The sequence below is a fragment of the Elaeis guineensis genome, chromosome 1 (assembly GCF_000442705.2).
Source record: "Elaeis guineensis isolate ETL-2024a chromosome 1, EG11, whole genome shotgun sequence".
Lineage (NCBI taxonomy): Eukaryota > Viridiplantae > Streptophyta > Magnoliopsida > Arecales > Arecaceae > Elaeis > Elaeis guineensis.
Window position 1 is genome coordinate 168,103,482 of NC_025993.2, and position 71,785 is coordinate 168,175,266.

Consider the following 71,785-nt stretch of genomic DNA (forward strand, 5'->3'; position numbering starts at 1 on the left):
ATTCCTCCTCCTCTTCTCTCTTTCTCTCTCATCCCATTGGAAAGAAAGCATCACATATGCATCAACATTCTGATGCCATAGACTGGCTGAAATCAACTAGAAAGGGTAAATAAAATCACATTTGAAAATTAAGACCTAATTATAGATTTCCAACTATGAGAATCATGTAAAGATATTTTTAAATCTTAAAGAAGCAAAAACATAATTTATTCTATATGAATAATGGTGTGGCACTTGATAACTAGAAACTTTTGAATAGAAAATTTCATTGTGACATATGTTAGGTGCCACATCACCAGCTTATATGTCATATATATCATCGCTCATATGCTAAAACTGTATTATCAACATAAAAAATTCTACTTGTTATGTGATATCACAATCCACATGCTAATATGGGTACTAGGCTACTAGCAAGGATAAAACGTCATGTGTATATCACATGCAACTTTTTGTTATTGGAATTGATCGAAATTGGTTTGAACAACAGCACTAAAACACAAGTGAAATTATAAGGATTTAATTAGGAGTTTTTTAAGTTTAAGGATAATGACCTAAATTTGGAGGACTAAATTTTTTTTTTTTTTCCTGTCTTCTCGTTTGTAATTGTAGGGCACATGGAGATGGCCCCGTGTCTGGATCAGGAGAGCGCCATGGACAGCTGGAAAGCCCTCACGTCTGGATCCAACAGACCGGGAGAGTTCCGTTAGATGTGCCTGACGGATGAATAACGACGTTGGGTTTCTTTGCATTCCTAGCATTTGCATGACACCATTTCCTGGCAGCGCCCCTGGAAATTAGCGGTCAAAAACATCTCACGATCTTAGCTGAGATAGGCCCCACTGCCGCAGGAGGAACCCGTATGGGGCCATATTTAATAGTCTGATAAGTAGTTACTCCCATTTTAAAAAGAGCTACTCCTCCCCATTCTAACATTTGGGGAAACGAAAAAGAAATGGTAGGTGATATATTAAGAAAAAAAGAAAGTGTATAAGATCATTTTATTAATTAAAATTTTTTACATATATATTCTTCTAAACATTCAAATTTATTATATAAATATTTTTTTAAAATTAATATTTATAGATATATCCTCATAAAATACTTATTTTACACGTTTATCTTTTTTTTCTTATTTTTTTATATGTACCTACATCATTTAACATCATTAAAAAATTAATAATTTAAAATTTAAATAACTAAAATATCCTCATAGATAGATGTGCAAAAAAAAATTTATAAGGGTATATATATAAATAATAATTTCATGAAGGTATTCATGCAAATTTGAATATTTAGAAGGATATATATGTAAAAAATTTTAATTTAATTTTTATCTATTTCATCTATATGGATTTAGACCCTCTTACTCTATAATGTAGTAATATATTACATAATATAACAATACGATGATGATATTATATAATATTTTATATATTAAAATATTATATTATATTTTTTTTTATGCAAGATGGGATGATTATATCCATTTTATAACAATATGATATATCTTATACACTTTATGAAGATATTTTTGATAAAAATTTTTAAAATAAAATATAATAAGATTATAAAATTTTATTATTATATAATGTCCAAATCCACAACTATATCCATTCTATACAAATGTACAAGCTATTCATCTAATATCAAGTTTAGATACTTTTCTTAGAAGCATGTTATTATATATTAGAGAAAACATGGATGGTTACGATTTATTTATTTTTTAGATAAAAAAATTTTGATCTATCATTTAATAAAAAGATCATTTTATCTATATAAATTAATAAATTAAATAAATTTATTATTTTAATTTTATATATTAATTTTTTTTTATTAAAATAAGAAAATAATTAACAAACCAAGAGAGATGTATTTATGCTAAGAATTTTTTACGTGTATACTCGTTCAAATATTCAAACTTGCATGAATATCTTCATAAAATTGCTATTTGCACGTATATTCTCATAATTTTTTTTTGCACATCTATCCATAAGAATATTTTAGTCATTTTAATTTTAAACTATTAATTTTTAATAGTGTTAGATAATATAGGTACATATATTAAAAAAATATTTTATGAGGGTATACATATAAATATTAATTTTGAAAGAATATTTATGCAAATTTGAATATTTGAGAGAGTATACATATAAAAAATTTTATTAATTTATTAGCTAAATTTTAGAAATATTTGGGGTCCCTGAAGCACTCATTGCCTTTTGGCGAATAAAAAAGCTAAAACAAATAACTAAGGATAGTAAACTTTTTATCTGGATAGAGGAAAAAATACATTGCTTCTTTCGATTGGACCATATAGTATAATTAATAATAATATAGATATTTAATATAGTTTAATTTTTTTAATTTTTTATCAAAATATTTTTTTTCTCTTTTTATTCTATTTCGCTCATGCTTGGCCAAGATACCACAGATAATAATAGAACAATCAATAAGATGCCATAGAAAATAATAAGATATCATAATAATGATATGACATCCTATAATATTCATTTGCATCCTATGAATAATTATTGAGAAGTAATATTACTAATATAGGATATCATAATATTATCCAGGATGTCATAAGATTCATATGAAATTATATAAGATATCGAAAAGTAATAATAGTCTTCTTTCTTTATTCTATGATATTCAGAATAATATATATGATTTCATGTGTCTTTATATGATATCTTATTGATTATTATGATTTTCATATCTTAAAAAAAATATATTTTCATTAGAAATTTTTTTTTTAAAAAATTGAACTATATTAAATGTCTACTCCATTATTGATTGTGTTACATGGCCCAATCGAACAAAATGATGTACTTTTTCTCTATCAAAGATGGTAAACAAATAAAAGAATTGCTCCTATAAAAAATAGAGGACAACATTGGCCCATTGTCCCACACCCCTTTCCCTTCTGATGGTTTTGTATTAAAAGCTAGAAAACATTGGTTACCCTAACGGTCCCTTGGTGGGATTTCAACACAATTCTTTAGAACATGTTTGGATCGTAGAAAGTGAAGGAGCATGGTTAAGGGAAAGTAAAAAAAAATTATTTGGTTGAAATTTTTAATGAAAAGAGATTGGAAAACTATGTTTCCATGAGAATATAATTCTCATATTTCATAAGAAAGAAATACGGACTCTTGGCATTTTCAAGAGATGAAAATTGGAAGCTCTTTTCTTTTTAAAATATCTTTTTAAGTCATTAAACAATCTGTGGTTGAAATAAGCATTCTCTCCATCATAATACCTCAAATCCTCCACCACGATCTATGGCCAAAAATACATTTAATCATCATAATTTTTTATTTGCATACATAGTAATGTGTAGAATAAGATAAGAGTTTTTTTTTTGTATGAAAGGCATAATAAGTATTTTATATAGTTTTTTAGAAAAAATAGATGCTCAATTAAATATAAGTCATTTTCTTATAGTCAATAAAATATATCAAAATCTCTTTTTTACATGCCAAAACCATTTTTTTTAAGAATTAGCTTCACAGAAATAACATTCCAAAGAAAAAAAAATTTCCTACAAACCAAATGAGTCCTTAGACACATGCATTAGATTGTCGAGGTAGACTTTCTATTTAATTTACTGTATTTTCTCTAGAATCTATTTTAAATAAAAAACTCGAAAATCAAACCGAAACAAAACTCTAACTATTAATTGAGTTCATTAGTCCCATAATATTTTTAGAAAAAATAGAAAGAAAATGTATGCACAAATAGAGATCGTTTGCCCGCATCCTCTCTTTTTCCTCATCAAGCCTCTGTTTATCCATCTTCTTCTTTGTCAAGCCATCTTTCTCATCTATGAGGCCTTCCTTCTCTCTCTCAAGTCTCTTTTTTTCCTCCAAATCTCTCTCATTTTTTCAAGATCAAACAAACTTACAATATATATCAGTAAGCTGATGAATATATATCATTTAGTCATATACTATGCATTGATAGACATCATATTTTGAAAAGTATGTATCAACTTATTTAGAGCCTAAAGGAGTGCCTTGGCATGCAGGATTACTATTTTACTAGATATATATTATTCGATCATATAATGTGTACTGGTGAATACCATTTTTTTTAAACTATGTACCACTTTATCGATCTGAAGGTATATATTGAGACATTGGATGACTATTTTGCTAGGTGAATAACATCTAGCTATATACTATATATTGGTAAATATCATGTTTTAAAAATTACGTATCAATTTACTTAAAGGTGTATATTGGGTTACTATTAGATATGTTTAAAGAAGTGTATAGTAAATATTTGAAAGCCAATAACTATGTATTCTTTAGCCATGTATGGACCATGTACTGTTGAACAATATATTCTTGATCCAAAAGGATCACCGAACTTGATGTAGATCATTTTTGCTACTACGGATAGGATTGAACAGGATCCAAAAGCAAAATCTATCATATTAAAAAGTCGAACAATGTACTAAACTATATAAAGCTATAGCTTGGTCATGCGATATCTGATTGAAATGATTTTTATTTTAAAATTAGATATCTTTTTAAGATCAACAATTTTCAGTCAAATTCAATCATTTAGGCCACAAAATGGACAGATCAAATCGAAACTTTTTTTCAAAAATTTTTTTGACATGAATGAATCTTCATCTCCAACCCTAGCTTCTAAACTAAATTTTTGAAGATAAGATTCTTCTAACCTGTAAGATCTAAAATAGCCTTGATAATGTTCTAATTCATATGTATCTTTAAATAGAAGAATTTCTTCCACACATTTATATCTATCTTTGTTGCTATCTTGGGTTTTCTTGTCTACAAACTTAATTTGGAGTCTATTTGCTCAAGCTCAAGCAACTCAATGAAAGAAAAGAGAATTTAAACCTTATTTTTGAAAATTTTTCCATCATCTTCTAATTTTCTATTGCGAGATTTGAGTTAAATGCATTGAGAAAAATCTGTCTCCCTAATAAATCAGTTTTAAAAATTATGTATTGATTACCTAGAGATGTGTATTAGAATGCTAGATAATTATTTTGCTAATTGTATATTATCTAACCATGTAGTGTATAATAGTGAACACTCACTATTACAGAACAGGCCTATGGCAGCACTTACTACGGCAGCAGTCAAAAACCGCTACCATAGCAAGTATAGCAGCGGTTATTCATAACCACTACCATATGTCAGACATATGGCAATAGTTATAAGTCATAGGCGACCTATGACAGCGGTAAAAAATAACAACGATCATATGTTGAGAATTATATCCTAAAGTCAATTGTCAGCCTGTTGATGGTTGAACTAATCATTGTAATTATATATAAATTATTAAATTAATAAATATTATTTAATATTTTTTTTACTCTGTGTACATCTTATTTGAATTTTTATTTTGTGATGAAGTCTTTAGGACTATTTGAATCGATATAGGAGGATATATCATTTAGTCCTTAAACTTTAGTTCATGACCAAATGATATACTGTTATTAAGATGATAGCTATATCAAGTATAGATCATTGTGTGTCATATGGATTGATTATCCTCTTAATCAAGAAGTGTGGAGATACTGACATGGCATGCAAGTGAGATATAAGAGTATATCTCACTAAACGTGATCAATTGCTAAGCACTCTGCTGTCAAGAGTAGCTCATAAAGGATATGGGTATAAGTATCCCTCCGATCTGAGATCATCATGGTGACTTGCGAGCAACTCACTGTGCTTTGGTGCTAGACTATCTAAATTTCTAATTCAGCGATGAAAATTTTTTGGACACAATTAAGTACTTACAAAATTAGTGTGTGAGTCAAGATAAAATTGATCCCTTCGAATAAGTAGGAGTTAATGCATCAATTCAGTAAAATCTCGATCGAGATAATCCATGAGATAGATTTGAAAAATTGAAATACAATGTGGATGACCATATCAGGATGGATAGTTAAATTCTAGGTTACTTTGAGTATTTGGGTCAAAGAGATGAATTATACGGTAACCATATGTCAATAGGTTCTTGAATGTTGTTTTACAATCTTTCGATCTATTCGGACATCGGGTACCATTACTAGATGATCATTTTGATTAGTATAGGAAGATTATTTTTGTACTACTGATTTATGTTCGAACCTATGGGGTCACACTCAAAAGAAATTTTTGACTGATCATGTGGCTGATCAACAATTAAAAATCATTCTAGGATATAAAAGTCAATTCGATTGATGATTAACCCTGAGCAAAAGTTGTAATAAATTAATTCACTAATTGTTGATGAATTATAGAAGAATTGATTAATAATTAGATTGCTAAATAGCTTAATTTAATTGAATATTAAGATTTAGATCAAATTTAATTGAATTAGATTTAATTTAGTTTGACCCGATTAGGTTATGAGATAACCTAATCGCTGAGGGTGTTCTATTTTTTATTTGATCGAAACTTGAGTTTGATTAATTTTTAATTTGATTAAAATTTAATCAAGACTATTTACTATCTAATTAGATTAAGTTTAGTGATATAATTGGATCGAACCTAATTTGATTGGGTTAAGTACCTAATTGGATGAGAAATCGAATTCGAATTCAAACAGGATTGATCCCATGTGCCTCCTTTCTTTGCGCCAATTTTTTTCACATAAAGAAAGGTTCTTATGTGAATATTTTTTCACACCCAGAAGCAAAAGTCACCCACATTCTGATCCCTTTTGGATTAGAATTTGGTTGGTTTAAATTTTGAATTTAAATGGTTTGAAACTGGATTTAAACCTAAAGTCCAAAATGAGTTGGGCTCTTCTCTTCACACCGACCACTCCTCTCATGCACAAATTGATATTTGTGTGATTTTTTTTGTGCCATTCTGATGTTTTTCACCCACTCTCTGAGTTCTATGGATAAGGATAATATTTGGTTCAAGTTTGATTCAAATTTGATTTGAATTGGTGATATGGATAAACCATCATTTGAACTTGAACCAAACCACCTAATCTTATCCTTATCTTTCATGGGATACCACCTTAAGAAGGGTTGTTTTTTTGGTGACAAGAGATTGATTTTTGGCATGAGAAATATTAGAGAGGGGGCATGAAAAATCAGAAAGGGGTCGGGCTTTTGTGCATGAGAAACCGATGAAGAATTCTTTCTCTTTGGGCATGAGGTCTAGGGTGGGTTCTAGGGTTTTTTAGCTCTAATTTTTTGTGTAAGAAAAATACAAGAGGATCTTATGCCAATCTCCCACACCATCACCTCCTCGTAAAGCTCTATCTTTTGATCTAGAAGAGTCCAGGTGATCTAAAGAAAGGAGCTTGAATCAGCCATCCAGAGTCTTCAATATGAGCTAGCACTCCCAGAAAGGATGATCCAATCAAGGCTTCGAGTGGATGACCTGTAGAGGTCGGACAATTTGTGCGGCTGTTCGACATCAAGAAGAGCCTCATACCATATCTATCAGCAGTGAAGATCATCGACCTATACAAAGATAATGAGTTCTGAACTCAATCGATGAGATCTAACGATTAGATCTGATTCAGGGTATCAATATGATCGATACAGTTTTTCATTTACATCAGATTTTAGTATGCAAAATTTTGTATCATAGATTCTTAAAAGTAGTTTAGATCTGATCTAAAGCATGTGTAAAAAATTAAAGTGTTTAATCTATTATCTTCTGCTATAAAAATTTTAAAAATACATATTTTGAACTGCCTATTTCTCCTTCATCATAGTCCAGAACTATTGAAGTGGTTACAAATAATCACTGTAATAGGTTCTAGATATTACAGCGGTTGACTAACCGCTATCATAGGTTGGAGATATAGCAATGGTTACAAATAACTAGTGCCATAGGTTCGACCTATAGTAGCGATTATGTGTAACCACTCCTATAGTTCGACATATGGCAGCAGTTATAGTAATCGCTACCATATCTTCGACTTATGGTAGTGGTTAAGTATAACCACTGTTATAGGTCAAATCTATGTCAGCGGTTAATAATAACCGCTGCTATAACTAATTATAATAGCGGTTTCGTGCAACCGTTGCTATATAAGCTAAATATAATTTTTTTTTCATATTTTTTTGAATATGATATAATTTTAAAATTTAAAGTTCATCTTTATCATTCATTATCTAAATAATTATCGTTAGAGTATAGTCACAAGAGATCGTCTCGATCTGATAGCCTTAGCTATATCGATCAATAAAATTTGATTTTGATAGTTATGAACGACCGCATGATGATTGGATAGATAGAGATCATTGATGGATCCGAAAATTTACAACGATGATCTCGATGATGTTTGTAGCATACTATCACAATTTCACTTAAATCAAGCATCATTATTATAGTCAATTTAGTACGAGATAATTTCGATCGTTAAATAAAAAATGAGTGATGAAAAAGTCAAACGGCATCCGATTATAAGATGATTTTTAGATAAATGATCTTTGCTAGTACTTTAATTATTTATATGATGATGATCATAAAATTCAAACCGTACCTACATGAACCGTCCATATTAAGCATAACTTACAAAAGCATAAGCATAATTATTCAAGAACTTTAAGAATGAATATCAAGAGATATAATTTTGGATTATTTATATATGCGCGATTTGAATTTTACGATCACCACCGTACAAACGATTAAAATAGTAGCAAAGATCATTTATCTAAAAAATTATCTCATAATTGGATGCCGTTTGACCTTTTGATCACTCATTTTTTATTTAACGATCGAAATCATCCCGTGCTAAATTGACTATGATAATAATATTCGATTGAAGTAAATTTTAATAGTGTGCTACAAATCATCGAGATGATTATTGTAAATTTTTGGATCCATCGATGGTCTCTATCTATTAAATCATCATGCGATCATTCATGATCGTCGAAATCGGAATTTATTGATTGACATAGTTAGTGCTATCAGATCGAGGTGATCTTTTGTGACGATATACTAACGATAATTATCTAGATAATGAACGATGAAGATGAGCTTTAAGTTTCAAAATTACATCATATTCAAAAAAAATATGAAATTTATATTTTACCTATGGCAGTGGTTATGAATAACCGTTGCCATATGTTTCTGTTGCAGCGGTTATGCATAACCGCTGTCATATGTCACGTATGGCAGCGATTATGCATAGTATATGACAGCGGTTTTTAAAACCGCTGCCATAGGTTAGGTCTTTTTTCCAGCCCACCCCCTCTTTTTCATTTCGCACCGGTGTTTTGATTTTTCTTCCCTCTCTCTCCTCTCTACTCGAGCCCTATCCTCTCCATTGTCGACCCACCCCGCTGTCATCCCCTCTCTCTAATGCTACCGTCAGCTCTCTCTTCCCTGATCTCCCTTGGCCCCATGCCTCGCCTCCCTCTTCCCCCGGCCTCAGCCTTCCCCAGCCCCGCCTCCCTCAGCCACGACCTTCCCCAGCCCAGCCTCCCTCTTCCCTCGACCCCACCGTCAGCCCTCTTTGGTCCCGCACCCCGCCTCCCAAGGCCTCGGCCACCTTTGACCCCGGCCCCTTTTGGCCTTGCACCGCCCCCTGCCGCCACCCCTTCCTCCAATGCCACTGCCGACGACCTCCGCAGCTCTGTGCGACCTCCCTCTCCACAGCTGCAGGTATGACTTTTATTTTTTTTCATTTCATATCATATTATTTTTATAATTATATTTATAATTATGATATAATAATATTTAATAATAATTATGTCATAATAATATTTAAAGAAAACCACCTTCGGTGGGTTCTGGGCCTTGCCGGCGGCTGTGAGCCGTGCCGTCAGGTTCTGAGCTATCAGGGTCTGGGCTGTGCTGGTGGATTCTGGACCGTGCTGGCAAGTTCTGGGCCGTCGATTCTGAACTGAGCCGACGGATTCTAGTATTATATTTTAAAAATTATGTATCAATTTATTTAAAAATATGTATTATATTATTGGATAATTATTTTACTAGATATATATCATCTGATTATGTAGCATATGCTGATAAACTCTATATTCTAAAAATTATATCTCGATTTACTCAGATATATGTATTGAGATATTGGATGGCTATTTAGCTAAGTATATATATTATTTGATTTGTATTGCGGATTGATGAATCTGATGTTTGAATGCCTTTATGAAGAAGAAGAAGAAGAAGAATTGCAAGAGGATAAAAGGATGCAAAGATAAGGAGAAATGCCTCGTGAGAAAGAAAAAAAAGATGTAGACATGCATATAGCTTCTCTTCTTGCATGAAGTTTTCTTTTTTATCAAAAAAAAAATATCATCAGATTGATGGACTCTGTTTGTAGGAAAAATTTTATCCTGATTTGATTTTGAGTTTTCTTTTTAAGAAGGGCATTAAAAGAGATGCGGCAAAATTGAAAGTCCACTTAACATAATATTTTTTTTGTGTGCATACCAGAGGATTTTTGTTTGTGGGATTTATGGTTGCCGCGAGTGCTTCTTATATGAGTGCGAAATATTGTAGCGGTTAGCACTTGACTTTTCCTTTTTCTCTCCCTTTGTGTTGGTGGGGCGCATCAAGGTGGTGCTCCCACTGGCGCCTACATGAGTAGAGAGAGCATCGTCTTTATGACCCCATGTGGGCTACCGCATAATTTTATCCAATTTTTTTTTTTTTAATAAAAATATTTCACTCTCACTCTCTCTTGCTGTACGCAGCAAAAATTTGTTTCTATCAGATTTTTTAATGTAATTTTACAAAAAAAATCTATTTTTTAAAAAAAATTATCGACCCCACTCTCTCTCTCTCTATTCAAATATCTTAGATTTTTTTAAATTTTTTAAATTTAATTATTTTTTTATTATTTTTAATTATATATTATTATAATATAGAAAGGATGGTATCATTAGTCCCATATTAGTTGTGTATCAAATGTGACTCTGATTTATATAGAAAAAGATCATCCTTCTCATGTAAAGTATTTTTTGAAGGGTAAAATCGTAAGGCCCATGAACCAAAGCGGACAATACCTTATATACCGAGCCATGAGCTTTTGGCCATAACAGCGGTGTGCCGGGAAAGGAACCATCCCCGCAACTATAGAGCTCCTATTGTTCGTACATTAGTTTGTGATAAAAATAAGAAGGGCACCTCTCGCCTGTACATAGCTTTTTCTTGATCGGAAGATTATATTGTAGTATAAAAGAAAATGCATTATTAGTCCCATATTGGTTGTGAATCAAGATATATTTTGGCTTATATAGAAAGGAGCCATCCTTCTCATGTGAAGCATCTTTTGAAGGACAAAATTATGAGGCCTATAGGCTAGAATGGACAATACGTCACATACCAAGCCATCAGCCCTTAGCTGCAATACATATCTATTTATTTTATATAAATATTATTTTATTTATGCTTTATTTTGGATTTTCATGTGTTGTTATGCTCATTATATTTTTATTGTTTTATATAGTTTTAAATATACAATTTTATTTTTCTAAACTATTTATATATGTTATAATTTATTTTAATTTTCATTTTATTTGGCTTTCTCTTTTAATATACTATCTTATATCTTCTTTTACATCACTTTCCAAATTTTTTGATTGATATATTTTGCTTCTTATATATATGTAGTTCATGTTTATAAGTTCTTATTTTATTCCAATATATTTCTTTTATTATTTTATAAAATATATCTACCTATTTTATGTATCTTTGATTTGTTTTATTTATATTTTACTTTTGGATTTTCGTTTGTTCTTACGCTCATTATATGTTTGTTGTTTCGTATAGTTTTAAACTGGTACTTTATTTTTTACAATATTTATATTTCTCATAATTTTTTTGTTTTCTTATTTTATTTTCTTTTTTAACATACTTTGTTACTTACTAAATTTTCTGGTTAATATATCTTCATTCTTATGTGTTCATGCTTTCATGTGTATAAGTTCTTATCTTATCCAATTTATTTTATCAATAACATTTTCATTATTGACAGTGGTGGCAAGAAGAAGGAGGACGATAAGGTTGGCATGGGAGCATGTGAAGGCAGCATCGGAGATAAGAAAGGTGGTGTTGGAATTAACTGACTGACCTCCATACTGACCAATCTCCAGTGCAGACCGATCGACACCCAACTCTGGCCCCATAAACAGATGACCTTGAAAGCGACTACTGATCGAACATTGACCAAACAGGTCGACACTACTTTCAACTATCCAACCGAACACACCGCACCGATTCAAGATCGGTAAAAGGTTGATGTTCGGGTACCACAGACAGCGGACTACTTCAACCGTCGGTATTTTAGAGTTACTAATCGACGGACGACTTCCGACGCATAGTCGGTCGATTCACTCAATTTATCAAAACCGTCCCAGACGGTTATCCCTCAAATATTGTGACATAATCCGTGAGAATTAATAACCCACCACGAGATTACAGCCTAATGATTCTACGCCACGAAATGCGGGACCATATCTGACGGTTACAACTATCTTCTCTATAAAAAGGGGGTAAGGTAATAGCATCGAGAGGCTACTTTCGAGCTGAGCTTTGCCACCTTTCTCATTCAAAAATATTGTTGCCCAGTCTCCCCCTTTGACTTATGCATCGGAGGGTCTCCGTCGGAGACAACTCAGATCAGTATGGATGTTGTTTTGCAGGTTCTCATTTCCGACGACAAGCGATGAGGGAGTTGACCGCAACAGATTGGCGCACTAGGTAGAGGGGCAGGATTATACACAATGGCAAAAATCATAGCCCAGCATTTGGCTGCAACCGGATCGGCAAGGCACTCTTTTCGTCGGAAGAGGTTCCTTCCCCTCCTCTAGTAGCAGAGCCTAGTTCCTAACATCCTGTGGTCACCACGGACGTCCAGATCGTTGTACTTGTGCAGCAAATGAACGTCTTGATGGAGGCAGTCAAGAGCTTCCAACAACAGCAGACCCAATAGCAATAGCAGCCGCCAGTGGAACAACCGGTGGCATAGTTGCTATCATCTAGGCACAGCCGCCGCCACCCACGGAGATCACCTTCTCCCTCCTCAGAGCGACCATCTTGGCTCCTCCGTCGAGATGAGCAATGACATTCTCGACACTCTCGACGTGCCACTCATCGCTCACGGTGTTCCCCCTCTCCTTCTCATCATGATAGTATTAGGAAGGGAAAGCTGCTGCGAACGCCTTCTGCTTCACCTTCAAGTTCATCGAGAGGATCCACTCTCGGAGTTTTCCAACAACGGCAATTCGATGACTACGAACGCAAGTTCTGAAAAATCAATCATCGACTTGCTCAGCTTCAAGTGGAAGGTCGGAAGTCTTCCAACGACTACGACTTCCACACTGCACAACCTCTTTCCCAACACATCTTGGACGAGCTGATTCCATTTTGGTTCAAGATGCCACAGGTGGAGCCATTCGACAGATCCACCAATCCAATCGACCATTTTGAGAGCTACAAGTTTCTCATGATGATTCAGGGGATGACCGACGTCCTCTTATGCATCGACTTTTTGGTAACTCTTTGGAAAGCTGCTCGAGCCTGGTACTCCGGATTTCAGTCAGAAAGTATATATTCTTTCAGACAGCTAGAACATTCTTTCGTGGCTTATTTCAGCACCAGCCGAAGGCCGCCACGAACTTCTGATAGTCTTTTCTCGATTAAGCAAGGAGAGACTGAAACACTTTGGGATTTTGTGGCTTGTTTTAATGCGGCCACGTTTGAGGTCAAAAACCTCAATGAAAATATGGCTATCTCAGCCATGAAAAGAGGTCTAAGGGGATCTCGATTTACATATTCTTTGGACAAGACTCTCCCTTGGACGTATGCTAAACTCTTGGAGTGCACGTACAAGTACATGCGTGCGGATGAAGGAGCCTCTGACCGGCGCCAAACCAAAAGCAAAGGTCAGAAGAAGAAGCAAAAGAAGAGTGGGGCTCCGACCGAATCAAGTAGACCCCCGACTAATAAGCGAGCCTCACCCCGACGACGGAGTCCAAGGCCGACGTATAACAGGTATGACTCCTATACCTCTCTTTCTGCTCCTCATACATAAATCCTCATGGAGATCGAAGGGGTGAAATATCTACGGCACCCTCCACCGATGAAAACGAGGAACCACGATCGGAGGAAGTATTGTCGATTTCATCATGACCACGGCCACGACACCGAACAATGCATCCAGCTCAAGGATAAAATAGAGGTCCTGATACGACGAGGCTACCTAAAAAAATATTGGAGGGATCTGCCGACTCAACCTCTAGCCGACTGAGGAAGTTGTAAATAATTAGCCGACTGCGAAAGTCATCAATATGATCTCCGGACAACTGAACTGAGGGATAACTCTCGAAGAAGAGTCGGTGAAACGACAACAACTCAATGTAATAACTTTTTCAAAAGAGAATGTTCAGAGAATTCAAACTCCTCACGATGATGCTGTTGTTGTTTCGACAATTAGCTAATAAAAGTATGACGGATGTTTTATTCTACTTGACTTCCATCTGAATGCAACTACTCAGAGAATCAACTGCTTTAATGTCGACTATATTTCAGTCCTCTTGCAAAAATCGACATCCCGATTGTGATTTTAAAGCGACATTCAGTATGCAGACTTTCATTATAAAAGTCAGAAGATCGACCATCTTGACATCGAATATACTTCAGCTTTCACTGTAAAAGCCAGAAGATCGACCATCTTGACACTGAATATACTTCAACTTTCACTGTAAAAATCAGAAGACCGAACATCTTGACACCGAATATACTTCGGCTTTCACTGTAAAAGTCAAAGGATCGACTATCTCGACATCGACAATATTCCGATTCTCTTGTAGAATTGACTCATCGACTTCAACTGGAGGCCAGCGCCGGCGACGCAAACTTTCTCCATAAAAGCTGCGCTGTCCTTATAGTCGGCTCTCCATTAAAGCAGCTGGCTAATTTGCCGACTTAGTATCAACTAAGAAAGGCAAAATACCAAGATGATCCAGGTTGGATTGGAACTATACCGACATGGCCATGGTCAATCGGGTGATATTCGGCTTGCCACCGATTATCAAACAATACGACGTATAAACCCGATCAAGCTTCGGATAATGGATATTTGACTTACCATCATTATTCTAATTAAATACGTTGGAAACTACACGATCTGCAGATTCTACAAAGTCTGTAAAATGGTTGGATCTACGATCTATATTCAGAGATTATCCTACAAACAGACATTGTAGACTCGACGATACAGAGGAGTATTTCAGAATAAAAGTACTTCTTTCATTATCAAAAAAGAAAGATTATAAAATTGAATCGAAGTCCGATTACATCTTTCTTTACAAAAAGAGAAATCAAAAACATCAACTAATCTTCGTCGCCGCCCTTCGTTCCACTGAAGAATCGACAGGCCCATCTTGAATCGACTTCTCTGACAAACTCCACCTTCTAGCTTGGGGGACGATACGACTCGAGTTGAGCTATGAAGATGGTTGATCGATCACATTGCTCGACCAACTACATCAACAGCTTGACCCACTCGTATGGGAACAGAGAGGGTCTCACCCGATCGACGATCAAACCCTCCTCGTATAAGAGCTAAAGGAGGGCTTCAGATTTTCGTCCAATGCCGAAGATGACCTTGATCAGCAGAGATGGGGATGCGGGAGATACGGTAATGGGTCGTTGACCCCACCATCGGCACCAGGAGTAAAAAGCTGATGATGGCCCGATGCACAATGCCGCTTTCGAAACTGACCAACAGTCAGACCCGAGAATGAGAGAACTTTCGAGCCCGACAAGGAGTCATTGGCCGAAATCTCCAATCAACCACCCCCTGTAGGAATCTCGCCCATCGAAAGAACTGTCAAAGATTCAAGAGAACTTAAAAAAAATAACAAAGAATGTTTTCGCATGAGAGCAGCTCTTTGACAGAGCTCTCCCACCAGAAGAGACAACAGCAAGGTAAATACCTGGCTGACAGTGGCCCTTTATATAGAGGAACGCCCAATGGCCTTGATGAAAGCGACCAGATCGAGACAACACCGGATGATGATGCATGATAGCATCCGGACACATCATCGATCCGATGGTTCGACGTGCCTGCACCAGATTAAACCACGTCACCTCCATTCGCGTGAACAACTCCAACCCAATGATACCCGACGCGTGGCAAAAATCTATATGTCAGATTTAAATCGCACGATGCCAGTTTGCCTTCTCAATATAATGCCTGACGCTGGCTCACCTTCCACAAACGATGTCTGACACCAGATCTTCCTGCTGATACGACAGCTTAAAGATGACAAAGTGATGATCGACCGTACTCCAAAGAATGTGGTGGTAGAGTCGAGATTCGACATGACAAATAACAACTTCTTTCATCCAAAGCAATTGACCACGTGGCGATACACACGGCAACTCACCATTGGACTCAGGAGTGGGGGGCAACTATTGGAATAAACCGACTGACCTCCATACCGACCAATCTCCAGTGCAGACCGACCGACACCCAACTCTGGCCCCACAAACAGACGACCTTAAAAGTGACTATCGACTGAACACTGACCAAGCAAGCCGACACTACTTTCAACTACCCAACCGAACACACTGCACCGATTCAAGATCGGTAAGCAGTCGATGTTCGGGTATCATAGACAGCGGACTACTTCAACCGTTGGTATTTTAGAGTTACTAATCGACGGACGACTTCCGATGCATAGTCGGCTGATTCACTCAACTTATCATAACCATCCTGGACAGTTATCCTTCAAAGATCGTGGCGTAATTCATGGAAATTAATAACCCACCACGAGATTACAGCCCAATGATTCTATGCCACAAAATGCGAGACCATATCCGACGGTTACAACTATCTTCTCTATAAAAAGGGGGTAAGGTAATAGCATCGGGATGCCACTTTCGAGCTGAGCTCTACCACCTTTCTCATTCAAAAACACTGTTACAAGTTCTCATTCTTGATGACAGACGACAAGGGAGTTGGCCGCAACAAGTGGCCTTGAAGAAGTCATGCATGGGATCGGAGGGAGTGGAGGGTGTGAGGGCCGATGAGGGTGATGGGGAGGGCAAGGGGCAGTGGAAGAAGAGGTAGGAGAAGATGACTGAGTCCACCAATTTTCCTAGTGGGGAGGAGGGTGGAGTAGTTGAGGAGAAAAAAGAGAAGAAAAGAGCATATGAGGATGAGAGTATTGACAATTAGTAGAGCATGGCAATAGTGCGCTCCAGCGCTTTGGTGAAGGGGCAACGGCTAGAGGAAGATTTTCAGCGGCTTGGCAGCTAGGGTAAGAGAGGGATGGTGGAAGGGGTAAAGAGCCTATGTGTTGTAAGGTTTATTTTCTTTTGATTATGTTAAGGTTGGATAGTATCCATCTATTGAAAATAAGGCGCATGGCCAATAAACCTTACATCTATGGATCAGACACGACAAATGCGGTAGTTGAAATAATGGTGTATCTTATAAAATAATGCTGACAATGACTATGTTATGTACTTTGACCATCATTCTTTTTTCACGACATCTGCTTGTATTTATCATCGAGAAAAGTTACAATAAATATTGGCATTATTACGGTACTTCTTTGATACCATCATCAGCTACATCTTCCCATGCTATGGGCAGAGATATATATATTCCTCATGCCTATCATGAAAAAATCTGTTGTGCACACGTGTTAAGACCACGGTACCTTCCCCTCTCTATCGCTCGTAAGGTATTGTCCGTTTTTCTCGACGGCGCTGCCCGTATGGGCCGCACGCGATCGACAGGTCACGGTTTTGTCCTCTCAACCCCTCTGGGCAAAAGGCACCTCACGGGGTAAGAGGGAGCCCGCGCTACTTAAGCACATGCACACATCAGAGTTGCCCGATGTGGGACTATTAAGGGAGGTCCCCCCACAGCCTGCCACAACATGCCCCCCACTCTGGAGGGTGCATGTGTGGACAGGGGGCGGGTGCCCCCTTCCTAGCGCGCCACTGTTGTGCACACGTGTTAAGGCCACGGTACCTTCCCCTCTCCACGGCTCGCAAGGTATTGTCCGCTTTCCTCGATGGCGCCGTCCGTACGGGCCGCACGCGATCGACAGGTCACGGTTTTGTCACGGGGTAAGAGGGAGCCCGCGCTACTTAAGCACATGCACACACCAGAGTTGCCCGATGTGGGACTATTAAGGGAGGTCCCCCCACAGCCTGTTGCGGCCAATCCCCTCGTCGCCTGGTCGTCGGGAACGAGCGCCTGCAAAAGAGAGTCCACATTGACCGGAGGTGGCTCCGACGGGGACCCTCTGACGGTCAAGTCAGAGAGGAGACTAGGCAACAGTGAAATGAAGACAGGGAGCTCAATCGAGAGAGAGAAAGAGAGGGAGCAAGCCTGAGGGTTTTCGGAAATAAGACCCTAGCACTGTTGCCTTCCCCGATATATATTAGTGGAGCGTGGTATGGCGCCGTCATTAATGGCATGGACAATTGAAGAATTGTCAATTCACTGTAGACTGTCAGAGTCGCCGTAAAGGTGTCAAATCGTCATGGGGCCGTCAAATCACTAGGGTTGACAATGCCATAGGCGGGATAATGCCACTAGGCGGTAGTGCCGCATGCCGTTGTCAGGACTGACAATCTCTGACAGTAGTATGGCGTTTGGAGGAGTCGACCGACCTTGGGTCGGTGGCCAGCTGAGGGGCGTCGGGTAGAGCTTCGGACCCCTCCGACGGTCAGTCAGGCACGTCGCGGGAGTCGGGCATCGGACCCCCTGGTGCAGTCGGTCGGGAGGGCAGAAAGGGTCTGCCCGACTGACATATCCTCGGTCGGTCGATCGGTCGGTCGGTCGGTCGGTCGGTCGATCGATCGGTCGAACGAAGTTGGTCGGTCGGTATATCCCAACAGTTGCCCCCTACTCCTGAGCCTGATGTCGCATTGGCCCGCGTCTCCACGCGGGTAGGACGTTGGGCGAAAGGAGTGGACTCCTTGCTGCGTCCTGGACCGAGTTAGCCGACCTCACCGGCAGATGGTCCGGGCAAGTCGACGTCAGGTGTCCCGTTGTCCGATGATGGGATGTCAAACAATCCGATGTCAGGAGATCGGGTGTCCGGTGCCTTTTGGGAAACGCAAACCGCCATCCGACGCCGGTTCTGGGAGTGCGGGTCACTGTCAGGCGTCCCATCGGGGATGCGAATCGCCGTGGGCAATTTAATTCTGAATCGCAGCCCTTCCACCACGTGTCAGGGGTTGTTGGGCCGGCGTCCTTCGCATTTAATGAAGGCGACGTGGCCCTTTCGGGATGGGCGCGCCGAACTGCCGGATCGAAAGGGGGGGCTCGGATGCCGCCACGTGTCGCTCATCCAAGAAGTCTTGGTCGGCGCGGCGTCATCTCGCCCGTCGAATAGCCCTATATATATGGGGCCACTTGTACTCGAAGCTCCATTTCTGACGGTTTTGCTGCGGAGACTCTGCCCAAGCGGTCCTTCCATCGTCGCCGGCAGCTGCCCCCTCCCCCACTCTCGCAAGGGTCCATCCGGGGTTCGTGCTCCTTTCTGTTTTGCTCTAGTTTTCCTTTAAACCCTTTCTCTTCCTTCTCCTTCTCCTTCGGTCTTGTCTTCTTCTTGGTTCTGGTGTTATGGCCAAAACCTCATCTCAGGAGGCTCGGTCGGGAAACCCGACCGATGACCTTCGGTCAACTCCGAAAGTTGAGGTTTCCTCGCTTTCGGGGCCGAATATTGATCGGCTTCGGGATCAGTATCATATCCCGGAGCAGTTCTAACTTTCCACCCCAGGGGCCGGCGGTCGGGTTAACAACCCACCCACGGGCTAGGTGGCACTGTACGTCGAGGACCTTCGGGCTGGTCTTCGACTTTCGATTTCGGAGTTCGTCCAGAATCTGCTAGATTATTACGGATTTTGTCCGGTGCAACTGGCGCCGAACTCTGTTCGGCTAATAATTAGCTTCTCCCTGTTGTGTCAGCTTCTGCCGACCAACCCTCGTATCTCTCTCTTTCGGATATTTTTTATCCTCCGACCCCACCCTAAGGCCCGAGGGTGGTGGCTCTTCAACCCCCGGAAGGGTCTTTCCTTCATCACTGGCCTTCCATCGTCCATTCACGGGTGGAAGAACCAATTTTTCTTTGTTTCTTCTTCTTCTCCCTGGGGCTTCTCTTCTCATTGGGGCGTGCCCCAAACCGAGGCGAACGAGAACAGTCGGGTGGAGGCGGACGACCGGGAGGACTTCCACCGACTCAAGGATATGTCGGTCCCGAAGCAGAGGGAGCTTGTTACTGAACAAGTCCTCTATGATGCTGGCCTGAGCCTGGTCCCCCGTCTAGGTATCGCCCGATCCATCGGTTGTCTTTTTACTTGGCATTCGTTCTCGTGCATATACTGATTCTTCTGTTGGCATCGCAGGGACACCACCGAGGATGAGGCCGACCAATGCTGAAATCAGACAATATGCGGTGAGGAAGAGGCCAGCATCGGGGGTCGGACCTTCACGACCGTCGAAGAAACCCTCCACAGCGGCGTCGACCGTCGCAGCATCGGCGACCGATCAGTCAGAGCCGGTGATTGCACTCTCGGCTCTGACGGTGCAATCGGAGGAGCGGTCGGCGACGGAAGCGGCTGAAGGGACATCGACGGCTTCACCGACGGGAGTGGCGTCAGACGCCGTTCGGGAACCCGAACGTCATCCGACGGCGTCTGCAGCTGCAACGGGGGGTGCTGCGTCAAGCTCGAGCGTCCCCCCTTTACCCGATCTACGGGCCGGGGCGGTCGATAGGGGGAAAGCCCCGATGGCCCTTGCCAACGATCGAAGGTCGGGAAGCATTGCCGCGTCACCTGGCGCCCAGGTCCCCGAAGGAGCATCGGTGCTAGCAGACCACAACTTGGCTAGGAGACTGTGCTAGGGGATCCTTCTCCCAGCCGACGTGGAGGTGCTGAAGTCTCGGCAGGTGACCGAGATGCTATCTTCGTTCTACCCGACCATGGTCGGGGTAAGTTCCACTTCGTCTCCTTCCTTCTTAGTGTTTTCATTACTTCACTTTCCTGACGTAGCACCCACGTTTGCAGCTAATCTATACCATGTCCGAACTTGAGGCCGGGTACCGGAGGTTCGGGAACGTCCGGGCAGCCTGGAAGGGCAGGACGACAGCCGTCGAGGCCGACAAGGTGGTGCTGGTCGAACACCTGAAGCAGTCGACCGATCGGGAGGCGAGGCTGGTGGATGAGGTCTCTCGTCTCGAGTCCGAACTCATGTCGGCCCGAAAGGAAGCCAAGCGCAAGGGTCGGACTGCGCACCGTCTGCGGCGCGAACGGGATGGCGTCGCCACCGAGCTCGAGGCCGAACGCGAGCAGCTCCGGGTCAGCCTGGAGAATCTCGCCAAGGCTGAGGAGGACTTGTCGATTGCCCAGGCCGATGCCGACATAGCGAAGGCAGAGGCGGAGTCAGCGAAGGACTCTCTCGATCGGGTGGAAGTGGAGGCAAGGTCGGCGAAGGAGTCAGTGAGTCGGGCGATAGATGACTTTCGTGGCTCCGACAGGTATCGAGAGGAGCTGCTAGAGTTCGGCTTTGCGTCGTACCGGGTGGGGTACGAAGACGGTCGGGATGCAGTCCAAGCTCTGTACCCGGAGCTGGACCTCAGCGGTATCATTCCACCGGGGGCCGAGGACCAAGCCACGGAAGAGATGGCCGACCCATCGTCGGGGGACATCGCTGCGGCGGGAGGGGCCGTCCCGGAACAGATTGCCGAAGGAGGGACGGTCCTGACTCCTGACCAGGCTCCGACCCATAATTCAGCGTCGACCGTCGGTCCAGCACCGACCGACGATCCTGCCACGGCCGTCGACCCAGTGCTGATCATGGCGGATACACCGGTCATCCCCGAGCTTTCATCAGTCGAGGAGATTGACTCCGAAGGATGATCGCGGCCTTATCTTTCTTTGTTGTTTTTGTTTTTCTTTGTGCACTTGTAACCGGGCTTCGGTCCGATTTTGTAGTTAAATGAACTTAAGAAATTTCTGGTTTCCTTTTCGACTTCCTTTTCTTCCCTGTTGGGATGTACTTGTAATCGTGGGGTCATAAGGTCGGAGAGCCGCAGTCTTGACGTGCCGCATTAGGACACCCAACGACATCCCGAGTCGTTAGTCAAGATAGTCGGTGGTGTGGTATAGGGTAAGCAAGACGAACCCCGACCACTGATCGCCCGTCTTAAGACCTGGACCGAGCATCCGTCGTTAGGTCGAAAACCGAATGCCAGGGTTGAACGTACGTCGTCCTGGCATGAGTCGGGGGTCGACCGACTTCCAGGCACGAGTCCATTGAGTCAGTCGTGTCGATGGAATCGAAGGTCGTTCGTGGGGACGAAAGTCGACCGACTTTCGGAGGCACCCCGATGACCCAAATGTCGTCCGATGCGATCGGTCAGACTGCGTCTGCTACATCGTCGCACGCAGTCGACGTGTCTGGTCGGGAAAGCAATGGCAAGTCGAGTTCTCCTTACCCAGACTTAGGTCGGGCACTTGTGTAGCGCCGTGTGATAAACGGTGGTAAGCCGAATACCCTTCGATCGGCCTCAACCCGATCGGTAAGTCGCGAACGCAGCATCGGTTGTGTTGGCGCTTTTGCCTTTCCCGACCAGAGCGGGGTCGGCGAGTCGGCCGATCGTTCTGCCCGATCGTTCTAGCCGAAAGTTTTAGATGTAGAAGGAGTGTAACTCCCATTTTTGCAGGTGCGTCGGTCCTTTAAGCGTCCGATGCATCATTGGCGGTCGGTCTGATGGCCCGCAGTAGAATGTTAGGTCCGGGTTGGGACGTCGGAGGCTCGCATTCCTTGGTGAGCATCGAACAACAGTCGAAGAGTTGAAATTCTAGACTCCGAAGTTTAAACTGAGTTCATGTTCCGAATGGGGGAGATATAGAGTTCACTGATAGTACAACCTCAGATTGTCGGCGTTCCAGGTCCGGGGAATGGGTCTCCCTTCCAGGGTTTCCAGCCGATAAGCTCTTGGTCCATAGGTGTCGGCCACCTTGTAGGGTCCTTCCCAGTTCGGGGATAATTTTCTCTGGTCCAAGGGTTTTGAGACCTCCGCCTTTCTCAAAACCAGGTCTCCAGGCCGAAAGAGCTTTGGCTTCACCCTGGCGTTGTAATATCGGGCCACCTTTTGTTGGTAAGAAGCCATACGAAGTTGTGCCTCGCGTCGGAGCTCGGGTAAGAGGTCCAAGTCGGCTCTCCGACACTCGGAGTTATCCGGCTTACGATACTGCTCGACCCTGGTTGATGGCAATTCGATCTCTAGCGGGATCATGGCTTCCGTTCCATAGGCCAAGCTGAAAGGTGATTCTCCGGTCGGGACACGGGGTGTCGTCTGGTACGCCCATAGGATGGAGTTCAGCTCTTCGACCCAGAGGCCCTTGGCTTCATTTAGCCGAGTTTTGAGCCCATGCAGTATGGTCCGGTTGGTCACCTCGACCTCGTCGTTAGACTGTGGATGCCCGATCGAGGTTAGTCGGTGCGTGATCTGAAATCTTGCGCAGAAGTCTCTGAAGTCCTGATTGTCGAACTGTCGCCCATTGTCGGTAATGATGGTGTTTGGCAGCCCGAACCAAAAAATGATGGACTTCTGTACGAAGTCTTCCATCTTTCGCTCAGTGATTTGTGCTAAGGGTTTGGTTTCCACCCATTTAATAAAGTAGTCGATCGCGACGACGATGAATTTTCGTTGTCCGGATGCTGGAGGAAAAGGTCCGAGTATGTCGATTCCCCACTGGGCGAAGGGCCACGGGGCGATGACCGGAGCAAGCTGGCTGGCGGGTCGGTGTTGTATGTTGGCATACTTCTGGCATGGTTCGCACCTCCGAACCAATTCAGCAGCGTCCTTCTTCATAGTGGGCCAGTAGTAGCCCTGTCGCAGGACTTTGTAAGCCAAGGACTTGCCCCCCAAGTGATCGCCACAGATTCTTCATGTACTTCTCTGAGGGCATAGTCCTCATCGGTCGGCCCCAGGCACTTCAGTAAGGGAAAGGAGAATGACCTTTTATACAGTCGGCCGTCGATCATTACGTACTGGGAAGCCACCCACCGGAGTCGTTTGGCCTCGCAGGGTCTTCGGGGGTAGATCCATTGGTCAGGTACTGAGCGATCGGATCCATCCAGCTCGGCCCCGCCACTAATTGCAGTACTTCCTCGACCTCGTCGATGCTCGGCCGCTCAAGACTTTTCACGAAGGTTCGGCCCAAGGCGCCGTAGTCGGATGTCGCGAGTCTGGAGAGCGCGTCGGCCCGAGCATTTTCCGCCCTGGGGATGTGGGAGATCTCAAAGTACTTGAAGGGCGCCACGAGATCTTTCACTTTTTGGTGGTATTTGGCCATGGTCGGATCCCGTATTTTGAACTCACCTTTGATCTGCCCAACGATCAGTTGAGAGTCGGAGAAGACTTTGAGTCGGTCAACCCCGAGCTCCAGTGCTAATTTCAAACCCGCGACGAGCGCCTCATACTCGGCCTGATTGTTGGAGGCCTTGAAGTCGAATCGGAAGGCGTGCTCAGTAACCACCCCCTCCGAGTTGGTGAGCAAGAAACCGGCCCCGCTCCCTTGAGCGTTGGAAGCTTTGTCGATGTGCAACACCCAGGCCGAATCGGGGTCACAGTCGGAGGTCCCGACCTCCACGGGGCTCCCCTCCCTCGACGGTAGGTCAGTCGTCGGGCATTCGACGATGAAGTTGGCCAGAACCTGAGCTTTGAGGGCAGGTCGTGGCCGGTATTGGATGTCGAATTCGCTCAGTCTCACAACCCATTTCGCCAGCCGTCCTGATGTGTCAGGGCGATGCAAGATGGCTCTCAGGGGCTGGTCAGTGAGGACCACGATAGCGTGTGCCTGAAAATACGGACGGAGTCGCTGTGCTGAAATGACTAGAGCGAAAATCATTTTCTCTGCTTTCGAGTACCGAGTCTCAGCTTCGTGGAGCACTTTGCTGACATAATATATCGGTGGGTGAACCTGGTTCTCGTTCTCTCGGACGAGCACCGAACTAACCGCCTCTGGGGAAGTAGCCAGGTAAAGGTACAGGATCTCCCCGACCTCCGGTCTTACGAGGAGTGGTGGAGAGGTCAGGTACTTCTTCAGTTCCTCGAAGGCTTACCGGCACTCGTCCGGCCAAGAGAACTGCTTGGCTTGTCGCAAGGTTTTGAAGAACGGGAGGCATCTCTCAGCCGACCGAGAAATGAATCGCTGAGCGCGATGATTCTTCCGTTGAGTTGCTGCACCTCCTTCTTGATGTCCGGATGTCGCATATCGACGATGGCCCTGATCTTCTCGGGGTTAGCCTTGATTTCCCGTTGCGAGATGAGGAATCCTAGGAACTTCCTCGAGGTCACTCCGAAGGCGCACTTGGTCGGGTTCAGCTTCATCCGGTGTCGTCGTAGAGTGCGGAAAGTTTCTTCGACATCCCGAACATGATCCAGAATTCGCGCACTCTTTACCAGCATGTTGTCGACATACACTTCCATATTGCGCCCGATCTGATCTTTAAAGACCTTGTTGATCAGTCGTTGGTAGGTGGCACCGGCGTTCTTCAGTCTGAACGGCATTACTCTGTAGCAGTAGAAGCCCTTGGCGGTCATGAAGGCGGTGTGTTACTCGTCTTCGGGCACCATCCGGATCTGGTTGTACCCTGCAAAGGCATCCATGAAGCTGAGCAGTCGATAATCGGACGTTGCATCCACCAGCTGATCGATCTTCGAAAGTGGAAAGCTGTCCTTCGGACAGGCCCGATTCAAGTCGGTGTAGTCGATGCAGATCCTCCACTTTTCGCTGGCTTTTTTCACCATTACGATGTTAGCGAGCCAATCGGGATAAGTGGTCTCCCTAATGAAGCCTGCCTCGAGTAGCTTATCCACCTCTTCGTCGATGGCCTTCTGTCTTTCTGGAGCGAAAGATCTTTTCTTCTGCCTTACCGACCTCATTGCTGGGTCGATGTTGAGTCGGTGGGTCATCGTCTCTGGGGAAATTTCCGGCATATCCGCCGCCGACCAAGCGAATACGTCGGTATTTGCCCTCAGTAGCTCTGCCAAATGCCGTCGCTCGGGGTCGGGTAACTGAGACCCGACCCACACTTTTTGGTCGGAATTTCCTGCTATCGCAATGGGAACGAGCTGTTCGACCGACTCGCCCCGCTCTCCTTCCTCCCATTGGTCCAGCTTATCGACCGTCAGGGGCCTTTCGATTTGTTACTTTGAGCAGAGATCTGAAAGCATCGACGGGCGAGGTGTTGATCCCCGTGCATCTCCCCGACACCATTTTTTATCAGAAACCGAACCAGGAGATGATACGTCGAAACTATCGCCTTGAGGACGTTCAGTCTGGGTCTTCCAAGTATGGCGTTGTAGGCTGAGGGCACTTGGACGACCGCAAAAGTCAGATGGACTGTGCTCTGTCGTGGTTCGGCTTCAGCCGTCACGGGCAGGGTGACCTCTCCTTCCACCGCGACAGCATTTCCAGCGAAACCTATTAGGGGCGTAGAGACTCTCTTGAGTCGGTCGGCCGACAGTCGCATCCGGGAGAAGGTCGAGTAAAACAGAACGTTCGTTGAACTTTCATTATCTACAAAAATTCTTTTTACATCATAATTGACTATTGTTGTCGAGACAACAACAGCATCATCATGGAGGATTTGGATGCCCCGAACATCTTCTTCCGTAAAAGCAATTACATCGTCCGAGCGTGGCTTCTTCATTGGCTCCCCCCCAGCAGATGTCTCCGGGCCCAGCCGTTTGGAGATCATATTGATGACCCCGACCGTAGGTCGGTTATCGGTCGCTTCTTCAGCCGGCTGGGGTCGTCGGTCGGCAACTGGTCGAGTCGGCGGGTTCCTCCAAAATTTACCGAGATATCTCCGACGGATGAGGGCTTCGATCTCATCCTTAAGCTGGATGCATTGCTCGGTATTGTGACCGTGGCCCCGATGGAACCGGCAGTATTTCCGTCGGTCGAGGTCCTTTGCCTTCAAAGGTGGAGGCCATCGCAGGTACTCTTCCCCTTCGATCTCTATCAAAATCTGTGCACGAGGAGCAGAGAGGGGAGTGTAGGAATCGTACCTGGGGCGTGTCGGCCTCGGGCTCCGACGTCGGGGCGACCTCTGGTCCCATCGTGGGGGTGATCCCCGACCGTTGGTCGGGGGCCTGCTAGGCACAGCAGGGTCCCGACCCTTCCTCTGCTTCTCCTTCGGGCTTTTGGGCTCAGCCAGGCGTCGGTCCGAAGCTCCCTCGTCCGCGCGCATGTACTTGTACGCGCGCTCCAGCAACTCAGTGTACGTTCGGAGGAGGGTTTTATCCAGGGAGTAGGTGAACCGGGATGCCCTCAGCTCGCGCTTCATGGCCGAGATGGCCATGTCCTCATTGAGGTCCCGAACCTCGAGTGTGGCCGCATTGAATCGCGCCACGAAGTGTCGGAGCGTCTCATTTTTCCCTTGTTTAAGAGAGAAAAGGCTGTCCGATGTTCGAGGCGACTTTCGACTGGTGCTAAAGTGGGCCACGAAGGCATGCTCAAGCTGTCCGAAGGAGTGGATACTTTTCGATCGAAGATCGGAGTACCATGTCCTAGCAGCTTTGCGTAGCGTGGCGGGGAAGCCGATGCAAAGGAGAACGTCGGTTGCCCCTTGGATCGTCATGAGAGCTTTGTAGCTCTCCAGGTGGTCGATGGGGTCGGTGGAGCCATCGTAAGGCTCCACATGCGGTATCTTGAACCAACTGGGGATCGGTTCGTCAAGGACAAGTCGGGAGAGAGGTTGGACGGTCTGGAAGTCAACATCGTTTGAAGACTTCTGCCCATCCACCTGCAGCTGGGCAAGCCGACGGTCGATTTCCTCGAACCTGCGTTCGTAGTCGTCGGCCCGTCGGTGCTGGGAGACCCCAGGGGTGGAGTCCCCAGAAGAATCCGAGAGAGAGGCGGACGGCGTCCGCGGGCGCTTCTCCTTCCTTGCTTGTTCTAGCTGGGAGGGAGAGTGCCGTCGGGACCGATGGGCGTCGCGCCGTGGCCGCTCCTCCTCCTCTTGGTAGGAGCGCCGTGGCAGGTGCTCCTGCGGGGGTGACGGAGGTCGATGCGGGCGTCGGCGGCTGCTCCTGGAGGGCATCGGATGCGCCGTCGGTTGCTCGATCGATGATGGCGGCAGTCGGACCGGCTTTTGCTCAAGGCTTTTGACCGCATCCGTCAGCACGGTCATCTGCCGCATGATTGCCACAATCTGCGCCTCCGTGGTTACCGCAGGGTGCAGAGAGCTGGGTTCCGCCGCGGAGGGTGGAGGAGAGGTCTCTTCCCGACGGGAAGAGCGCCTCGCCGATCCGATAACCCTCGATCGCTGAGCTCTCGTCTTTGTCATCTTGAATTCCGTGGGGGTTACAATCCCCTGTGCTGTCGATGAAGCACTAACTTGTTACTATGAGCGTTGCTTGCTGTCGAGCCCCCTTCCTGGCGCGCCAATCTGTTGCGGTCAATCCCCTCGTCGTCTGGTCGTCGAGAACGAGCACCTGCAAAAGAGAGTCCACACTGACCGGAGGCGGCTCCGACGGGGACCCTCCGACAGTCAAGTCAGAGAGGAGACTAGGCAACAGTGAAATGAAGACAGGGAGCTCAATCGAGAGAGAGAAAGAGAGGGAGCAAGCCTGAGGGTTTTCGAAAATAAGACCCTAGCACTATTGCCTTCCCCGATATATATAGTGGAGCGTAGTATGGCGCCGTCATTAATGGCGCGGACAATTGAAGAATTGTCAATTCACTGTAGACTGTCAGAGTCACCGTAAAGGTATCAAATCGCCGTGGGGCCGTCAAATCACTAGGGTTGACAATGCCATAGGCGGGATAATGCTGCTAGGCGGTAGTGCCGCATGCCGTTGTCAGGACTGACAGTCTCTGGTAGTAATACGACGTTTGGAGGAGTCGACCGACCTTGGGTCGGTGGCCAGCTGAGGGGCGTCGGGTAGAGCTTCGGACCCCTCCGACGGTCAGTCGGGCACGTCGCGAGAGTCGGGCATCGGACCCCCTGGTGCAGTCGGTCGGGAGGGCAGAAAGGGTCTGCCCGATCGACATATCCTCGGTCGGTCGATCGATCAGTCGGTCGGTCGGTCGAACGGAGTTGGTCGGTCGGTATATCCCAACAGGATGATACGTAGCTTAAACGAATACTGTATCTTTATTTTTGCTATTTCTTCTATTAGCATTTCTTTTCTATTTATCTGATTATATATATATATATATATATATATATATATATATATATATATATATATATATATATATATATATATAGAAAGTGAGAGAAAGTTTACGAATCATTGGTACTGTTGTAGTTCTAATAATATGGAGGACATCAATAGTTCCACATCGGTTGTGAGTCAAGGAGAACTCGCGCTTATAAGAAGAAAAAAATTCTTTCCATATGAGGCACTATTTAAAGGACAAAACCGTGAGGCCCATGAGCCAAAGCGGATAATACCTCACGTGACGGATCGAGCTCTTGTTCGCAACAATGATGCACCAAGTAAGGGTCGAGGTCCACCTTGATTTTTTGGGGCTGAGGTCCGTCTTGGCTGACTGTAAGGCTCTTCGGACTGTACACATCGGAGTCTTCCTTGACTGGGAGACTCTGTTGTGGTTCTAATAATGTGGAGGGTACCAATAGTCCCACATCGGTTGTGAGTTAAGGGGGACTCGTATTTGTAAGGAGGAAAAAATCCTTCCCACGTGAGGCACTTTTAAAATGCAAAACCGTGAGGCCCATGGGCCAGAACGGACAATACCTCATGTGACGGGCCGAGCCCTTGTCTGCAACAATGGCGCACCAGGTAGGGGTCAAGGTGCGCTTCGATTTTCTGAGGCTGAGGTTTGCCTTGACTGACTGTGGGGCTCTTTGAACTGTAGACATTGGAGTCTCCCTTGATTGAGGGGCTCTGTTGTGGTTCTAATAATGTGAAAGACACCAATAGTCCCATATTGGTTGTGAGTTAAGGGAGACTCGCGCTTATAAGGAGAAAATTTTTTTTTTCACGTGAGGCGCCTTTTAAAGGACAAAATCGTGAGGCCCATAGACGGAGCGGATAATACCTCACATGACGGACCGAGCTTTTATCCGCAACAATGGTGTACCAAGTAGGGGTCGAGGTTCGCCTCGATTTTTTGGAGCTGAGGTCAGTCTCGACTGACTGTGGAGCTCTTCGGACTGTACACATTGGAGTCCCCCTTGACTGGAGGCTCTGTTGTGGTTCTAATAATGTGGAGGGCACCAATAGTCCCACATCGGTTATGATTCAAGAGAGACTCACGCTTATAAAGAGAAAAAAATCTTTCCCATGTGAGGTGCCTTTTAATAAGCAAAACCGTGAGGCCCATGGGTCAGAGCGGACAATACCTCATGTGACGGGCCGAACCCTTGTCCGCAATAATGGTGTGCCAAATAGAAATCGAGGTCCGCCTTGATTTTTTGGGGCTGAGGTCCATCTCGACTGACTGTGGGGCTTCTTGGACTGTACACATCGGAGTCCTCCTTGACTGAAGAGCTCTGTTGTGGTTCTAATAATGTGGAGGGCACCAATAGTCCCACATCGGTTGTGAGTCAAGGGGGACTCATGCTTGTAAGGAGAAAAAAAATTTTTTCACATGAGGAACCTTTTAAAGGGTAAAACCGTGAGGCCCATGGGCTAGAGCGGACAATACCTTATATGATGGGCCGAGCTCTTATCCGCAACAAGAACTATCCACATAATTAAATAACCATTTCTTATCTATAAATGCCATCTGGAGACAAAATTAACATTCCATAGGCCATGTTTTCAAGCTCTTCTTCTAAATAATTTTTAATACTTAATAAAAAATATTAAATACCAACATTATATTATTAAAGTATGAAATCTATTCATATGTCCAGTTGAGAATATCAATCAATACTAACATTCTGGAGAGATGATATTTTTTGATTTATAAATAATTTTTTAACATTCTTTAGGCCTCGTTTCCAAGCCCTTCTTCCAAACAATTCATAATGCTTAATAAAAAGTATTAAATATCAATATTATATTATTAAAGTATGAAGTCTATTCACATGTACAGTTGAGAATATCAATCAACACTAACATTTCGGATGGATGATATTTTTTAATTTATAAATATTTTTTTATAAAAAATTTAGTTTTAGAATCCACGTGCGCGGGTTTAAAATTAATCTATGTCTATTCTAAGAAAAAATGTTATTCTTATATATTTGTAGAAAAAAAAAATTAAGATAACTTTTTATTACTACGATGCTCTTATTACGTATTTTTTGATATCGCTAAATTAAAGCCCCATCGTAGCGCAGGTCAATTGCTAGTTTGTTTAAATTAGAGGCTTGCTCTCCAGATAAGATCAAAGAAAAGTATAAATGAGGACTGAGGAGATTTGTCATTAACGGAAAAGGATGTGCTCTAGAAGTCGATTGGGCGAAGGTGGACATCAAATTGTAATGCTGCAAAATTTCTTTTCAAAAATGGCGTCTATTGACCAGGGGAAGGTGGACGAAATTTAAGTTCAGAAAGAAATAGTCAACAGCAAACAAAAGTCAGACATATCAACTCCTAAACGTAAAATCCTGCACAGCATGAACAGTAGTGTTTCGATGAACATTTAGTGATAATTCCAAGCCCAAAATGAGACCAAACATCCCCGTCGCCAGTAGACTCGAGGAGAGCTAGCCGGAGGTAACAAAACATCATTATAAGCAATCATCACCAACGTTCAACTCCAAACATGAGACCCAAAAACTGACCAACTCCCTCTTACCTCGTTCCCACTAAAATTCAACTCCAACAAGCTTTCATTAAAACAAGAGAAGGAGAGAATTTATAATACAGCCAGCAAGCGAGTCACCACCCAAATAGAATAACTCATCCAGCGTGGACTTTCGTTACCACCGGAGCTCCACCTCCCATAATATATACAATTCCTCACCTTCTATTACCATCAAAAAGTTCGCCCTTTCTCCCTCCATGGCTTTAGGATTCATAGCTTTCCTCATCCTAACCGCCTCCTTCTTCCCCTTCATGTCCAGAGCAGGAGCTTATAGTGTTGCACCGGCTGCAAGCCCCTCTTCGCCTACTGGTCCTCTCGTCCCGGTTCCATCCTGTGCGCGATCCCCAGACCCGGCCCCCGTCCCTCCACCATCGTCGGCCGTCAAAGCCGGCTACTGGCCCTCATGGAACAACTCCACCTCCCCACCCTCCTCCATCAACCTCTCCTACTTCACCCACATCTACTACGCCTTTGCCGAACTAGATAACACCTCCTTTGAACTCGTCATCACCCCCTCCGACGCAGACATCCTCGCCGACTTCACGGCCACCCTCCACGCTCATCAACCCCCAGTCAAAGCCATGCTCTCCATCGGCGGCGGTGGCGGCGGAGGCGACACCTTCGCCAGCATGGCCACCAACTGCTCCACCCGCTCCGCCTTCATTAAATCCACCATCGCCGTCGCCCGTGAGTACAACCTCGACGGCCTTGACCTCGACTGGGAGTTCCCGGCGAACCCCGAGAAAATGGCAAGCCTCGGCGACCTCTACATGGAATGGCGCGACGCGATCGCTCGCGAGGCGGCCGAGACCGGCCGACCCAGCCTGTTGCTCACGTCAGCCGTGTACTTCGCGTCGCACTTCTTCCTCCCCGGCGACACGCCGAGATCCTATCCGGCCGACAAGATGGCGGTCAGTCTGGACTGGATCAACGCTATGTGCTACGACTACCATGGCTCATGGGACACGTCGGAGACCGGGGCGCCCGCGGCGCTGTATGACCCAAAGAGCAACGTGAGCACGAGCTACGGACTGACGTCATGGGTGGAGGCTGGGATTCCACCGAAGAAGGTGGTGATGGGTTTGCCATTATATGGCCGGACGTGGAAGCTAAAGGATCCGGCTGACCACGGCATCGGCGCACCGGCGGTAGGGCTCGGACCGGGGGATGACGGGGTGCTGGTGTACTCGGCGGTGGTGGATTTTAACAGCGAAAACAACGCGACCCAAGTGAACGATGAAGTAACCGTGTCTGCGTATTCTTACTCGGGGACGAGTTGGATCGGGTACGATGACCCGTGGTCGGTGACGGGGAAGATAGAGTTCGCGGAGGGGCATGGTCTCGGCCGGTATTTCTTTTGGGCGATCGGATACGACAAGGATTGGAGCATCTCTAGCAGAGGTAAGCAAATTGCAAGGCCACAAATGTCCCTTTCAATTTTACAATTTGTTTTTAGATCCTCAGCCCGCAAAATGCGGTACCATGATGGATAGGAATGATATCATTCATCTCAAGGACAAGACATAATTAGATAAATCAGATACATCACGGATCTAAGATAAAATCATTCTTGATGAATCCATCTAATAATTTCATCCAAGATAAATCACGTTAATCGTAAATCAGGTCCATTTAATAATTTTTTCTTACTCGATCAATTTTAGAATATTAGAAGGTACCGCTAGCATCAGTATATTATTATGACGAAGAAAAACCATCCATCTTGATAGAGAGCCATTCGCCTCTAAAATAAATCATGGGGAGGCGTGCATGGCACAGTATTTAGCCGTAGGATCAGCCCTTGAGGGATGTTCTGGCTTTCTTTGTTCTTTGTCCTGACTTTTCTTTTGTTTATAGTTTTCTAGATGTATCATCCTATGTATTTCTGCTATTTTTTTCTAATATAAGCAGCAACTACTTTTCTTACCTAGTAGTACTAATCCGTAGTGTTTGTTGTTGGCAGCATGGGTTGCATGGCGGAGTTGAGCGGTAGCCTTCATCTTCCTCTCCTGGTTCAGCCATTGTTTATCTCTCTCCATCGATTTAATGTAATAAGTAGTGATTTGCTTAATTTTGGCTGTACCTCATGCGTATCCTTGTTTCAGTCTATTTTAATAAAAGAACTTGTGTTGTACCAAAAAAATAAAAATAAAATAAAAAAACAAACTTGTGATTTGTGCTTGGAAATTGAGTTGCGATCCTTTAAAAATTCTGTAGGGTTCTAACCTTACACCCTACTCTATGCCTGCGTGCGTCTCCTCTCCTCTCAGACGAGCCCGACATCCAAGCTCAGTCTAACAATGTGGAACCCGCAAACTGGGAAATAGAGGCACGAAAGAAAAGGTTGACACGCTTTAACGTCAGACTCGGCCCCTTGCCATAAACAACAGGTGGTGATACCATCCATCCGTACTATGTTTGGTGATTTTTTTTTTTTAATGTAAATGTTTGGTGATAATTAATTGATCACAAAAGTTAACCATGCAATACCGGGACCAGGGTGTGTCTTTTGTGCTAAAGAAAGGTTCACCTTCCTTGACACAGATCCACCGTTGGATCATCAACCGCTTGCTTTGAGATTTATGTCAATAGATATGTTGATGCAAAAATCTGTTTGGACTGGAGGTGCTGGAGCGAGATGATGTCTAGTGGCTCGACGGTGGTCGAATCTATAAAAAAAATCCCACCGAAGATGGATCCGACGAAAATCCTCCGATGCTCAAGTTAGATTCATGCGCAATAGATGGGAAAGAGTGTTTGCGAGAAGAAAAAGAGGCGTACCTTTTTGGGGTCTCCTGTTTACCTTTTTATACGTAGGAAGCTGGAGCCAGAGGAGAGTATGGGACTATCAAGAATCCTGTCTCCCATTAATGTCTTTGAGAATTGTGACTAGCAATATCATTTCATAGCACGTGGGGAGCCACCCATATTTATGGCATAGACTGACAGGGGGCTGCTAAAGGATGTGAAAAGCTCACCCTTCTCATGACTACTATTGGGGCAAATCAACCGACCCTCGACTCCGACTCTACATCGGTCGAATGAATATATTACTCTGACTCATAATCGGTTGACCAATCGATAGTCGGCTATTATTGACCAACAACAAATGACTTGATCAACCTCCGACCGAAGACCATCAGCATATCAGAGTTATCAGTCGATACACATTCGGATCTTCTACCGACTTATCAGTATTACCGACATATAATCGGCTTATCTGCTCAACATACCCTAATCGTGATGAACGGTTATCGACTACGTATTACGGCCATTAATGAGAATAAACAGTCCACTAACTCCACGATTATGGCCCGATAATCTAGCACCATAAAAAGTGTGATCATGTGCTCGACGGTTACATCAGAATCATCTATAAAATGAGAGGTAAATAAAAAGCACAGATAAGGCAATTCTGGATCAAAATTTTGCTACTCTCAATATTCTTATTAGCTGTTCACCAACCCCCTCTCTGACTTAAGTATCGGAGGGTTCCCATCGGACACAACTCCAGTCTGTGAGGACTTTGTCTTGCAGGTGTTCTTCACCGGTGACAGGCGATAGGGAGTTGGCCGCAATAGATTGGTGCGTCAGAAAGGAAAAAAACTACAGTCAACCATGTCGAGAACTAGAGCTCAGCATTCGACTGGATTGATGAGACAGTCTTTTCGTCGGAAAGACGTTCCTCCCCCACCTCCGATGGTAGAATCTAGTTCCTCGTATTCCGTGGTCACTACGGACGCATAGATTGCTGCACTCATGCAGCAAATGAAAATTTTGACGGAGGTGGTTCCAAGCCTCTAACAGCAGCAAACCCAGCAGCAGCCGCTAGTGGAGCAACCGATGGCTTAGTTAGTGCCGTCTAGGCATAGCCGCCGTCCTTCGCGATGCTCACCCTCCTCATCTTCAGAGCGATCGTCTCGACACTCCCATCGAGACGAACAACCACATTCTCGGTACTCTCACCGTGCCACCCATCATTCACAGTATTCTTCCTCTCCTTCTCGTGCACACAGTATCAAGAAGAGAAAATGACCGTGGACACCTTTTGCTTCTCCTTCTTCGAGCTCTTCATGGGGTTCCACCCCTGTAGTTTTTCAACAACGATGGCTTGACGATTATGAACGTAAGTTTCGAAAAATTGATCGTCAGCTCGTCCGACTTCAAGTGGAAGATCGAAAGTCTTCTAATAACTACGACTTCCACACTGTCCAGCCTCTCTCTCGACGTATCTTGAATGAACTAATTCTCTCTTAGTTCAAGATGCCACAGGTGGAGTCATATGATGGCTCCATCGATCTGATCAACCACTTAGAGAGCTATAAGGCTCTCATGATGATCCAGAGGGCAACTGATGCCCTCTTATGCATTAACTTCCCAACAACTCTTCGGAAGGCTACTCAAACTTGATATTTCAGACTTCAGTCGGGGAGCATTAACTCTTTCGAGCAGCCTGAGTATTCTTTTGTGGCCCACTTTAGCACAAGTCGAAGATCGTCACGGACATTCGACAGTCTCTTCTCAATCAAGCAAAGTGAGACAGAGACATTGAGAGATTTTGTGGCTCGTTTCAATACAGCCATGCTTGAGGTCAGGGATCTCAACGAAGATATGGCTATATCGGTCATGAAAAGGGGTTTGAGGGGATCCAGATTTACTTATTCTCTTGACAAAACTCTCTCCTGGACCTATGCTAAACTTCTGGAGCGTGTGTATAAGTACATTCACACAGATAAAGCTGCTTCTGACCGATGCCAAACAGATGAAAAAGGTCAGAAGAAGAAATAAAAAAAAAGTGAAGCTCCGATTGAATCAAGTAGGCCGACTGTCGACAAAAGAGCTTCACCTCGACGATGGAATCTAAAGCCGAACAACTATGGCAGGTATGACTCCTACACTCTTCTCTCCACTCTCCATGCACAGATCCTGATAGAGATCGAAGGAAAGGAGTACTTACGATACCCCCCACCAATGAAAGCACCAACGAAGAGTCGAGATAGAAAAAAGTACTATCGATTTCATTGTGATCACGGTCATGATATCGAATTGTGCATCCAGCTCGGGGATGAGATAGAAGCCCTGATCTGACGAGGCTACCTCGAAAAGTTTTGAAGGGATCAATCGACTCAACCTTCTGCTGTCCGACAATCTCAGCCACACACTGAAGAGACTATCAACAATCGGCCGACTGTAGGAGTGATCAACATAATTTTCAAGTGACCAAACTTGGGGGCAAGTTTCGTAGAAAAGTCGGTGAAGAAACGATGACTCGATAATATAATTTATTTTTTTAGAAGAAAATGTTCGAAGAATTTAAACTCTCCATGATAATGCTGTCGTTGTTTCGGCAACGATAGCTAATTATGATGTAAAAAAAATTTTAGTAGATAATAGAAGCTCTACGGATGTTTTATTTTATTCGACTTTCTCTCGAATGCGACTACCGATTGATTGACTTAGAAGAGTCTCGACATCATTGATCGATTTCACAGAAGATGCAGTTACTGTGGAAGAAAAAATTACTCTCTCATTAATCGTAGGAAATGAACCACAATAGAGTATTGTTCTTGTGACATTCACAGTTGTTCGAGTTCCCTCGACTTATAATGCCATATTTGGATTATCTGGTCTGAATACTCTGAGAGCAATAGTCTCGACTTATCATATACTAGTCTGATTTTCGATAAAAAATAGAATCGAAGAGATGCGTGAAGATCAATAATTTGTCCGACACTGCTTCCTAGTTTCCACACAAAATAATCAACTCGAAAGCTCTTTGTCCGTCGATAAATTGGACCAAAGAGAAAATGAACAGAGGAGTGAACTAGCCGAACAACTGATTTTCATCCCATTAAAAGAAGAAGATTCTGAAAAGATGGTCCAAATTGGATCGCAGCTGTCTGATCCAGAGTGGCAGCAACTAATGAATCTACTTAGGACAAATATTGATATTTTTACTTGATCGACTATTGATATGCTAGGCATTCCTCTAAAAGTAATAACCCATCGGCTAAATATTGACTAAAGGTTAAGCCGGTGACATAAAAGAAAAGATATTTTACTCCTGAAAGACAGAAGATCATCAACAAAGAGGTCGAAAAGCTCCTCACGGTTAGCTTCATCAGAGAAGCTACCTATCCCGATTGGCTTGCAAATGTAGTGATGGTGAGAAAGGTCAATGGAAAATGAAGAATCTGCATCGACTATACAAATTTGAACGAAGCTTGTTCGAATGATAGTTTTTTTTATGGAAGATTGATCAACTAGTTGATGCGACTTCAGATCATCGACTCTTAAGTTTCATAGATACTTTTGCAGGCTACAATTAGATTCGGACAGCATCCGAAGATGAGGAGCATACAGCCTTGATAACCGACAAAGGCATCTACTGCTATAAAGTAATACTTTTCAGTTTAAAAAATGCTGGAGCCACTTACCAATGGCTTGTCAACAAAATCTTCAAGACACAGATCGGATGAAATATGGAAGTGTATGTGGATGACATGCTGGTGAAAAATTTTCAAACTACTGACCATATTCGAGACCTAAAAGAAGCTTTCAGCACACTTCGACGACATCAGATGAAGCCGAACCCGACAAAGTATGCGTTCGGAGTAACTTCTGAAAAGTTCCTTGGATTTCTTATGTCCCAATGAGAAATTGAAGCCAATCCTAAAAAAATTGAGGCCAATCCCAACATGAAGCATCTTAGTTCTAAAAAAAAGATACCACAGCTCAATGGAAGGATCGCCGCACTCAACCAATTATATCAAGATCGGCAGAAAGATGCTTGCCTTTCTTCAAGATCTTGAGAATCAAATGACTTCATATGGTCAGACGAGTGTTGGCAATCCTTCGAAGATCTAAAAAGATATTTGACATCTCCACCGCTGCTTATAAAACCAAAGGTCGAAGAAACTTTGTATCTCTACTTGGCGACATCGATGGAAGCAGTTAGTTTGGTACTTATCCAAGAGGATGAAAATCGAATTCAATGATCAATCTACTATACTAGCAAGGTGCTTCACAATGCTGAAGTGAGATATTCAAGAGCGGAGAAGATGATCTACACTCTGATCATATCATCACAACTACTTCATCCATACTTCTAAGCATACTTATTATCGTCTTGATAGATCTGTCGTTGAAAGTAATTTTACACTGACCTGATACATCGGATCGAATGACAAAGTGGGTAATAAAGCTCGATGAATTTGATATACAATATCGTTCACATCCATCAATGAAGGCACAAGTTTTAGCTGACTTCGTTGCCAAATGTACAATACCAGATAATAAACCCAAGGATGAAGCCGATGATAAAATAAAATAGGCCACGACTCCCGAATCCATCTTAACGTCAGTATCGGTGCTACATATTGATGGAGCATCTAATCACAAGACAGCGGAGCTGGTCTCATCTTCACAAATTTCGAACGAGTTATAACAGAATATTCTTTTCAATTCAATTTTAAAGCTTCGAATAACCAAGTCGAATATGAAGCACTATTAGCTGGCTTAAAAATTATCAAGGAGCTTGATATCGATAGTCTTAATGTCTTCACCGACTCATAATTGATTGCTAGATAAGTTAAGGGCAAGTTTGAAGCCTAAGACCCTATTATGATAAAGTATATTTAGAAGGTGAAAGATCTAACTTCAACATTAAAGTATTTTAAAATCTTTCACATCCCAAGAACAAAAAATGCTTGAGCTGACGTATTTTCATGACTCACAACTTCTTCTTTAGACTTGCTGGGTTAGACATTCATCGAATGCCTTGATCAGTCGAGTATTGATAAAGTCGAGGAAGTACTATAAATCACTAATAAATCAAGCTGGATGGATCGATTGTTCAGTACATGACTGATGGAACCCTCCCTACAGAATCCTCAGAAGCCAAAAGACTCAGATGAACGGCCTCTCAATATATTTTAATGAATGGTCATCTGTACAAAAGATTGTTCTCTTTTCTCTTACTGAAGTGTTTGTGACCAATAGATGCCGACTATGCACTCAGAGAGATCCACGAAGAGATTTGTGAAAATCACTTGGGGGGTAAATCTCTAGCTTACAAGATCCAACAACAAGGATACTATTGGCCCACCATGAAGAAAGATGCAGCTGAACTTATCCGAAGATGTGAACCATGTCAGAGATATGCAAATATACAACACCAACCAGCAAGTCATTTGACATCAATTGTTGCACCATGGCCCTTCACACAATGGGAGATTGACATACTTGGTCCTTTCCCTCCGATATCTGGTCAGAGAAAGTTTATAGTGGTCACCATCGATTACTTCACCAAGTGGGTGAAAGTTGAACCTCTGGTATAAATCACTGAGAGCAAGATAGAAAACTTCATTCAAAAATCAATTATATGCAGATTTGATTTACCACACACCATCATCACTGATAATGGTCAGTAATTCGATAATCAAAATTTTAAAGAATTATGTGCAAAATTTCATATTACGTATAAACTCATATTAGTCGGCCATCCATAATCCAGCGGAGAGGTGGAGGTAACTAACCGAACGATTCTGTATGGACTCAAAATCAGACTGAATGAAGCTAAAAATCTTTGGATGGAAGAGCTATATCCGATCTTATGGATATACCGAACGACTCTTCGCATACCAACAGAAGAATCATCATTTAATCTAGCTTATGGAACAGAAGCGATGATCCCACTTGAGATCGGATTACCATCAGCAAGAGTAGAGCAATACAGTGAATCGAGCAGCTCAGAATGTCAGAGAGCCGATTTAGATCTACGTTCAGAAGTCTAACAGCAAGCTCAAATTTGTATGGCAGTCTATCGGCAAAGGATAGTCTGGTATAATAATGCAAAAGTTAAACTGAAGGTCTTCCATCCTAGAGATCTGATCTTAAGAAAAATAGAAGTCTCAAGACCTCTTGATCAGAAAAAATTATCTCTGAACTTGGAAGGACCTTACAGGATAACCAAAATACTTAGACCAAATGCATATCGGCTAGAAACTCTAGAGGGAGAAACCATCCCTCGAACATTAAATGCTGACAACTTAAAAATATATTATCAATAAAATTATCCATGTATACATTATTCAGAATGAAATATTGAATTTCATAATCACAAATTTCAGTAAACTACAAAGTGGTAATAGACCGACAGATGGATGGTCAATTCCTATCGACTATATTTTGGTTTTTCACTGTAAAAATCGATTCATCGACTATATTTCGATTTTCACTGTAAAAGTCATAATACCGACTGTATCTCGGTACTGAACATATTTCAACTTTTTACTGTAAAAGTCGATCCTAGTCGAACAACTATTATGCCCACTTAGTCTTAACTAAGCGGAATGCTATGTCAATCGATCCAGATCAAATTGGACTATACTGACTCAACTACGATCGATCGAAGGATATTCGACTTGCCACTGATTATCAAATAACCTGATATGCTAAATTCGACTAAGGTCAGACAAAGGATATTCGATTTATTATCGCTTATCCTAATACTTAAGTACGTCAATGGATGTTTGATTAATAAATGAATCTTATAATTATTATCAGATGTTCGACTTGCCGATCTATATTCGACAATTGAAAAATAATTCTATGACTTTGCAGATATACAAAGAAAGAGAGTCTATCCTTGAAATTTTTTTTCATTCATTCATTGAAAAGAAAGTTACAAAATTAGATCGAAGTTCCATTATAAAATTTTTGAGTACAAAAAAAAAATAAAAAATTACATCGATCATCAGTCGCCATCTCCATCTTTTTGCTCTGATATAGCATCGGAGACTTAAACAACTTTTGGTACCGTCGATGCTCCATCTTTAGTCGGCACAGCTTCTTCAGTAGCTCTATCTTCCTGGACGAAAGGGATAATGCTACTCAAGTTAAGATTTGGGTACAACTTTCTGACTACATCTCGACCGTCCTCATACCCGACGTAGTAAGAGGCGAACCCACCTTCGAGGATCTCTTCCTTGAACTCTGCTAAATTTTTGAAGTTCTCGATGGCATGGTTCAGAGTCTTCCTTGCCGACTCTGCTTCCGCTCTCGCCAGCTCTGCATCAGCTTTTGTGAAAGCCGATTCATCATCGATCAGTGCCAACATTTTCAGGATGGCCCGATGTATTCCACACTTGGCTTCGAGTTCTTCAATACAACCATCCCATTCTCATCGAAATCGATGGATAGAATACTTCTTGCTCTTGATCCTCAACTCAAGAGACAAGATGTCTTGACGAGCCGACCTAAGTTTGGCTCCAGAAGATTGAAGGTCGGTGGTCAGACAGGAGACTTCCTCTTGAAGCCTCACCTCCCACTTGGTCGCCATCCGAAGTTGTTCACAGGTAGCCACCTTCTCAATATTGGCGGCCGCCACTTTGTCTATCCATGTCTGATGGAAGTCGGCAACCTTCCAATAGCCGACCTCCAAGTCGAACATATCATGTGCCAACTGCAAGCAGAAGATAAGTCGGATTAGATTATAAAAAAAAATATGTGAAGAAAAACTTACCTCGAGTATCAACGGGTAGAAAGAGGAAAACATCTCAGCAACGATTCTGTTATTTATGTTCTCCTGATCAGCTAGAAGAAGAGCAACTTCGATGAGTCGCTTGGCCAATACCGGATTGGCCAAGGCCGACTCATCTTCAGAAACTTTGATGTCAAAATGAACAGTGTGATCCGTCGATGACCCATCGTCTGTCGAAGTTGCTGGTGCCTTCCCTCAGTCTCCTGTCGGTAGCCCCGCTCTTGAAAATATGGAGAAGTCAGAGATCGACTGTGCCGAGGAGGGTTCCACTGGAGGAACCATCGACACAGCCGTTGATTGTTTCGACTCGACCTCAACTTTCACCTCGGCCCGAACCTCAATTGGTGGAGCTGTCGATGGTGCTACGACAGCTTCATCTTCTCCTACCGCCCCACCCTCAATGGACGATACTTCAAGGAGCGCTGTCGGGGCCGACAGCACCAAAATTGGCTCAAAAATTGATGCTGATGGTACGTCATATTTTTTTGCTGGTAAAGTAGGAGCCCGACCCTTCTTCGATGGTCAGGAGGGTCCAGCTTCGGATGCTGCTGCCCTCTTCCTGACAGCATGCTGGTGAATATCAACGGTCGATATTTACACCCTCAGCTGTATAGCTACAATCGGAACAAAAAAGTTAGTACAATTCAGAAATAAACAAAGGAAAAATAAAGATGATTGACTATACTATACCTAAAGTGGTGATCGAACTAAGGTCGACATCGTAGAGAGCTTGTTCGGTCATCAGCTCTCTCTGCGGTGGGACCACCATGTCCTTCAATCGATGGAAGTCTTTTTGATCATCGACCTCCATCCGACTATTCTCGTTGGGGCTGGTTCTTGGATCACCCCAGCATGAAGGAAAGCCTCAGGGAAGAGAACAAGCAATAAAAAAGAATTGGTTCTTCCATCCGTGAATAGATGATAGAAGATCAGTGATGAAGGAAAGATTTTTTCTTGGATTGAAGAACCACCAACTCTTGACCTTAGGATGGGGACAGAGAACAAAGAAGGTGCAGAAAAGAGAAGGACGAGGTTCGATCGGTATTAACCGACACAATAAAGCAAAGCTAATTATAAGCCAGACTAAGTTCGGTGCCAGCTGAGCGGGGCAAAGACCATAATAGTCAAGCAAATTTCAAACCAACTATAGGATCGAAATTCAAAGACCCGCCTGAAGGTCTTTGACATAGAAGGCCACCTGGCCCGAAGGAGAGGAGTTCACCCGACCATCGGTGCCAGGCTCAAAGAGTTGATACTACTCCAGAATACGATACTGCTCTCGGAGCCATTCAACATTGGGTTCAGATAGTGAAGAAACCTCTATTTTCAGACCTGATGGAGAGTCATCAGTCGGATTCTCTGACTGATTATCCCGAGAAGAAGAAGCTCTAGCCATGAAAAAAAAACTAGAGAGAACCAAAATGGAGATGGACCCAAGAAAGAAGGACAAAAATACTTAACCTGAAAGCTAAAAATAAAAAGATAAAAAAAAACCTTGGAGTCTTCTGGTGCTGGGATGACCTTCCAACAGAATTTCTACAGCAGAGGATGAAGACAAAATGCAAAGTAAAAGTTTGGCCAAAAGTGACCCTATATATATAGGATTCCTCAACGGTCAGGATGGAAGCGATCAAATTGGAATCTCATCAGATGATGATACGTGGCAACATCCGGACCGACCATTGATCGGACGATTCAACGCACATGCTCTTAATCGTGCCACCTCACCGTCATCTGCGTGAATAGCTCTGATCTAATAACATTCGAACACGTGGCCAAAATCTATTAGTCAAAATTGTATCGTTCGGTGCCAAATTATCTTCCTGAAATATCGTCCGATATTGAATTATCCTGTCAACATGACAGTCCAATAATGATTTTACAGCCATCAAAATGATAAAATAACCAAAGTATTCTCGTATTTCCAAAAATCTATAAAGGATAACAGTTGAGTTGGGACTCGAGATAGTACGTGATGACTCTTTTTGTCCAATGTGACAAATCATATGATGATATACATGTCGGACCACCTTGAACTTGAGAGTGGGGGCAACTGTTGGGACAAATCAACCGACCTCCGACTCGACTCTACATCGATCGAATGAACATATTACTCTGACTCATAATTGATTGACCGACCGACAGTCAGCTATTATCGATCAAAAATAAATGACTTGATCAACCTCCGATCGAAGACCATCGGCATATCAGAGTTACCAGCTGATACACATTCAGATCTTCTATCGACTTATCTTTACCGACTTATCAGTATTACCGACATATAGTCAGCCTATCTGCTCAACATATCCTAACCATGATGAATGGTTATTGACTACATGTTACACCATTAATGAAAATAAACAGCTCACTAACTCCACGATTATGATCCGATAATCTAGCACCATAAAAAGTAGAATCACATGCTCGACGGTTACATCAGAATTATCTATAAAAGAGGAGGTAGACGAGCAGCACGGATAAGATAATTCTGAGCCAAAACTCTACACTCTCAACATTCTTATTAGCTGTTCACCAAGCCCTCTCTAACTTAAGCATCGGAGGGTCTCCACCAGACATAACTTCAGTCTGTGAGGATTTTGTCCTGCAGATGCTCTTCATCGACGACAAACGATAAGGAGTTGACCACAACAACTACTATTATTAATTAAAGAAGAGATGTGACGGGCCATAAAAGATAGATCGACAAATGAGAGGGCTTCGAACTGTGGAGCATGATCGAGGACTTCGGCATGGCCAAAGTGAGGTTCGATTTTGATAGGGGCAAGTGAGAGCATATTTTCTCTCCTCCCCCTATGGCTACCACCTTTGCTTTCTTCTCCACTTTTTCTTTCTATCTTGTTGTGTGGCCCTTAGCCCATGGGACGATAAGATGTGAGGAAAGAAGGCATTAATGTCTTTATTATTTTTATATAATCACCTCCTCTCCATAGCTGTCTCTTATATTATTATTTTTTTATCCTATTATGATGTCAATGAGAGGAAATGGGCAAGAGAGGGAGAGGCATTAATGCTTCTCATCAGATCCACGTGATCCGGCAAGAGAGGGAGAGGCATTAATGCCTCTCATCAGATCCACTTGACCCGAAGCATAAATACTCTTTTCGTCTTGTTGTGGTGGGTAATGCGGCTGCGGCTGCGGCTGGAATCCATCTTACATCTTCGACCAATCTCACATCTTCAGCCAATACTAGAATACCTCCAACATTAGCCCTCCTACTCTCAAGTCTGAGTCATAACTAGGCCAGGCGAAGGAAGTATCACAAATTTGCTGAAGATGTGCCAAGATCATCTAGTTTGATTTCTGAGGGTCTTGGGTGCCATTGATCCGACGGAGCTCAATGTGAAAATGTGTATGGGTGCTTGGGGGAACAAGATCATCTATTGTTTTGATGCCGACAGAAAGATGGGATGGGGGCAAATATTGATGATGCATCTAATTCAATAAAGTTGTGGATCATTTGGACCAGCTTCTCTTCTTCTAAGTCACCTATTTCCTTCTTTTCTTCGGTGCATAAATGATTGTGCTTAGATGGCCTAGGCATCGACTGGAGCTGGGCATGTGAGAGAACTTAGAGCTGCTTACAGACAGCTTTAGAGGGGCACAACCCATCATGAAATGCCATGGTTTAGTAGGACCACAAGGGGTTTATTTTTCATAAAATATTTTATTATGGTTATTGAGGTGATATATGATTAAGAGTAAGGATCGGTCCAAGATCTTTGGAGACGAAGATTGAGTCATGGCATCCCCTGGATCAATATCTGAAGTCAGGATGTTATATCCAGACCAGTGGCTAGGGGCACGACTGAGGTAAGAATGCTGGAGCAAGGTGACATCCGATGGGTCGACGCTTTATTTTTATTTATATATGAAGGTCGGAGCCATGGGAGAACATGAGTAGTCACAGATATTTTATTTTCATTAAATGTTCTTCGAAAGTTGTGTCTAGCTATGTTGCCTCATGGCATGTGGGGAGCTTGGGAGAGAGGGAGAGAAAGTCCTAGAGTTTCCTTCTTTTTGTCCCTCATGATGTTCTAGGAAACTGTGCTTGGCCTTTTGATTTTCTAAAGGCTGGAAGATGGCGTCATTATATAGCAAGTAGGAGCCACCCTCATTAATGATTTATCCATGGCTATTGTCTTTTTTTAAATGGGATGACACGACAGAAACTATCATAAGGCCTTTTGGAGGCTAATGACCAAAGCCTGAGGCTAGAGGCCGATGTCAAGATCGATAGCCGATGTAGAGGCCATTGCCGCCATGGGTTCGTTGGTCGAGATGAGGTCGAACATATGCAAAAGGTACAAACATCGGTGGGCCGAAACTGGATTTGCTGATGCATCTCTCCTCTTCTTCCTTCCCCACCACCTTTTCTCTCTCCAACCTTATCTTCTTTTTCCTTTGTCTTTGCTCATGATGGGGTGTGAAAGAGGAAGGTAATTAATGCCTCCATCGGATCCACTAGACTCAAGAGTAGACATATAATGGTTGGAGTGGTTCAAAGATTCTCCACTCCATGTCTTCAGCCAATACACGTCTTCGACCAATCCAAGAATACCCCCAACAATAGCCTCGTTGCTCTCAAGTTCGAGTCATAACTGAATCGGGCGAAGGGAGCACCATTAATTTGCCAAAAATGTACAGAGATTATCCCTTCACTTTGGCTTTTGAGGGTCTTGGCTCTGCTTGTTGAAGAGTGAGAAGCCTTAGGCCTTCGACGGCATCGCTTGCTGATGAGTGAGGAGCCCCAGAGCCATTAATCCGACTTTATTGATCGGAACAGCCGGTCTAGAGGCTCGAACATTTGATCCTTCCTGGTAGGTAGCTTCAGCCTCGCTCATGAATAAACGTGAGGACGTGTATGCAGAGAGTTGGTGAGCAATCACAACCCAATAAATATATAAATGTTGTAAAGTGTGGATTGATGGCTAATATCTGTGAGACATGCCGGTTTTTAATTTTTATACTCCTATGATATATTTGTCGTATGTTATGAGTAGAGTTTTGAAGTGACGGTCTAATATTTTGAGAAGGTCATGTTGTTCAGTAGAGTCAGCCCCATAGGGTCCTTTCCACTTCAAGAGCGATGTGACTTAAGCCTTCGTTCGCATCATATATCTTAATGCCCAATCGAGAATGGGTAAGCCAGCTTTATGCTCCAAGTGTACACCCAGGCTAATAGGTGGCATCTTGATAAACATTTAATTTAAGTCATTTAAAACAGAAAATTATATTTAATTTATTTTATTTATTAAGAATTTGATGCTTCTTTTTATATTTTACAGAAAAAATGATCGTCGATACAAAGAGTCCAATACACAGATCAAAAAGACTCAAGTTTGAAGAAAATTAGACTTAAAATAAAATTAAAATAAAAGAAAGATGCATACAGTATTATAAAAAATGAAGATACTATGCAAGGAACCCAAAAGGATATAGATACCATTTTAAAGAAACAAAAATTTCTTTTTGTAATTGTTGTAATTTGGTAACAGCTAATTGAACTCGTGGGCGCGCGGATGAGCGCGTGAACGCGTGGGTGCGCGGGTGAGTGCGCGGGCGAGCGGCAGCGTGGCAGCATGGGCGCAGGTGCGGCATCACAGCAGCGGACGCAGACGCGGGTTCGCGGGGAGTTTGGCAAGGAGGACACAGTGGCGAACAGACTGGGAGATTTAAAGAAAAAAATAATACTTGGAAATATTTCAAGAGGAAGAAGTTGTATTTTCTTTATCTGCTCGTGAGCTTTCCATCTCATCCATCCATCTTTTAGTCTTTCGTATTTTCTTTAGTCCCACATCTAAAAACCATGTAAAACTCCTCCCTCCTAACACCTATAAAAAGGCTTTTGTACTCTCATTGGAGGGGGAGCCCAGAAATTCTTCTAGAGCCTTGCATAGAGGGATAGAAAGGGACTACTTCATGAGCAGCTAGGCTAGCAGTCTCGAGAGTGGAGAAGAAATTTTGTAACGACACAGAGATAGTTTATTATTATAAACTTTCTTGTATTTCTTTATATGCAATAAAGATTATGCTTTTTATATAAATCATCATGAGTTCTTTATTTGCTCTCTTTCATATGCTTTTATTTATGCTTTCTTGTTAGATTAATATTAGGAACAACTTTTACTTTTCGGAGACGCACCATGATCTACGTGTACGGGGCATGCCGAGGAAAGAAGAGTTGTTTACCTAATACTTTTTGGAGAGCGCCGTGATCTACGGGTACGGGGCATGTCGAGGAAAGATAGGTATTTTTTCTAAGATTAATCATATCTATTTAATTAAAAAAAGAGATATAACTCTGCTAGTGCAAATTAATTCAAAACTCCCGAGCTCTTTATTTTCTAATTACATCAATTTTAAGATAATTTATTTTATAAATCAAAACAACGCTTCTTTCTTTTATTTTGTAATCTCAACTTAGCCCAAGGTCCCTGAGGATACGATCTCGACTCATCCTACCTACGTAGTGAGTAGAGTTATTTTTGGTGCTATCAACGACTATGCATCAAATTTTGACGCCGTTGCTGGGGATCTTGGCACGGTTGAATTAATTAAAAAAAAAGCCACTGATATTTCATAACACTTAAATAAAATAGCGTAACCTCAAATATAAAAATTTCTAACTTGATTGGACACCTTGTTTCTTTGCATTTCATCTCCATAATTAACTTTAAGGGCGCAACCCATTAACTAAGATAAGGTGGGGATTTGATCACCCTTCCTTGGCCCACAAATCACTCCCTTGTATTTGCATAACCTAGACCTTAATCTAAAATCAACTAGACGTCAGACCTAGGAATTTCGAGCTCAATAGGATAAGAAAGCTCTAGAGTTGAATCGAGTGCGGTTTGGTTAATTGCTCGGTGTCTAAGGCAAGTGGTTAAAGAAAGTGATTTTCAATTGGTTCCGTTGACTGACCTGGCCAACTCAGTTGGTGTCTAAGAAAAGCAACGAGCAGGGAACCTCCCACATCTTACGCTTACCTGGTCGAGTCAGTTAGTTAGTCTTGAGCTTGGAGTGCTCAAAGACGGTCTTGAAAGTTAGGAGCTGTCTAGATCTAAGTTAACCTTAGGATAGAGAGTCTATACTTGTTTAAGTTGATTGCAATTAACATCTAAACATTAACTAATTTCTCCCTTTTCATAGATTTAAGATTCTTAGGTTCTTCTCTTTAGCTTTTCTTCATTCTTTTCTCACTTTATTATAAATATATATATATATATATATTATAAAAATTAAAATTTTTTGTGTTTGCTCTAAAGTATAATTGTAAGGTGTATGCTTGGCCGTAGATCGTTACGATCAGAAATCCAACCTTTTGATCCAGAAATAGAAAGAACCTTTAGAGCCAACAGACATAAAAATATGGATCGAAATCAGGAGAATGATCCACCCAGGCAATTGAAGGAGTACTTTACTCCTTCCACATATACCTACTCTCCTTGTATACAAGTGTCCCCTGTGGAGGCCACTCAATATGAAATTAAGTCTAGTATAATCCAAATGTTACCTTCATTTTATGGACTTAGTAATGAGGACCCTTATAAACATCTTGAAGAATTTTTTGAGATATGCTCAACTGTCAAAATTCACAACTTCTCCGATGATGCTCTTAGGTTAAAATTATTTCCTTTCTCACTTAAGGACAAAGCCAAATACTGGCAACATAATTTGGATTCCATGATTATATCAACTTGGGACCAGCTGTAAGGAGAGTTTTTCAAGAAATATTTTTCTATAGGAAAAACTAATCAAATAAGAAAAGCCATAACTAGTTTTTTCCAATTAGATGGAAAAATATTTCATGAAACATGGGAGAGATTAAAGGACCTTATTAGAAAATGTTCCCACCATGCTGTACTCAAGTGACAGTTGTTGGGTATAAAATACCCACAGCCGAAGCCCTCAGCGGAATCGACTACAGAACAGCTCCGCCCGGACTCCTACGGGAGCCGGGCTCCACCACCGACATCAACTACGGCACAGCTCCGCCCGGACTCCTACGGGAGCCGGGCTCCACCGCCGACATCGATTACAAAACAGCTCCACCCGGACTCCTACGGGAGCCGGGCTCCACCGCCGACATCAACTACGGCACAGCTCCGCCCGGACTCCTGCGGGAGCCGGGCTCCACCGCTGACATCGATTACAGCACAGCTCCGCCCGGACTCCTACGGGAGCCGGGCTCCGCCGCCGACATCGACTACAGCACAGCTCCGCCCGGACTCCTACGGGAGCCGGGCTCCGCCGTCGACATCGACTACAGCACAGCTCCGCCCGGACTCCTATGGGAGCCGGGCTCCACCGCCGACATCGACTACAGCACAGCTCCGCCCGGACTCCTACGGGAGCCGGGCTCCACCACCGACATCGACCACAGCACAGCTCCGCCCGGACTCCTACGGGAGCCGGGCTCCACCGCCGACAACGACTACAGGACAGCTCCGTCCGGACTCCTACGGGAGCCGGGCTCCATCCTCAGCATCAACCGCTGGTAAGCTCCGTCCGGACTCCTACGGGAGCTGGGCTCCGTCCTCAGCATCAACCGCTGGTAGGCCTCGTCCGGACTCCTACGGGAGCCGGACCTCCCCTCTGACTTTAATTGCAGGGAGACTTCGCCCGTGCTCTTATGGGAGCCGGACTTCATCCTCGACGCCAACAACTGCAGCCGCAAGCAGACTCCGCCCGGACTCCTACGGGAGCCGGGCTCCGTCCTCAACAACGATCGCTGGTAGGCCCCGTCCGGACTCCTACGGGAGCCGGACCTCCCCTCTGACTTTAATTGCAGGAAGACCATGCCCGGACTCCTGCGGGAGCCAGGCTTCGTCCTCGGCTCCAACGGCTGCAGACAAATTTAGTCCGGACTCCTATGGGGGCCGGACTCCGACCGCTGTCGAACTTCAGCCGATGGATCTGCACCCCCTGGCAGGCCACCATAACGGTCACGATCCTGCTCCACTTCCTGTGGCGGATTTCGCGTAGCTCCATCACTCCCTGACAGGCCGCAGTAACCATCGCAGCTCTGCTCCACTTCCTGTGGCGGATTCTGCACAGCTCCACTACCCCCTGGCAGGCCGCAATAACGGCCACGAACCTGCTCCACCTCCTGCGACGGATACCGGACGATTCTCCCATCCGCTGGCAAGTCACGACAACGGATGCTGCTCCACTCCTCGCAACTGATTCCACGTGGCGAGCTACGGTGATGCCACGATTCCGCTCCACTACCCTTCGCAATAAATTTCCCTGACCATGGGCGGCCCACTACCAGACGGTTACAGACGTCGCCATCAATCCGTTACCTCCTCCACCTATAAAAAGGGGGATCCAGATACGTTATTCTCTAAGCTCATTTGTTATCTCAAAACTCTGCTAAATTCTCCGTTCGAGCACTCCATTCTTGTTGAGGCAGAGAACTGACTTGAGCGTCGGAGGATCTTGCCGGAGCAACCCCACCTCCGGTTTAGACTTCCTTTGCAGGTCCCGGCGGCGACCGCGGCTTCCCCAACTCCAGCTTCTCTGGTGCAGGCAGATTTTTGCACCAACAGGATTGGCGCTAGAGGAAGGGGCTGTGTCTTCGCAGCACCCTTGTTCTTAAAGGGGTGTTCAACGGAGCGATCTCCGACCGTCTCTCTGTCACCCGCTCCTAATCTTCCCCCGCGAGATCGACACTCGATGCCTCCACGCAAGGCGTCCACCCGGCGGTCTACGGCCTCCGCGGCCAGATCTCAGGCTCCGGCCTCCCCTCCGGTTTCTCAGCCTCCTCCTCCTCCCCTCCGGCGGCGGCGGTCAGCGCGGAGCAATTTGACTTGCTGGCACAGCAGGTCAGAGGCCTCATCGAAGCCGTACAAGCAATGCAGCAGCAGCAACCGCAAGCGTCGGCGCATCCGGAAGGGGCATCTCCAGAATGCCAGAACCCGACGGCGGGGCGGGCCACCTGGGCCAGCCGCCCCGTCCTTCCCGGGAAAACAAATCCGAGGGTAGAAAGCCCTCAATCGGATCACGACTCCACCCCTGGAAGATCCCTGCCCCCGTTCTGCCAAAGGACCCTCGAGACTCGAAGTCGAGAGGATTTCCTGGAGCGAAGGCTCCAGGAGATGAACCGGCGGATTGAAGAACTCCGCCACGCGCCCCCCCGCTTATGGTGAGGATATTTGCACTGACCCTCCCTTCTCCCAAATGATCATGCAGGAACCGATCCCGCCAAACTTCAAGCTTCCCCAGTTCGAAAGCTACGACGGGACTTCGGACCCGGTTGATCATCTGGAGGCCTTCTGGACGATGATGCTGCTTCACGGTGCTCCTGACGCCATCTTATGCCGGGCTTTCCCGTCTACTTTGAAGGGAGCAGAGAGGAACTGGTACTCGGCTTTGAAGCCGGGTACCATCTTTTCCTTCGATCAAATGAGCCACCAATTTGTGGCCCATTTTGTCAGCAGCCGACGTCCCCGGAAGGGTTCGGAGTCCCTCATCAACATCAAGCAGAGGGAAGGGGAGTCCATACGGGCCTACGTCAACCGCTTTAATATCGCGGCGTTGGAGGTCCGGAACCTGGACCAATCAGTTGCCATGGCCGCCCTAAAAGGTGGCCTTCAGAAGAATGATCTTTTGTACTCCCTGAAGAAGAAGTACCCCAGGGATTTTGCCGATTTACTGGCTCGGGCTGAAGGATACGCTCGAGCGAAAGAAGCCTTCAAAATAAAGGATGAAGAGACAGCAAGAGAGTATCAGGCGGGAGATTCGAGTAAGCCCGCAGTTGAGAAAAAGCCAAAGGAAGCCCGACCGCGTTCCCGATCCCCTCCTGGACATAAGCACGCCCATACTCCACCCCGGGCACGCAGGCAGAGAAGCCCGGACAGCAGGTTTCGGTGGGGTTCCCCACCAGGGAAATTCCGCAACTACGCCCCTCTCAACGCCTCAAAGGCCCAGGTACTGATGGAGGTCAGGGAGCAGCTCCCTAGGCCGGAGAGGATGCGCACACACCCCGGGAAGCGCAACCCCAACAAGTTCTGCCTCCACCACCGCGACCACGGCCACGACACGGAGGAATGCATCCAGCTCCAGGACGAGATTGAGGAGCTCATTCGGCGAGGTCGACTCGACAGATTCATCCGCCGCAGGCCTGAGGGTAGAGGAGACCGGCCAAGAGCCCTCCCACAGCCTGAACCACAGAAAAGGGAGGAGCAGCCCGGGGATCGGCCTCCCATCGGGACCATCGACTCCATCATCGGAGGGCCTCAAGGAGGAGCGGGAAAACTGTAAATGTATCACTTACGATTTCACCTTGAATCTACTTTTCTTTCTACCTAACGTGCCCTTCCCACCTGGCGTGGATGTATTATGACTGGATATGATCCCTCAAAAAATACAGCCATGTCAGGAACAGGATGAAGAGAAAAAGCCCCCACCCCCGATGACGTCTACATCAAACAAGTCAAACGACAAGAGAGGTCAGCAGACAACAATATCAGTGCGACGTGTGGATGAGGTAACACAAAATGCTCTTTTTTTCATTTCTGATATACACACTACAAGGCCAGGATGGCCAAGGAAAGAAGGACAAAACGACAAAAAGGAAGTAACTACATGATAAGACATAAAGACAAAAGAGCTCTAAGGAGGTCCTGCTCTCTCTGACCTAGGGTTATCTACTCCATCCCTCAACCAGGACTGCCTCAGGTTCTCTATTGCTTCTTCTAGTTCTTCCCTCTTCCGCAGCGCATCCTGGAGCGCCCGACGAAGTTGCTGGCTCTCAGCCTCCGCTTTTTGACGCCACTTCCGCAAAACTTCAGACTTCGCCTCCGCGTCAGCGACGGCCTGCCGCTCAAGTGCCAGTTGGATCTTCACTTGTTGCAGCTCGGCTGTCTTCTCCCCGAGGGAGACAGAAATCCCTTCAACAGTGCCTCTCAGGGTTTGGAGCTCTTCGAAATCTTGGGCGGAAGTAAGCTGCGCCCTATTAACCAGCTGCCTCTGGAGACGAACGACCTCGTCAGCCGCCGTCCGAAATCTCCCTTTGTACTCTTCCACTTGCCGGTGCCAGCTGGCCCGCTGCACGTTGTGGCTCATCTCGGCGTTTTGAAGCTGCTTCTGAAGGTCGGAGACCTTCTGCGACCACTTCTGTCCATCATCAACCCGGGCCAAGAGCCGGGATGAGTTTCCTTCCAGCTGGCCGATCTTCCTCTTCGCAGCTGATAGTTCCACCTTAAGGGCGCTGATCCTGGCTTCTTGAGCCCAAATTCGGTCGCTGGTGCTCTTCTTGCATTCCTCGAGCTCCTTTGTGAAGTTCGCCTTCCTCCGACTGTAATCCATGATCGCCTTCACATGGAGACTCCGAAAGTGGGCGGCCTCAGCGGCGGCTTCAGAATGGCCTTCTCTCGATTTGCGGAGCTCACCTTCTGACTTCTTCAACTTCTTTGTCAGGTGAAGGACCTCCTTTTTCAACCGCTGGATTGTCGATTTCAGTGGGACCCCCAGGGGCAAGGGGAGTGCTTCAGCAGGGCACTGCCATCGGAAGGTGCAAGCATCAAAGATCGACTCATTACAAGAAGAAAAGCAGAAAGAAGGAGGAGGGGGAAGGAGAAGCCATCCACAACAAGAAATTCGACTTTATTGATTGAATAATTTTGAAGACAAACAGAAAGAAAATATGGCGACAAAATAAGGGCACAAAATCAGAGGTCTCAGACCTCAGGGGCGGGAGGTGGAGAACTCGGCGCGGGGGGTGCGACCGCGGTGGCGGCGGACGAGGGGCCGGCCTCATCTTCAGACTCCTCAAGAAAGCCGAGGTCGAGTTCGGAGAATTTGCTGGCCACCTTCTCTTGGCAGAGCTTGAACCCCTTGGTGAACGCCTCCTGGCCAAACTGGACATTCAGGTCCCTCATCTCCGCGGAGGCCTTGAATTCCTCCACCGCAAGAGCCCTGGCCTCCGAGATCAGAACCGGAGTTTGCTCGACCAAATGGGCGACCTCGGCCTCCGCCTTCCTCGCCGACTCCTCCAAGATCCGTCTCTCCTCTTCCCGGGCTTGCCTTTCTCTTTCTAGGGCCTCCTGGAGGGCGACTACTTTGGCTGTCTTCGCTTGGAGGCGAGCAACCTCGGCTTGGCAGCGTTCCTCCGCCTGAAGGAGGTCCCTTCTCATGCGGCTCGTCGCCTCGACATAGGCGAAGAGCTGGTGCCCAATCTGCAAGGACGGATAGAGAATTATGACAAAGGCCGAGTGATCGTGTAAATAAATATTCGCTTACCTCGAGGAAGGACCCCAAAGAGGCCCAAGCCCGCTGCTCAGGATCGGCGCGGTCGATCCTCTCCACGACGTCGGACAGGATGCAGCCGTCAAGCAGCCGCCTGATCAAGTCCCTATCGTTGAAGGGGTTCTCCGATCCCTCCTCGGAGCAGACGGACTCGTCTGCAGCAGCTCGGTGGCTACTCGCCCTGCGAGCCACCGATTTTCTCCTCCTCCCCGCGGCAGGCGCCTTCGTGGGGCGAACCCCCGGAGCGGGGGCCCCAGTCGGCGGGCTCCTCAAGGAGGCCCGAGGAGCCACTGGCTCGACGTCTGAAGGAATGTCGATGGCCGGGGCCGCCTGGACGGGCGCAGCCAAGCTCGTCTCCTCCACCCTGACCCTCTTCGCCGATCCGGAGGCCGCCGCGCCCTTTCTCTTTTGAGCTCTCATGCCCCTGGCGAGCATCCGCGTTGCTTCGGCGTCCATTGCTAAAAAAAAAAAAAAAAAAAGAATGATTAGAAAAGAAAAAGGAGAAGGAAGAAGAAAAAAGGAAAAAAGAAGCAACACCGATCAATCAAAAGTCAAAAAAAAAAAAAAAAAAAAAAGAGAAAGAAAGAAAAAGAAGAGAGTGGGAAGGAAAAAGAGGTAAAGAGAAGAAGAAGAGGAAGGCAAGAAAAGAAAAGAAAAGATGAATACTCGCTGGATCCTGAGGGCTCAGGCCAATGTTGAAAAGAAGCTGCTCCCTCAGAAGATTAGGAAGGGAAGGAGCGGGATAAGTTAGAAGCTTCTGGGCGGCCTGGAGATCGTCCTCCCCCAGGCTGGGAGCCCGGCGGACGGAATCCCTCAGAGAACCCAAAGGGGGCAGGCCCAGTTCCAGGATCGGGCAGTGGACGAAGAGGTATTTCTCCTTCCAATTGTGAATCGAAGAAGGGGCGCCCTTCAGCAACCCCTTCTTACCGAACTGGGGGGAGAAGTACCACCAGTCCTTCGTCGAAGGATGGCGTTTGAAGGTATAAAAATGCCTGAACAAGGAGAGGGACGGCTGAACCTCGACTATGTGACAGAGGGAGAGAAACCCTATCAGAAACCTAAAGGAGTTCGGGGCCACGGAAGCGAGAGAGATGTCCAAGAAGCGGAAGAAGGCAGCGACAAAGGCAGGAAGCGAAAGTCGGAGTCCGGCACGGAACGCTTTCTGATACAAACAGAAGCGACCGGGAGGAGGAGTGCTGGCCCGATCAGAGGGGCCAGGTAGCTCCAGATCGTACTCCGGAGGAACCCCATACCGAACCCTTATCAGAAGGAGTTCCTCCGAAGTCGTCGAACATGGAATAACGCCCGGTGCAAAAATCGGGCGAGGCCCAGCCCCGGATGCGGGTTCGTCTGCAGAGACATGGACCTGGGGGTTTGAAGCAGAAGAACTCTCAGAACTGCCGGGAGCAGAAGAGCCAGAGGATATTTTGAGTAGTTTCGAAGGGAGGATCTAAAGGACCCTAAAAAGACGGACCGAAAGGGGAACGAGAGGCTAACTCGGAGGGAGGCACAAAAGTAATGATGAGAGGAGAAGCCCCTAGGCGGTGAGAGGAAGGTTGGCACTAACCTATGTTACTCTGAGGGACCTGGGGGACGAGAAACAGGAGGCGCCTACGGCTCGAGAAGATGCTCACTAGAGCAGGACTCTCGAAGAGAAGACAGACACCAGCGAAAACTCAGGAATGGAGTAGGGCGCCTAAAGGAGGGAGGACGAATTTAAATAGACCCTGGGATCCGGTGCCATAATGATCGCGAATTCCCCCAGGCCAGTCCGCATCCGACACGTGTTCCACTCCCCCTGGCAGACGGCTAAAAGCGGCTGACGGTTGGCAGGATCATAATTGCGTCGTACCTAGGCCAGAGTACCTACGGGATTTTCGAAGCATCCCCTCGTACTGCTCCAATTCGAAAAGACTCCAGCACGCGCACATTTAATGCCAAAATATCCGGAGGCGGCAGTGCGCGGGATTCGAAGAGACGGTTTCGGCTGTGCCCATCTCTCTCTCTGTACTTCCTTCGTCTGAAATTCAAACTCGAAAGTAGGGGGATTGGTGTTGGGTATAAAATACCCACAACCGAAGCCCTCAGCGGAATCGACTACAGAACAGCTCCGCCCGGACTCCTACGGGAGCCGGGCTCCACCGCCGACATCAACTACGGCACAGCTCCGCCCGGACTCCTACGGGAGCCGGGCTCCACCGCCGACATCGATTACAGAACAGCTCCGCCCGGACTCCTACGGGAGCCGGGCTCCACCGCCGACATCAACTACGGCACAGCTCCGCCCGGACTCCTACGGGAGCCGGGCTCCACCGCCGACATCGATTACAGCACAGCTCCGCCCGGACTCCTACGGGAGCCGGGCTCCACCGCCGACATCGACTACAGCACAGCTCCGCCCGGACTCCTACGGGAGCCGGGCTCCGCCACCGACATCGACTACAGCATAGCTCCACCCGGACTCCTACGGGAGCCGGGCTCCACCGCCGACATCGACTACAGCACAGCTCCGCCCGGACTCCTACGGGAGTCGGGCTCCACCACCGACATCAACCACAGCACAGCTCCGCCCGGACTCCTACGGGAGCCGGGCTCCACCGCCGACATCGACTACAGGACAGCTCCATCCGGACTCCTACGGGAGCCGGGCTCCGTCCTCAGCATCAACCGCTGGTAGGCTCCGTCCGGACTCCTACGGGAGCCGGGCTCCATCCTCAGCATCAACCGCTGGTAGGCCTCGTCCGGACTCCTACGGGAGCCGGACCTCCCCTCTGACTTTAATTGCAGGGAGACTTCGCCCGTGCTCTTATGGGAGCCGGGCTTCATCCTCGATGCCAACAACTGCAGCCGCAAGCAGACTCCGCCCGGACTCCTACGGGAGCCGGGCTCCGTCCTCAACAACGACTGCTGGTAGGCCCCGGGACTCCTACGGGAGCCAGACCTCCCCTCTGACTTTAATTGCAGGAAGACCACGCCCGGACTCCTGCGGGAGCCGGGCTTCATCCTCGGCTCCAACGGCTGCAGACAAATTTAGTCCGGACTCCTACGGGGGCCGGACTCCGACCGCTGCCGAACTTCAGCCGATGGATCTGCACCCCCTGGCAGGCCACCATAACGGCCACAATCCTGCTCCACTTTCTGTGGCGGATTCCGTGCAGCTCCATCACTCCCTGACAGGCCGCAGTAACCATCGCAGCTCTGCTCCACTTCCTGTGGCGGATTTCGCACAGCTCCACTACCCCCTGGCAGGCCGCAATAACGGCCACGAACCTGCTCTACCTCCTGCGACGGATACCGGACGATTCTCCCATCCGCTGGCAGGTCACGACTACGGATGCTGCTCCACTCCTCGCAACTGATTCCACGTGGCGAGCTACGGTGATAGCCACGATTTTGCTCCACTACCCTTCGCAATAAATTTCCCTGACCATGGGCGGCCCACTACCAGACGGTTACAGACGTCGCCATCAATCCGTTACCTCCTCCGCCTATAAAAAGGGGGATCCAGATACGTTATTCTCTAAGCTCATTTGTTATCTCAAAACTCTGCTAAATTCTCCGTTCGAGCACTCCATTCTTGTTGAGACAGAGAACTGACTTGAGCGTCGGAGGGTCTTGCCGGAGCAACCCCACCTCCGGTTTAGACTTCCTTTGCAGGTCCCGACGGCGACCGCGGCTTCCCCAACTCCAGCTTCTCCGGTGCAGGCAGATTTTTGCACCAACAACAGTTAATCCAATATTTTTATGATGGACTATCTGAAAGACATCGACAAATGATCGATGCATCATGCGGTGGGACATTTATGCTGAAAAGTGAGGATGAGGCATGGTAACTGTTTGAAATTTTAAGTGAAAATTCATTACATCATATGTCTGTCTCTATTAGAGATAAACCCATGTTAAACCCAAAGAGAGGTGGAATATATGAAGTAGGAAATGCCATAGATATCCATCATAAGGTAGATAAACTGTCCCAAAAATTAGATCGTCTTCTAAATACTGGACAATCTCCGATTCCACCTAATCCAATCCAAGAAGTTTGTGCATTGTGTGCAAGTTCGAACCATTTTGTTAGTGAATGCCCAGCCGCACCTTAATTTTCTGAGTTTGTGCACGAGCAGGTTCAGCAAGCTCAAGTCCAACAAGCTCGCAGACCAGGAAACGATCCTTATTCGAACACTTATAACCCCGACTGGAGAAACCATCAAAATTTTTCCTGGAGACCACAACCAGTGTTGGTCCTGCCACACCTCGACCTCAATATCAGGATCCAACATATAGGCATGGACCATACCATCAATTTTAAAATGTTCCTCAACCGTCTACTACTGGTCACAGTTCAGCTTTTGAGGAAAAAGTTCTGAAAGCACTAGAACGATTAGAAGTCAATACTCAGACCCTTAACTCCCACACACAATCCATTGCTAAGCTAGAGACCCAAATAGGTCAACTAGCGACTGCATTCAGTAGGAGGAAAAGAGAAAAATTACCTAGCCAACCCAAGAGCAACCCAAGAGGGCAATTTGTGATTGAGAGCTCTAATACCCCAGAAGTTTTTTCTGAACATGCCAAATCAATCATGACTCTGAAAAGTGGGAAGATCATTGAACACACTAGTAAAACCAATGAGACCGACCCTAAACCTCTAACCGAAGTCAAATCACCCAAGAACAAGGAGGATCTAAAAATAGAGAAGGAACCAACTGCACCGGAATCATCTTACTTGCCTAAAGCCCCATTTTTGGATGCCCTGAAAGCCCCTATTCCTGCAGATAAGAAGGGAAAAAAACTCGATGAGATGTTGGAATTATTTAAGCAAGTCCAAATTAATCTTCCCCTTCTAGACGCAATCAAACAGGTCTCTGCTTATGCCAAATTTTTGAAAGATTTGTGCACCCAAAAATGTAAATCTAGATCACAAATCCCAAAGAAAGTATGCCTCACTGAACAGGCTAGTTCTGTCTTCCAGCATGCCACTCCTCCAAAGCTTAAGGACCCAGAAGCCCCCATCATTTTCTGTGTTATAGGAGATAATCACATTGAAAAAGCTCTTTTGGATTTAGGGGCAAGTGTGAATCTTTTACCTAGTTCGGTGTATGAACTTTTTGAATTCGAAGAACTGAAACCCACATCAGTCACACTGCAGTTAGCCGACAGATCAATTAAGGAACCATATGGAATGCTTGAGGATGTCTTGGTCAAGGTAGATGAGTTTTACTTTTCAATTGATTTTCTGGTTCTCGACATGAAACTAAGTGGCAACCCAAGACAAATTCCCATTATCTTAGGATGACCCTTCCTAGCTACGGCAAATGTATGCATTAATTGTAGGACAGGAGTCATGGATGTATCATTTGGGAATAAGAAACTGAGACTGAATGTGTTTGGTGCTTCCCAAGGACCATCAATAGATAGTTGCTTCGAAGTAGATACACTAGAAGACACTATAGAAGATGCAACACACACAATTCTAGCACCAAACCCCTTAGATACTTGCTTGGCTCACTTTGGAGTGTATGACTTTGAGGGATATATGAAAGAAGTTAACACCTTATTGGATACACAATACGATAAAACCACTCCTCCATGGACAATCAAGTATGAGCCATTGCCCACCTTTTGTTGGTTTTATTGCTTATGATGTCTGGCTGAAGACGTTAAACTTAGCACTTTTTGGGAGGCAACCCAAATTTTTTTTATTTTATTTTAACTGATCTTTATTTTTTTTAAGAATAAAGGACCGCTCTGTATGGAAGAGTCTGTCAATAAACTTGACGTCTGGCTGAAGAAGTAAAACTTAGCGCTTGTTGGGAGGCAACCCAACGATTTCATATTTTTTTTTTTTACTTTACTGCAGCTACAGGAATTCAGAACAAGAGCCTATTAATCAATGAAGCTATCTTCAACTTTCGAAGTAAAATTATCCCAGGTGCACTCTCTCCTTTTATTTTCTTTGCTTTCCTACTCCATTGAGGATAATGTAGATTAAGTTGGGGGGGAAGAAAATTAATCAAATCCTCGAGTATGGTCAGAAATAATTAGTTTTGTGTATCCGAATTTTATTTTGATTAAGAGTCAATTAGGTATCCTAATCAATGAATGATTAACGGTCAAAAAAATTTTAGAGATACTGAGGAATAAATTATTAAGAAAACCCAATGAATGGTAAGGTTTAGACTAGACCAAATTTTAGGAGTGATTCTACAATCCTCTTCTTACTGATCTCAATAAAGAATCTGCTTCATAAGAGATTGGGTGGAAAGATCGAGGTATGAAAAAAATTCTCCTTAAAATATACTTTTTATTTTAAAAAAAAAAATTGGTTTCCTACTAACTAACCGGGCCCCTTCACCTAAGTAAGTGTTGTGGTTCGCGTAAAAAGATGGACAATATTAAAAAAAAAAAGATAATAAGTGGACTAAATTACAAGAAGATAATAAACTCCTCTCACATTAAGTTAGAGGATTTAAAGAGTAAAGTGGAGAGTTGGTGAAAGAAAAGCTCTTGAAATTTTTTTAGTTAATACTCAGCCACTAGTTGGGTCAAATTGATAATCCAATGAAGTATCTCTTTAATGGTCTGACCAGGTATCATCTACCTTTTGAGATGCCTAACCTAATTTTTGATTCAAGATCGAGTCGGTACACAATTCTGATATATCTATTTTACTCGAGGACGAGCAAAATTCAAGTTGGAAAGTGTGATAAATATTTAATTTAAGTCATTTAAAGCAAAAAATTATATTTAATTTATTTTATTTATTAAAAATTTGATACTTCTTTTTATGTTTTACAGAAAAAATGATCGTCGATATAAAGAGTCCGATACACAGATCAAAAAGATTCAAGTTTGAAGAAAATTGAACTTAAAATAAAATTAAAATAAAAGAAAGACACATACGGTATTATAGAAAATGAAGATACTATGCAAGAAATCCAAAAGGATATAAATGCCATTTTAAAGAAACAAAAGTTTCTTTTTGTAATTGTTGTAATTTGGTAACAGCTAATTGAACGCGTGGGCGCGCGGGTGAGTGCACGGGTGAGCGACAGCTTGGCAGTGCGGGCGCAGGCACGGCATCGCGGCAGCGGACGCGAATGCAGGTTCACAGGGAGTTTGGCAAGGAGGACACAGTGGCGAACAGACTGGGAGATTTAAAGAAAAAAAATAATATTTGAAAATATTTCAAGAGGAAGAAGTTGTATTTTCTTTATCTGCTCGTGAGCTTTCCATCTCATCCATTCATATTTTAGTCTTTAGTATTTTCTTTAGTCCCACATCGAAAAACCATGTAAAACTCCTCCCTCCTAACATCTATAAAAAGACTTTTGTACTCTCATTGGAGGGAGAGTCCATAAATTCTTCTAGAGTCTTGCATAGAGGGATAGAAAGGGACTACTTCATGAGCAGCTAGGCTAGCAGTCTCGGAAGTGGAGAAGAAATTTTGTAATGACACAGAGATGGTTTATTGTTCTAAACTTTCTTGTATTTCTTTATACGCAATAAAGATTATACTTTTTATTTAAATCATCATGAGTTCTTTATTTGCTCTCTTTCATATGCTTTTATTTATGCTTTCTTGTTAGATTAATATTAGGAACAACTTTTACTTTTCGGAGATGCGCCGTGATCTATGGGTACGGGGCGTGCCGAGAAAAAAAGAGTTATTTACCTAATACTTTTCGGAGACGCACCGTGATCTACGGGTACAGGGCGTACCGAGAAAAGATAGATATTTTTTTTAAGATTAATCGTATCTATTTAATTAAAAAAAAAGATACAACTCTGCTAGTGTAAATTAATTCAAAACTCTCGAGCTCTTTATTTTCTAATTACATCAATTTTAAGATAATTTATTTTCTAAATCAAAACAACGCTTCTTTCTTTTATTTTGTAATCTCAACTTAGCCCAAGATCCCTGAGGATACGATCTCGACTCATCCTACCTACATAGTGAGTAGAGTTATTTTTGGTGCTATCAATGACTACGCATCACACCTCATGTCGAACCCTCTGTCTCCCTGCTCAGAGTTACAAGCTCCCTCTATAGCATGGAGAAGAGAGGAAGGCCGGAGGCCTTCCTGGTGGGGTTCGATGTTTAGGAGGGGATCGGTGCCGAAGGGGTTCGGCGCCGCTCAAGAGGGGATCAGCGCCAAAGGGGTTCGACCGTAGGGGTTCGATGCTGGGATGGATTGATTCGTTGATGCGGAACTTCGGTGCCGCCAGTGGCATCAGCCATGTCAAGGGTGCACAAGAGCTTCCCAGATCTACAGATCCGATGAGGATTGATGCCGGTGGATGCTTGGAGAGGGCTTTAGAGCCCTTGTCGCCTGTTTCTGTCATGCATGGAGGCACACAAGGGGGGTTCGATCGTGTGGAAGCATGGAAATGCGTGGAAGCATGCGGAGGATACGCAGAGGGTGGCTATCGCAGGGGAGGCCAATGCTAGCTCCGAAGCAGCCGGCGCTCATCGGGAAGATGGGCTTTGCCTTACCTTGGTCTCAGTGCTCGTGCACCCGAGATCGGCCCTGCCGAAGGTAGGACTCCGTAGGGGGTGCTTTGGCATTTGGATTTAGAGGTGATCGATGCTGTCGAAGGGGTTCGTTCGATGTCATCGATCATGAACCCAGGGAGAGGGCCAAGAGGGAGCTGCTCCAGCATCATCGACCATGGATCCAGGGAGATCTTGTGGGTGGCTTCTCATGGATCCAAGAGGGGTTAACGGAGATCAGTGCCCCTGTGGCCTTTTTTGGGGGCAACCCCCAAACTCGTTCAAAACCTTCATGCCCGCAAATGGTTTGAAGTTTCGAAGCTGGTGTGTGCGGGGAAGGCAAGGTCTGCCTAATCTTGGGCACAGCAAGCGCGAAGGAGACCGGCTGGAGGTGAGGCACTCACAGGGAGACCCTGGAGGTTTTGATCCAGGGGGCATTGGTCGGTGGAACCAGGCACTGCCTAGGGGGGATCAGCTGACAGGGTCTGATGTAGCCTGGGGTCGACCGATAGAGAAATTTGACTGTTCAAGCCCAGACCGACCACGGGTTCGGTGTAGCCTCAAACACATGGGAGAAACGGGCAGGGTCTGACCACCCGAAATTGGGCTAATTGGGGGCTCTCAGGATCTTCCAAGGCCGTGATAGCCGAGGGGGACCTCGGTGTCCGCACCAGAAGTTGGATCGATCGATGAACGAACTCGGCCTCCGCACCCAGGGTTACTCGAGTCCAAATCTGCTGGAGGGTTCAGCGATGGTGGGGGTCGGACGCACGCAGGTGAGTGCACAGGGTTTTGGGATAGGATCGGCAGGCACCGATGAGTATGGTTGTGCGGGGGGAGTCGCTCGCAGGCAACGCACGGGAGGAGTGGGAGTTTGTTGGCGCAAAAATCTGCTTGCACCGGAGAAGCTGGAGTCGGAGAAGTCGCGGTCGCCGCTGGGACCTGCAAGGAAAGTCTAAACCGGAGGTGGGGTTGCTCCGGCAAGACTCTCCGACGCTCAAGTCAGTTCTCTGCCTCAACAAGAATGAAGCGCTCGAACGGAGAATTTAGCAGAGTTTTGAGATAAGAAAATGAGCTTAGAGAATAACGTATCTGGGTCCTCCTTTTTATAGGTGGAGGAGGTAACGGATTGATGGCGACGTTTGTAACCGCCTGGTAGTGGGCTGCCCAGGGTCAGGCAGAATTTGCTGCGAAGAGTAGTGGAGTAGACCCGTGGCCATCACTGAGACGTGCCACGTGGAATCTGCCGCGGGAAGTGGGGCGGCATTTGCTGTCGCGTCTTGCCAGCGGATGGAAGAATCGTACGGTATCCGTTGCAAGAGGTGGAGCAGGATCGTGGCCGTTTATCGTGGCCTGTCAGGTAGTAATGGAGCCGCGTGGGATCCGTCGTAGGGAGTGGAGCAGTGTTGTGACCGTTACTGCGGCCTATCAGGGGGTGATGGAGCTGCGCGGAACCCGCCGCAGGAAGTGGAGCAGGATCGTGACCATGATTGTGGCCTGGGAGTGCAGATCTGCTGGCTGAAGTTCGGCAGCGGTCGGAGTCCGGACAGGGTCTTACCAGCGGTTGGAGTTGAGGACGGAGCCCGGCTTCCGTAGGAGTCCGGGCGGAGTCCGCTTGCGGTTGACGTTGTTGGCGGAGTTCGGCTCCCGTAGGAGTCCGGACGGAGTTTGCTTGCAGCTGTTGGAGTTGAGGATGAAGCCCGGCTCCCGTAGGAGTCTGGGTGGAGTCTCTCTGCAATTAAAGTCAAAGGAGAGGTCCGGCTCCCGTAGGAGTCCGGACAGGGGCTTACCAGCGGTTGGAGTTGAGGACGGAGCCCGGCTCCCGTAGGAGTCCGGGCGGAGTTCACTTGCGGTTGACGTTGTTGGCGGAGTCCGGCTCCCGTAGGAGTCCGGACGGAGTCTGCTTGTAGCTGTTGGAGTTGAGGATGAAGCCCGGCTCCCGTAGGAGTCCGGGTGGAGTCTCTCTGCAATTAAAGTCAAAGGAGAGGTCTGGCTCCCGTAGGAGTCCGGACAGGGGCTTACCAGCGGTTGGAGTTGAGGACGGAGCCCGGCTCCCGTAGGAGTCCGGGGGGAGTTCGCTTGCGGTTGACGTTGTTGGCGGAGTCCGGCTCCCGTAGGAGTCCGGACGGAGTCTGCTTGCAGCTGTTGGAGTTGTCGGCGGAGTCCAGCTCCCATAGGAGTCCGGACGAAGTCTGCTTGCGGTTGAAGTTGTCGGCGGAGTCCGGCTCCCGTAGGAGTCCGGACGAAGTCTGCTTGCGGTTGAAGTTGTCGGCGGAGTCCGACTCCCGTAGGAGTCCGGACGAAGTCTGCTTGTAGCTGTTTCTGCTGAGGACGGAGCCCGGCTCCCGTAGGAGTCCGGGCGGAGTCTACTCGCTGTTGAAATTGTCGGTGATGGAGCCCGGCTCCCGTAGGAGTCCGGGCAGAGTTATCATGTAGTCGATTCTGCTGAGGACTTCGGCTGTGGATATTTTATACCCAATAGAGTTGAAGAAAGATCGCTCTTCCGTACAAGCGGTGGTTTCGAATCTACAGATTCGATGAGCACAATGCTATCGAGATCTTCTTGACCTCGGTTGCTCGATCCCGACCATGGCGCGCATGGGGGAGCGCGTGTAGGGCTCTGAGAGGCTTCAAAGACATGCAAAGGCATGTGAGAGAGCCACCTATAGCTGGGGGGACCTCGGTGTCCGCACCAGAGGTTGGATCGGCCGACGAACAAACTCGGCCCCTGCACCCAGGGTTACTCGAGTCCAAATCTGCTGGAGGGTTCGGCGATGCTAGGGGTCGGACGCACGCAAGTGAGTGCGTAGGGTTTTGGGGCAGGATCAGTCTGATCGACCGGCATCAGCGAGTATGGTTGTGCGGGGGGAGTCGCTCACAGGCAATGCATGAGAGGAGTGGGAGTTGAAGAAAGATCGCTCTTCCGTATAGGTGGTGGTTTGGATCTACAGATTCGACGAGCATCAATGCTATCGAGATCTTCTTGACCTCGATTGCTCGATCCTGACCATGGCGTGCATGGGGGAGCACGTGTAGGGCTCTGAGAGGCTTAAAGACATGCAAAGGCATGTGAGAGAGCCACCTATGTCCTTACTCCTTTTCCAACTCTCTTCCTCTTCTTCCTTTCATTTTTGTGGGTGACTTCAGCACTGGCTGCGATGGAATGGGATGGTTGCATGCTCTAGTGCCAACTGGGGACATACCTACAGGTGATGACGGTGGCTGTTGCGGCCAACTCTCCATCGTCTGTCATCGAAAATAAATACCTACAAAATAGCATCTACGCAGACCGGATTTGTGTTCGGTAGGGATCCTCCGATGCCTAAGTCAGAAAGAAAAGTTGGTGAACAGGAGTTGAATGTATGCAGTAGTAGAGTTTTTGCCCAGAGTTGGCTTACCATCCCTGTTTCTCTTATCCTCTTTTATAGATGAGATTGTTGTAACCGTGAGACGTGGTCCCGTATTTTATGGCACTAAATATATCGGATCATAAATATAGAATTAGTGGGGTGTTACTTTTTCTTAATAGCCGTGACATGGTTGATAATCGTTCGTGACGATTATAGTATGTTGAGTAAATTAGCCAACCATATGTCGGTAAAATTTATAAGCGACCGTCGACTAGTAGTCCTGTTATGCCGATGGTCTAAGTTGTCTATCATCGATTGGTAGTAGCCGCTGTCGAATGATAATAGTCGAATCATTAGTCGGTCAGCCGGTAGTAGGTTGGTGTGATTCGCTCAGTTGGACGATGGAGAGTCAGAACCGCATATTCAGCTGATGTAGAGTCGGGATTGTATGTCCGGTTGGTCAGTGGTTGTTGAATTGAAGTCGGTAGTCGGTTGACCTGAGTCGGGGGTCGATTGACTTACTCCAACAGTTGCCCCCCACTCCTAAGTCCAAGGTGAGCCTACGTATATATTACTACGTAATTTGTCACGTTGGACGAAGGGAGTTATTTTTTGTTACATCGAATCTCGATTTTGATGCCATTTTCTTTGAGATATGGGTGATCGATTATTTTATCATGTTGGCAGGTACAGTCGCTTGTCATACTGACCAAACGATTCGATATCAGTTGTCATTGTTAGACGTTGTTTTGAAAAGTCGATTTGGCATTTGATGATATGATTCTGACAAATAGATTTGTTCCACGTATCCGAATATTATTGGGTCGGAATTGTTCACATGGATAGAGGTGACATGGCTCAATCTAGGATAGGTGCATCAAACTATCCGATCAATAGTCGGTCCAGATGTTGTCACGTGTTGTCATCTGGTAGATCTTCGATTTGACCATCTTCATCTCAATAGTTGAGGGATCCTATATATAGGGTCACTCTCAGTCAAATTTTTACTTTTCATTTTATCTTTTCTGATGCTGAAATTCTGTCGGACGGTCGTCCCAGCATCTGAGGTTGTTATTCTCATCTTTTTCAGGTCAAGTTTCTATCTTTTCTTAAGTCCCTTTTCCTTTAGAATCTCTGCCTTCTTCAGAGTCCGTCTCTTATGGCTAGGACTTCTCCTTCTCGAGACGGTCAGTCAGAGCGACTGACGAATCTCAGTCGGATCCGGAGGTGGAGGTTTATTCACTTTCAAAATTGAACGTCGAGCGGCTTCGAAAATAGTATTGTATCTCGGAGCAGTATTAGCTCTTCGCACCTGGTGCCAATGGTCGTGTGAACAAGCTACCATTATGTGCTTCATATCCTCATTTAAGCTATGCAACCAAGGGTGCTAATGATGGTGGACGAAGATCTGAAGCCCCTCTTTGTTTTCGTATGAGTGGGTCGGGCTGTTGGCCAGGTGAGACCCTCTCTGTTCCCGCACGAGTGGGTCAGGCTGTTAATGTGGTCGGCCAAGCGAGGTGGTTAGAGAGTTGCATCCAGATCTCGACTTGAGCAGCATCATCCCTCCGGGGTTGGAAGATGGGTTGCCGAAGAAGAAGTTGCACCGACTCAAGACGGATCACCGACCATGCCTGAAGTTGTTCAAGTCGCCGACCTGTAATCGAACTTCGATCCAATTTTGTAACTTCTTTTTGATAATGAATGAAAGTATTTTTCTTCTAAGTTTGATCTTTATTTGTCTGAAATATTATCTGTAATGTAAAGTAGCCACCGAACGTTAATCGATGATCCGATCATTCGGTAGGACTTGTAGAATATCTGTTAGTCACGTAGTCATTGACGTACTTAATAGAAGTTAGGATAACGATGGAAAGTCAAATATCCTGTATCTGATACTTGATCGGATTTGTACATCGGATCATTTGATAATCGATGGCAAGCCGAATATCCTTCGACTGATCGTAGTCATGTCGGTATAATTTCAATCCGATCTTGATCATTTTGGTATTTCATTCTGCTTAGTTAGGACTAAGTCGGCATACTAGTCTTTCAACTGTAGTCAGCTTTTACAGTGAATAGCTGACATTAAAAATCGAGATATAATCAGCAATACAGCTTTTGTAGTGAAAGCCTGTATATTTGATGTCGATTGAGATTGCAGTCGGTATGTCAGTTTTTGCAAGAGAATCGAAATACAGTCGACTCCGAAGTAGTTGATTCTCTAGCTTTTAGTGAAAGTTGAAATAAACTTCAGAAAGCTGAAATAAACTCCATGTCGAAGTACAGTCGATAGTTTGGCTTTTACAGTGAAAGCCGAAGTATAGTTGAAGTTGAGATAGTCAATCTTCTGGCTTTTACAATGAAAGGCAAAGTACAGTTGATGTCGAGAAAAAGTCGGTCTTCTGACTTTTACAATGAAAGCCGTGATACGGTCTGTATACTGGTTCTTATGGTGAAATATGAGATATAGCTAATTGACCGTCCATCCGTCGATTCATTACAACTCTGCAGTTGATTGAAAGTCATCATTTTGGAATTCAATATTTTATTGACAGACGTGGGCATCATAATATATCAAATTCGTCGAGTAGTTGCATTCGGGAGAAAGTTGAGTAGAATAAAATATCCGTTGTGCTTTTATTAGCTATTTGTCGAAACAACAATAGCCTTGTAATGACGAGTTTGAGTTCCTCAAATATCCTCCTCGAAAAAGTTATTACAATGTTGAGTCGTCACGGTTTTGCCAACTCTTCTTTAGAAGTTGCCCTCCTGTCCAATCGTCAGAAAATCATATTAATTACCCCTGCAGTTGGCTAATTATTTACAGCTTCCTCAGTCAGTTGAGGTCGTCGATCGACAGGAGGTTGAGTCGGCGGATCTCTTCGGTATTTTTTGAGGTAGCCTCATCAAATCAGGACTTCTATCTCATCCCTAAGTTGAATGCATTGTTCGGTATCGTGACTATGATCACAATGGAACCGACAATACTTCCTCCGATCGTGGTTCCTCAATGATGCATTCATCGATGGAGGGTGTCGTAGGTATTCTGTTCTTTCGATCTCCATGAAGATCTGTGCATGTGGAGCAGAAAGAAGAGTGTAGGAGTCATACCTGTTGTAATTTGACTTTGGACTTCATTTTTGAGGCGAAGTTCGTTTATTGAAAAATGGCCGACTTGATTCGATAGGAGCTTCCTCTTTCTTCTGTTTCTTTTTCTTCTGACCCTTGCCTTCTGTCTGGCATCGGTCAGAAGCTCCTTCGTCCGCACATATATATTTGTATGCACGCTCCAGAAGTTCTGCATAAATCAGAAGGAGAGTCTTGTCCAAAGAGTGTGAATCAAGATCCCCTTAGATCTCTTTTCATGATCGATATGGCTATGTTTTCATTGAGGTCCTTGACCTCAAGCGTGGCCGCATTAAAATGGACCATAAAATCTCGAAGTGTCTCAATCTCTCATTGTTTGATCGAGAAGGGACTGTCGGAGGGTCGTGGCTGCCTTCGACTGATATTGAAGTGAGCTGCGAAAGAATGTTCTAGCTGTCTGAAGGAGTATATGCTTTCTGACTGAAGTCCGGAGTACCAGGCTCGAGCAGCTTTCCGAAGAGTTGTCGAAAAAGTCGATGCATAAGAGGGCATCGATCGCCTCTTGAATCATCATGAGAGCCTTGTAGTTCTCAAGATGGTCGATCGGATCGATGGATCTGTCGTATAGCTCCACCTGAGGTATCTTGAACCGAGATGGGATCGGTTGGTCCAAGACGTGTCGAGAAAGTAGCTGGGTGGTGTGGAAGTCGTAGTCGTTGGAGGACTTCCGACTTTCCACTTGAAGCCGAGCAAGTTGGCAATTGATCTCTTGAAATTTACGTTAATAATCATTGAATCACCGTTGAAAAACTCCGGGAGTAGAACCACCCGACGAGTTTGAAGGAGACACGGAGGGCGTTCGTGGTCGTTTCTCCTTCCTAATACTATTGAGACGAGAAGGAGAGAGGGAACGCCGAGAATGATGAGTGGCACGTCGAGAGTGCCGAGAATGTCGTTGTTCGTCTCGACAGAGAAGCCGAGACGGTCGCTCCGGAGAAGGAGACGGTGATCGTCGTGGATGACGATGGCTGTGCCTGGATGGCACCGATTATGCCACCAATTGCTCCGCTGGTGGCTGTTGCTGCTGGATTTGTTGTTGTTGGAGGCTTTTGACTGCCTCCGTGAGGACAGTCTTCTGCTGCAAGAGTGCAGCGATCTGGACGTCCGTAGTGATCACAGGACGTGAAGAACTAGACTCTGCTACTGGAGGAGGAGGAGGAACCTCTTCCGACGAGAAGAGTATCTCGCTGACCCGATTGCAGTAGAATGCTGGGCCCTGATTTTTGCCATAGTGAATAC

The 71,785-nt window shown here is 45.3% G+C and overlaps 1 protein-coding gene and 1 non-coding gene across 2 annotated transcripts; one reads left to right on the top strand and one right to left on the bottom strand.

The window, feature by feature from the left end:
- Positions 1-31,926: 31,926 nt before the first annotated feature.
- LOC105060220 (nod factor hydrolase protein 1) lies at positions 31,927-33,917 on the top strand. The gene is made up of 2 exons (XM_010943830.4): positions 31,927-33,143; positions 33,706-33,917. Exons 1-2 carry the CDS (start codon positions 31,940-31,942, stop codon positions 33,726-33,728), a joined length of 1,227 nt encoding a protein of 408 aa, XP_010942132.1. The 5' UTR covers positions 31,927-31,939; the 3' UTR covers positions 33,729-33,917.
- A 16,145-nt stretch (positions 33,918-50,062) lies between these two features.
- On the bottom strand, positions 50,063-50,168 carry LOC140855162 (small nucleolar RNA R71). The gene has a single exon (XR_012138192.1). It is a non-coding gene; the product is annotated as a small nucleolar RNA R71 (small nucleolar RNA).
- Between the last annotated feature and the right edge of the window lie 21,617 nt (positions 50,169-71,785).

Bases quoted from the DNA above. Each gene is read 5' to 3' on its own strand.
- LOC105060220 (XM_010943830.4), top strand. From the start codon at position 31,940: ATGGCTTTAGGATTCATAGCTTTCCTCATCCTAACCGCCTCCTTCTTC. The intron at 33,144-33,705 runs GTAAGCAAATTG...TGTTGTTGGCAG, and splicing joins TTGGAGCATCTCTAGCAGAG to CATGGGTTGCATGGCGGAGT.